This window comes from Sceloporus occidentalis, unplaced genomic scaffold (genome assembly GCF_023333645.1).
Source record: "Sceloporus occidentalis isolate IW3139 unplaced genomic scaffold, rSceOcc1.0.p SCAF_31, whole genome shotgun sequence".
Lineage (NCBI taxonomy): Eukaryota > Metazoa > Chordata > Lepidosauria > Squamata > Phrynosomatidae > Sceloporus > Sceloporus occidentalis.
Window position 1 is genome coordinate 3,485,238 of NW_028317011.1, and position 72,089 is coordinate 3,557,326.

At 40.0% G+C, this 72,089-nt stretch overlaps 1 protein-coding gene across 1 annotated transcript; it reads left to right on the forward strand.

Annotated features, from left to right (window-relative positions):
• The first annotated feature begins 9,960 nt into the window (after window positions 1–9,960).
• LOC149298738 (kielin/chordin-like protein) lies at window positions 9,961–54,042 on the forward strand. Its single transcript, XM_089487255.1, has 53 exons — window positions 9,961–10,078; window positions 13,101–13,657; window positions 14,976–15,048; window positions 19,953–20,170; window positions 20,702–20,885; window positions 24,437–24,513; window positions 25,809–25,905; window positions 27,061–27,128; window positions 28,276–28,372; window positions 29,226–29,308; window positions 29,803–29,896; window positions 30,240–30,319; window positions 31,010–31,183; window positions 31,856–31,949; window positions 32,494–32,576; window positions 33,272–33,365; window positions 34,062–34,141; window positions 34,295–34,380; window positions 34,721–34,811; window positions 35,235–35,334; window positions 35,871–35,956; window positions 36,166–36,259; window positions 36,812–36,964; window positions 37,122–37,228; window positions 37,340–37,433; window positions 37,640–37,813; window positions 38,496–38,578; window positions 38,791–38,884; window positions 39,487–39,669; window positions 41,032–41,202; window positions 41,701–41,877; window positions 42,078–42,163; window positions 42,279–42,369; window positions 42,957–43,039; window positions 43,503–43,676; window positions 43,932–44,111; window positions 44,240–44,507; window positions 44,979–45,061; window positions 45,404–45,497; window positions 45,913–46,086; window positions 46,214–46,296; window positions 46,714–46,834; window positions 46,919–47,001; window positions 47,117–47,216; window positions 47,425–47,513; window positions 48,622–48,724; window positions 51,116–51,258; window positions 51,467–51,639; window positions 51,765–51,876; window positions 52,564–52,665; window positions 53,099–53,263; window positions 53,430–53,727; window positions 53,825–54,042. The coding sequence occupies exons 1-53, from the start codon at window positions 9,961–9,963 to the stop codon at window positions 54,040–54,042; spliced, it is 6,987 nt and encodes a 2,328-aa protein (XP_089343381.1).
• The last annotated feature ends 18,047 nt before the right edge of the window (window positions 54,043–72,089 follow it).

Here is a 72,089-nt window from a genome sequence, read left to right on the forward strand (position 1 = left end):
GTAGCACAAACCCACAATGGTGACACAAACTAAAGGTTTTACACTGCTGCCCCTCAGATACCCATCCCACTGGCCCAATTTCTGGTCTTTTTTCCCCCAACCCTTTCATAAAGTTGTCTGTCTGCATTCAAATATTTTGAATAATGTGCTGCTGATGTTCTGTAATGAGCACTGAAATAAAACAAATACATAAACAGAATAGACATCTGTATATTTATCAAAGGCCTTCCAATTTAAGCACAGATAATAAAATAAAAAATATTAATTAAACATAATAAATTCTTACATAGAAACAGATGGGAACCCATCTAGTCAGTCTGCCCATTTAAACCTTAATCAGTTCTAGCTTCCATATGCCTGTCCCATGCATCTACATATGACGATCACACTAACAAAGGTTAAGGTGAGTGTAGCTATTTGTGCTGTATTCCTGCTTTAACAGTTCAATTACATATATATATATATATATATATATTTACATGACAATTTAAAATAGTTGGTGACATTGCTCAACAGAGAAGGTATCTGCGCATGCATATTGGGTGTGAATGCGTGCATTCTTCTGTAGCTCCTGCCTTTGTTTTGAACAAATAAGCAGGCAAACAGGAAGAAAATATCAGGTGAACTTTATATTCTAAGCACAAGAGGCAGGCATGGATGTGCAAATGTGTTAATAGGATTTCAAAAACAGTTGAACCCCCCCCCACACACACACACAAAAAAACAGACAGGGGACAGGGGTAACGTAAGGTTTTTTAACCCCTTCGTGACAAAGGCTGATTTTACTTTTTGTACCCTTCGTGACAATGGCCGTTTTAACATTTCTGCGCTGCTCGTGTTTAGTTGTAATTTTCTTCTTTCCCGTTTACTGAACCCACACACATTAGATATTGTTTTTTTCAGGACAAGAAGGGCTTTCTTTAGATGATATGGTTTTGATTGTATCATATTATTTACTATTAAAAAAAGTATAAAATATGGTGAAAAATTTAGAAAAAAATGACTGTTTCTAACTTTTAGTTGAAAAATCTTTTACTCATCTATAAAAGGTAATGAAAAAACCTGCTAAATAGATTCTACTATTTGTCCTGAGTTTAGAAATACCCAATGTTTTTATGTTTTTTTGCTTTTTTCGACACATTATGGGGCAAAAAGTACAGGTAGCGTTTTGCTATTTCAAAGACATTTTTTCCAAATCTGGTAATTCTTCCCCCCATGTGCCATTTCGGGTATCTTTGAAGCCGGCCAATGCAATTTACCCCATCAAGTCATATATTTTTGAAAACTAGACAGCCCAGGGTATTCCAAGTGCTAGTATTTTAACCCTTTCCAAGCACTAATTCTACCATCAGCCTTTGTCAAACTTTATGGTAGCCATTTTTTTTGCATTTGTTTTTTCACACACATTTTACTTTAGGTATGAATAAACAGGTTCTGGTATATGTCACTATCATAAAACACCTGTCGGGGTGCTAGCTGGAAAGGTAGGGAGCGTAGAGCAGGGTAGCACCAGATGGAAAGAATAAGCCAAATACAAAGTCCGAGTGATAAATCCGGGTCAGGGCAGGCAGCGAAGGAGCAATAACGAGAAACAAGCCGAAGTCGAATACCAGGACGTCAAACACAAAAAGGCAGGATAAATGGGGAATCGCACAGAGAAGAACACAAGGCACTAGAAGCTCAATAACTAAGCCCAGACTGAAGGGTGAGCTGGGTTTTTATATTCTACAGGCCAGGTTCCTCCCACTGACTCACAGGTGTTACACCTACACCCGAGAGCATAAGTATTCCCCACCATGGGGGTTAATTAGGGGTTAATTTAGTCTGCCCTGCACTACCGTGCGGCGGCCAGCAGAGGGCGCCTGAGATTGGGATTGTGTGGGAGCGCGCCGTGCGCGGCCGCAACAGCGTGGGGGCGCACCTCGCAGCAACTGCCGCTGGCGGCCGTGATGGCCGGATGATCTGCCGTGTGGTTGCCGGCACGGGAGGCACCGGAGGACGAGGACGTAGTCCGCCCCGCAACGGAGCACGGCGTCCAGCCAAAGACCCCGGTAAGGGGCCCCGGTAAGGGGCATGATGAGGGGCTGGGGGCCTGACAACACCCCAATATGTGTTTAGCAACATCTCCTGAGTACAGCGATACCTCACATGAATGATTTTGCCTGGCTGTTTGGGGGCAAAAGGGCCACATTTGGGGCATGCGCATTTTCAATGTTGAACTTTGGCATTTGGGGATCCACTGCCCATGCCCTATTTGGTACATCTTTGAGCCGGGCCATTTCAGTATGCCCAATAAAGCCATATATTTTTGAAAACTAGACACCCCAGGGTATTTCAAATGCTAGTATTTTAACTCTTTCCATGCACCATATCTACCACCAGTCTTTGTCAAACTTTGTGGTAGTCATTTTTTTGCATTTGTTTTTTCACACACATTTTACTTCAGGTATGAATTAAAAAGTTCTCGTATATGTCACTATCACAAAACACCCCAATATGTGTTCAGCAACATCTCATGAGCGCAGTGATACCCCACATGAATGATTTTGCCCATGCCCTATTTGGTACATCTTTGAGCCGGGCCATTTCAGTGTGCCCAACAAAACCATATATTTTTGAAAACTAGACACCCCAGGGTATTTTAAATGCTGGTATTTTAACTCTTTGCATGCACACATTTTACCACCAGCATTTTTTCAAAGTTTGCAGTAGTATTTTTGTGTGTGTATTTTTCCCCCACACACCTACTTTATGTATGAATTTACAGCTCCTGGTATATGCCGCTGTCACACGACACCCCAATATGTGTTCAGCAACATCTCCTGAGTACAGTGATACCCCACATGCATGGGTTTGTCATTTTTGGGGGGAACTAAAAGGCCACATTTGGTACGTGTGCATTTTTCTAAATGTAAATTAGATGTGTGGCCATCCTTCCCCCCCGTGTTAATTGGGACATTGTTGAATCCGGCCAATTCAATTTACCCCATCAAATCATACATTTTTTAAAAGTAGACACCCCATGGGCATTTAATATGCCAGTATTTTAACTCTTTCCATGCGAGAATTGTTTTAAGCTAATGTGCTAATTTTAGGACTTGCTCACAAAAATATATTTTTTATATATATATTTTAATTTTTTTTGGCCTTTTTTAAAAAAATGTTAACATTTTTTTTCAACTTGAAGGTTCCCCTGATAGTGACATCAGAGGGAAATAATTTTTACATTTTACTGTTTTTTTAAGGTCGAGGCATTACAGCAACGCCGTTTGGGTAAAAAAATCGATCACGGATCGATTTTTTTTTACCCGTTTTAACAAATGACGGTCCTGGCACGTCATTTGTCGTTAACGACATGTTTTTCCGTGACGTGCCCGGACCGGCAATTGTCATCAAGGGGTTAAAGTTTTAACCACATTAATTAGAAGAAGGCATCATCAGTAAACAGTGTAATAGACAGCAGCAACTAAACAGTCAATGTGAAGGGACAACTTCAGTCTTTTGAGCTGCTGTTGGTCTATGAAGCATATTGGGTATCTCAATGTAACTCAATTTAACAAAAGCTGAAATACAAATATATTTTTGAACAATATATACACACACATGGACAGCTAAATTATAAGACAGTCTTCTCTGCTAGAAGATGAGTTGTTTACTTTAAGAGAATATAACAATATATGTGGCCAGTGTGCTGTGCCGGAAGGGGTTACCGTGTCATTGGAATGTATGAGAATGTGGGGGGACACAGATGTCCCCAGCTGTGAACAAAGTCCATGAGGGTGAAATAAACACAGAGCTTCCAGAAAAAAAGAACAAGACGTGGGATGTGGGAAAACAAGGATATGGGGATAAATCACAAGAGTCCTAATTATAGCGAGCCAGAAGTCTTTGCTCACATACTACAAGGAAGGCTGGAGAAATGTTCATATTATCCGCAATGTATAGGCTGTACATACAAACTTCCTCACTCAGGTTTACTAATCTAATCTAGAAAATGGAATATAAAAATCAGACTGCATTATTATCAGACCAAACACGATAGCAAGGTCCATTGTATGTATGAAAACGTGTGTGTGCGTGTGTTGAATTTTGGTGGTGTCCCTCTTGCAGATGTATGGGTGGACTGCGCAGAAAGCCCCATATGCATTTGCCTCCTTCGCCACCCTCCCAGCTATTCACTTCTGTATGCACGTGATTTACTTACTGCCAGTCAAATTAAGCACCCGCTCTGTGGACATGCAGGTGAGGGTCTGGCCCCCCAATACATGATCAGTCAGATAAATCATCAAATTAGGGAGAAGGAGGGCAGCTGCAGCTTCTACCTCAGGTAAGTCCGTTTTTGTATTTGGGAAGAATGCGTAAAGAGTACTCTAATGTGCATTATTCTTTAGTGGAGCTGTCAGGGACAGTAAACCGTCACATTTGATTATGTTATTTGTCCATTTTGTATAGTGTCAGTGTTAGGTTTGTAACTTTGTGCTTATTTGCTGTACAGTATCTCTCTGAGTACAGAGTTCACACACGCACAATAACTTGTTCCAATACGAAGCCATTCTTAAGACAAAGTAAGAATGTTCTGCCAAAAAAAAGTTGTGTCTCAACATGTGAGGTGTAGTAAAATTAAAAGGCAGATGTGTAGATTTATGACCCATAGTAAGCGATGACTATAAAAGAAACCTTTATTTATTCCATTGATTTCAACAATTCCTAATTCCTTAAACTTTGATACAGGAACATACTATAGTTTAGAGGTAAATGAAAAATGAATATATACATTTGTATTTTAGGTGACAATCCTATACAGAGCTTACACTTGAGATAGGGACATGTATATGTGTGTATTCATATATACCGTATATTCTTTTTTCCAGGACAATATAATAATATATATAGTAAACTATGCATCCTATCACATGATAAAAAAAATCCATCATTTCACGTCCATTACCTTTCCATAAATTCCAGACCAAATAGAAAAGTAACTTAGATTAAATAATGTTCTTAAAAGCCCCCTTAGTAAATGCATCCAATAAATGTGATTGTACATAAATGTAGATTGCACCCGCAGCCTGTGAAGGTCCCCGTACAAAATATAGCATAGGGTAGGCACAACAAGGAAGGGGCTAAATTCTAGGGAGACAATATATGCCCTAAAATATGCCAACTTTTTTTTTTACTGGCGGAAACGGTTTTTGGAGACTTGTGATCTCCCAACGTCTGAGCTCTACATGCTGGCAGGGATCCATTTTTAACCACCATGTCAGCCAGCTGACTTCACAATAGATCATCTATCAACATGCTGGCCCTTTCATCCCCACTGTAGTGTGTTTTATTGTGTAAGTAGCCTCCTCTATACTACAATGAAGTTTGTATGTAGTTGCCACCCTAGAGCTTTTGGGCCACCAACATACCACATACTTAGCTGGCACTCTTTGGGCTAAAGGTGCTGGTGTGTGTATGCTGCTGAATTTCTGCATTTGTCATAAATAAATGCAGGATTAGAAAGAACATTCCTAGTGGTGATGAAGACAGCAGACTAATACATTGTCTCTTCTAGCATTAATACAAACATGACACATAAAATATTTTGTTCTGGATTATAAGTGTAAAGACATAAACCAATAATGTCCATGTACGCAGACACCTATGTGTCATGTTGACACATAGAAGATCAATGCAATTCTGGGCTTGTTAGGACAGGAGTACACCATCATATAAAGTGAGCGTGAGCCTGTGTGACACTTTTCTATACATACACAGCTGTGTTTGTTTGCAACATGAGGTCTTCAGTAGTCTCTATATACACCAAAGTGAGACCCCTACCTCCATTCATGTGCTGCCAGTGATACGCTTCCTACGATGACAATCCGAGCAAATCCAGATGTGGCCGTCTATAATATCCATGCAGAGGGAACGGTGGTGTGCATTTGCAAACTCTTATTCGATCATATATGTATATATATATATATATATATATATATATATATATATATATATATATATATATATACAGTCTAGAAAAAAAAGCATACATGATGGGGTACAAAAAAAAACAAACAATTTAGGGTTCAGGGTTTTTTAAATTTACTTTGGAGACAGGTTGTAAATACACAGTAATGCATTGTAGTCTAAAACAGATGATTGAAAGTAAAAGTATAGCACTTTGAACACATAAATACATATGCATAATACTGAAAAATAATTCTCATGAATTTATTTTTAACTTTGGTACTTCTGTATACACTTACATGTAGTTTTCAAGTAAAGTTATCATTTTATCTGTATGAGCCACTGTTAGACAACACAGTGTACAGATCATATTGTAATCCCTACCATGAAAAGGATTCTTGTCTTCCACTAATCGTTCCAGTTTAAATCTGTTTCTAAGTGTGTACAGTATATAAAAACACAAAGCAATCCTCTTTACAGTGTAGGCAAGATATATTAAGTGTATAGTGCCAACCACTCACCACAAGCAAAGTTATGAAAGGGAAAGAAAAACATATTCTTTAAAATAAATGAAAAACGTTTTAGATAAATTGAATGTTTGACCTGACAAAAGCCCAATTCATCAAATGATAATGAAAAGAAAGATTACCCTCTTTTTAACAGTGCTTACATCAATAACAAAAAACAATCCACAATAAACAGAGAAGATAATATGGTGTGAGAAACAGTAACATGAAAAGTTACTTGATACTTGTATCAGCTCAGTATAACAATTTTGGTAATAGCAGCAGCAGCCGCAGTGGTGTATTTTGGTAAAAAAGTGCTCATATTAACGTGAATAGGGTTGCTTTCAAGGGGTCTAACGAGACCGCACAAGTGCGCAGGGGGCTTTTATTAGACCTGGCGACATATTCCAATTAAGCCAACTGTGCTTGGGGGTGGCAGTCTCACTGCCATAAAACCGGGCACACAGATCACATTGTTGGGTGATCTGCCCCCCTCGCTGTGCCGCTGCTCAATTTGCTGGTTAAAAGGGAGATCTGATCTCCCCAACTGGCCAATTTACAGTATGGAGAGCTGTGCAGAGTCAGCATTGCCTCCGTTACGATGCATTATAGGAAAAGGAGGGACCAATATGAAATCACAGCAGGGGCGACTGGGAGTGCTGGGTCAGGCCTAGGGCAGCCCCAAGATCAATATGCCACAGGTTAGACCCCTTGGAAATCTTGCGCAGGCCTGTCTGCAGATGACTATAGCATGTGTGCCCTTTGGCATGGAGGGAATGTGTTTAGCCAAACACTGGGGGCAGGGAGAGAGGCAAAAATAGGGGGCATTCTGCAAAGGGGGGAAAACTGGTAATGTAAAGAGAACACTCACCTTCCACGCGTATTAAAGTGTATATTATGGCTGGAGTGGCCCTTTATGTCCTCGGCATCCCAGAGGCGGCACTGGATCTGACTGGCAGCAAGTATATCATGTGTGTTAAGATGCATTAGACTGGATGCATATCCTGCATGGAAGATAACTGGGGAACAGGCAAATTCTGAATCCCCTCCATTTATATGCAAAAAGGGGCAAAACGGAACTGTGAATGGACCTCTCACCTGTCATATGGATTAAAGAGCAATGGCTGGAACATCTCTAATGTTTTTAATGCTTTACAAGACATTACATTTTTAATGACATTTTTGGCTTTAAAGGGAGGCGGTATGATGTTATACAGGGTCTTTAGAAAGTAAGTCAGTCTCCTACCTCCATACAGCTTGCAGAACAATGGAATTAGTCTTCAGAGTGATGAAAGACATTCTTTTCTGCTGAGTAAGCAATCATAATCCACTGGTTCAAGGATTACTCAGCAATGCCATATAGGTGCAAATGTCAAATAAAGATAACAGAATACATTCTCAATTTATTGCTCCCAAACGCCACTGGATTTACAGGAATAACAAGACTTAATACTACAAAGAACCAATGCAAGCAAATGGATTTTAGTATTTTAAGTGGCCAATGCAATATCATTTAATCGGCAGTGAGCATCGTGATCACATTCTTTACCAACCTGTAACTCTATTAGTCTTGCCTATTTAACACTTTGCATGCCAGGACACTGATCTATGCTCTTCTCCTCACTTTTGCATCACAATGGATTATTAATGGATGTAATATATGAATACATTTACAAACCCTGTCCTCTACTTAGAAGTGGTTGAGTTTTAGCATCCCAACTATTTGTATTGCCTCTTTAATAATTTATCCCACTCTTAGTGCCTACAAAAGTAAATTCACCTTACATGTATCTACCATAAGTGATAAGTTTGTTTTTTTTATTATTATTATTATAGGTGTTGAACATCAAAGTGACTAGCTGAAATTCATTGCAAAGATAAGTTGTTAATTCTATTTTAGAATTTCCGTTTACCTTTATAGTAGCTACATTGCAATGAATTGGGACATAGAATTAAATTCTATAAAGAGTGACATGTTTTAATCTGGTATTTCATCTAATGGACTGTCATTTTGATTTGTGAGTTTTAAAGTTGTGATACATTTTTCATAAAAAGATTATTACAAAAAAATTAAACATGGCACATCATAGTCTGCTGAGCTTGCAATCTAAGAAGGGGCTTTGGAGTAAACCTTTAGATTTCAATTGAAGCAGCCGGGTTAGCTTGATTGCAGCTGTATAAAGTATTTATAGGAGGTAGTAGTGAGTGCCTGTCACTTAGGGGAACAGCAATGTGTGGGAATACCATAGTTTGATGATAAGGATCTCTGTGGGTAGATGGATTGGACACACACGCTGGGCTATTGCTGCAGTCTTAAATGAAGAATTGTAGCATTAGAACCCCCCCAAACATTGCAATAAAAGAAGGGTTATTTTAAAATAGCCTGAAAGATTCCTACCACAAGGGTTAACCCCTGAGCTGCTGGCTACTCAGTGTGCAAAGACTGAACCAGCTTCTTGAGGTGGATCCAAATGCATATGCAGCTTTCTCCCTCATACCCCACCCCCAACAGCACAAACTACTATATCCAAAGAGATGGGAAAAGGAATTTGGTGTGAATGTCAGAGGAGGGTTTCAGGAGGGGAGGGATATATAGATAATGAATCAGGAGGGATGAAGAGAGAATAAGAGGATCTCAGGAGGGTGGGATAGTGGAGTAGGTGGGACAAAAAAAGAATGAGGAAAGGATTACATTGAGAATAATGGACTAAAAGAAGGGATAGATAGAGGGGAGGACTAGCTATAGAAAGAGAGGCAGAAAAGGGGAGGGATGAAAGAGGCACAGAGGGGATAAACTTTACTTAGCAGTCCTTTTCTTCCTGTTTTTTTGTGTTACAGGACGGGTTGCAGCTTCATCAGACTGTTAATGACCCTAAAGAGCAGGGGGCATCTGAGAGGAGCAGAGCACCTAAGGACTTCTGCTTGCCATCTAAGTCAGGGCACAGTTTCTGTGTTGCTTTACCAATAGAAAACTACGTCTGCAAGACATTCTTGGACAGAACCTCCTACTACTGCTGTGCATGAACCTCATCCAGGTGCATCTGCAACCTCTGAAAGTCAATCCTAATTCTAGTTTACTCTAAGCTACATCTGGAGGACTTTTGCTGCTTCTCAGCTCTAAAATGCACACAGATGATTATTGTCTTTATGGATTTATAACCGTTTCTCACCAGAGATGTGACTGGTAAAGGTATTCATTTGTCTAGGACACCATCTACTGACGGTATGAACTGTTTTGTACATTAAGCACCTGTTATTCTTGGGAGTGCCTTCACAGACCCTTTTGGATTTTAGGTTGTTTCTTTCTCCCCTCTTATGCCAATTTCAGCACTGGCACATTGCAGGGACTGCCCGTGCTGTGGTGCTTTTCTAGTATCCCAGTCAGTGGCACTGCGCAAGGTACCTTCTGGAGACATATCTACAGTGTGTCCTTCTCTAGGTAATCTTGGTCTCAGTTTGTCATGTATATTTAGTCTCTGGAACCTGTGGCATCAGATTGTGAACCATGCTGTCCATAGTTTGGAGTGTATTCCTGCCACTCGTCCTCCTGTCTACCCATTGCCTCTGCCAACATCCAGAGAACGATGACCTGGAACTTCAACTTCAATACTATGATGACAATGGTGAGTAAGACGGTATACCCAGAGCTTTCTGTTTATTATTATTGTTATTATTATTGTTTTATATAGCACCGTCAGATTCCGCATCACTGTACAAAAGGGTAGACAGCACATAACAGTGTATAATGTAACAAGATGACATACAAAAACAGGTGAGGAGGGCCCTGCTCAAACTATCTTACAATCTAGAGTTTTCACCAAGACTGACTTTATGTTATAAGGAAAATCCTTTAATAATAACTTGTAGGATTGTTATGGAGCAAAAGCAAATGCTTAGAAATTTTAGGTGATCTATAATCTATTTGCAACATTTTAGATAGTGTCAATATCGTATTTTAATACTTAGATAGGTACACATTCTGTGGATTATTTTTTACAAAGATCAGGTGTTATTCACGGTCGCGGAGTACAGTATTCTGTGTTGTTCTTATAGCATAAGGGGTTCAGGGTTATGGACTGGGGCCTATAAGAGCTTGGACATTGTACTTAATTACTGATTACGTCATCCAGAAGGGAAGAAGCCAAGACCACTAAATATATTATCGGTAACTTTTCAGCAGCAGATGTTTTGTAGTGTAGAGTCTCACCCAGTGCTGGGGGAAACATTTGAGCATGCTTCACAAAAGGAAGAGTTTACTGTCTCTGACAGCTGCACTAAAGAATAATGAATATTTAAGCACTCTGTGAGTGTGTAAATACGCATTCTTAAAAAACAAAAAATAAAAAAGCAAATCAATAGGAAGGCTTCTTGTGTACACGCATGGGGGTCTCTATACACCCTGGTCCTGCAGATTTTACCGAGCCAGCATTGGAGCTGACTGCTGGTATCAAACACAACATATAGAAAAATAGTAAATACACCCTAAGAGAAGCTAGCTGGAAACCTTCAAATATTTCAAGGGATTGAATAAACTCAAAGAGGGAAGCATTTTACATAAAAAATAGGAATTGCAGAATTAGAGGGCATGATTTAAAGTTAACGGATGATAGACTGGGGCTAATGCGAGAAACTTCTACAGTAAAGGTAGAAGATAGCTGAAATAGACCATCATAGGACATAGTACAGAAAACCTTATCTCATTACTGACACATCAGCAGATGACAGCATATATTGTTTGTAGTAAAGGAAAATACATAGCATGTGCAGAAGAGAAGACAGTTTATACTGTACACACCTGTGAACTTTCTAAATGAGCTTTAATAGTGCATTGCGAAGAGTCTATGTAGCGACTCACCAATTGTGTTACCCAAATGGCTTTAACACTTGTCCTCATTGAAACCTTGACTTTCCATTATTTAAACATACACTTAAGTCAACATACTGGAAGCAAAAGCACCAACTGGGAGTCTTATATATGATCACAAGAGTCAGTTTCAAGCTGTGTGACCCTGAGAATCTGCCCCTTCAACCCGAGACTCTGATATTGGGGCAGAAACCCTGAGACTCAGGTTCAAACAGTGAGAGTTCCCTGGTATAGTATTATAAGAACACGCTCATGAATCCTACAATACAGGCAAAATTACGTCTTTTATAGCACGTGCGAAAAAGCACAGATGCTGTATTCAGTGGTCCAAGAACAAGTACAAACATTTTCAATTGTGTTTCTTGATGCTTTACGTTAATAAAATGGGACCAGGAGAATTATATGCTGTATACAATGATGTCGGCTAGCATTGACTTTCCCCTCTCAAACAACAAACTGAGCCGATTCATTAGCTCAGTGCTACTGAAATCCTGCTCGTCTAATAAAACCCCTTTCTCCATGGACTCTCATTACTCAGAGTGTCAGACTGGGTGATTGAGACTGAGCCGTTCTATTTACCACAAAGCAGTATAATAAGTCAGGCATTTGTTCTCATATAGCTACCTTAGCTATATGTTGAGAAACCTTTTGATCATGTGATGCTGGTACCACCAGGAGGCCTGAAAGTCTGGGACTGAGGCCAACCCTGCCCCCATCCAGAACACTGCTGCTCTCTGACTCATCTTTAACGGCTGTGTGTGATAGTATAGCCTGGGGGGGTACAAATCAGTGACTGGGATACCTGCATAGGATTGTTAAACATGTAACCCTCACTGATCATAATCTGTACCATCTCTCTCCGTTAGACACCTGCAAATATTATTTGGACAGGCAGTGACCATGCTGAGTGTGTAGACATATCACCCAGTTATTGTTTAACTGTAAAGTGCTAAAAGCTTGTGTGGAGTATGACAAGCTCACCTAAAATTAGACAATTCAATACCTAACGATCACTCCACTCAAAAGTTTACAGGTAATTTGCAATTCAAACATACCTAATAATCCCCTATATCGGGACATAACAAACCCCAGGGGCCAGGTAGTTGTGGCTACTAGGATATTTAAGATCTGGCTCCTAACTTTCTGTGCCATCGTATTCCGGCCTTTATCACATCTAGACACAGCCATATGTCTGAGATTCTTCTTATTTGTAGATCTGAGGTATGGAGCGCACAGCGAATAATCTTTATAAACCGGACAAAAGAATTCACATGATTTGTATCAAGAAATGTATTGATGCCTATTGTGTTACAAATAATAGAAAATTATATTCATTTTGTTGTGGAGATCTTTCACTGCAAAGTTATATTGTCCAATTGAGTTAATAAAGGGAGAACACAGTGTACTCTGGGCCTGGAAGAGACTTGAAAAGTCATGTGATCTGGGACTAGGTGATAAGGATGAATGCAACAAAGGCCTTTAAAAAAGAGTTTTGTGAATTCCCATTGTAGAACTCTGGAAAGAAGTTTTACTTTACTGAGAGGCAGAAGAAACAGCCTCTCAGCAGCAGAAGCAGATGTTAATGGGATTTAAAAATACATTGGATAGGCATATTGATATAGGCCAGACTGATCTAAGACTGATTACAGTTTGAGTTTTTACATCAGGAAAAATGGGCAGAATAGATGGACCAACTGGTTCTCATAATCTGTGTTTTGAAATGCCATTGATATTAGCTTCCTCTGCAAAATTTGAACATGTCTATCTCTTGTTTTTTGTAGTAATTGATCTTCTGGAAGCCCTGAATGTTACTCGGTCTATCAAAGGTGTCACTAAATCAAAAGGTCGGGATCCAGGATCCTCAGCCTGGAAGTTCCGTCAACGTGTTCCCCACCTGACTCTTCCTTGGGACTACTCTGTATATCTGTTGTCCAGCACGCAGGGATCTCTGGGACTGCACTTTGTAGCCAAACAAGCCAAGAACAATCAAGGAACACTACTGGCCCTCCGGTCTCAAGCTGCTACAAAAAAGGACGGTCACCCACTACTGCGTCTTGTATCAGACACTCATGCTGACCAACTGCGTTTAGAATACCGCACACCACAAAACATGGAACCAGCATCCTTGGTGCTACCCGGAGGATCACCTTTCACAGGTTCCCAGTGGGTCCGTCTTGCACTAAATATAGATGTTTACAAGGTGACAATCTACCTAGACTGTGAAGAACCAGTGGTGTTTGGGAATGAGCGAGAGGATGAACTGCTGAGTCTGATTCTCCCCTTGGATCTGGAGATCAACTTTGCTAGCACTCCAGGTGACAAAGAGAGCAGGTTCCTGGTAAGTGCCCACCCCAAGCCAGTTTTCAAAGGTAAACTCCTGACATCAGCTCCAAAGAAAAATCAAGTTGCAGCCTGGGATGTGGTTCTTCATTGAATCCGTGTATTTTAAAATTTCCACCAATATAATATTACCTACCATGCTCTTATTAAAACATCACTACCTATGTTTCTGCTTACTAGGACCTATAACCTACATCAATATTAATATACACAAATATTGACATCAGAACATTTGCTGATTCATCCTGGACTTTCCAGTATTATTAAGTATGGAATGATGGTGTCACACAAGACTGCCATCATTCTTACTGCTGTCCACCAAGCTTCTTATAGGTTAAGATAGGCCCATCTGTTATCTGACTTACCCCTTTCACTTTAATTTGCAATGATTTTCATTGTCTCCAGCATTTCCAAAAACCAAACCTTTCCTCTTCACTCAACATACAAGGACACCAGTATAAATGACTTGGTGTTAAAGAGTATTTTTAGGAAATGTCACAAAGGCTGTTGGTGACCCTCATCATTACCATCTCCACCTCAGAAAAGCAGCCCTCTGACATCCTATCCTTTTGCATCAAGATTAATGTACTTGTCAGTTAATGCATCCTCCTAGCTAGACCTTTACCCTCATCTTCCAACATGCTCTCACTTGCCATATACTAAACATCATTCACTCAAGTATTCAGAATGCTCCATTATTAAGACATATATCTAATGTATTACTTAAATCCTCTTGTCTTAACAGACATGGGCTTCTCTGCAATTCATTCAGCAGAATGAACTGTGTACCTTTAGATATTGATAATGGAACCTTTTTTTTTTTTTTACAAATGTTTAATACTCTGAAAACCAGATTTTTGTCAATATCACATTTATAATGTTCCTTGACTTTATGTCAGTTTTAAGTGAGTTTCGGTATATATTGTTTGTTTATACAAAACAACGAGTCCAACTTGCAGACTAGATGGGCCAAATTCTATGTTTCACATTGAATCACTGGGGATGGGATATCACAAGGTCAAATAATAAATAAATAATAAAGAATGGTTTGAAGATACCAATGGTTTAAATGCTACATTTCTATAATCAATTTATGTAAGCTTTACAGCTACCTCATAGGGGCAGAAATGGATTGAGCCTAAAAATCTGTATTAAATACCCCAAAATGTTAGATGTCAGATGCACATTTGTAGCAGCCATGTCTGATCTAGACTTTTGGAGGTAAATATGTGTAATGAGAGACTCTTGAGTCTTCCTTATTATTTTCAGATTATGGAGAATGTAAAGTAGTTTGACAGTCGCTCCTTTCCTTCCAGGGATACTGGCAGACAGCTGAAATTTTTCCAACTGGGCTCACTCACAGACCTTGGCATTGCGAGAACCATTCAGGTAAACATATTATATATTATTGTGAAATTAGATTTTATCAATTAATTTCATAACCCATGTCATAAATGTATTTTTTATTCCGCACGTGCAACATGCTTTGTCATTCATTAAGTAAATGTCTGACTAACTGCATCATTTTCAGATTGTGGAGACCGCAAGGACAAGTGGGTAATTTTGTCCTTCTATCCCCTATTCTCTAGGAACTTAATGCTCAGCGGGTACAAGTATATCACTGTAATCTACAGCCTTAAATGCCAGTTATAAAGTGAAACATCAACATAACACTGCCCTCTAGACACTCTTTTTTGGCAATTTAAAATATTTGTCAGAATATAAGTCTCTCCTGTTGGATTTGGGCTTTATTTGTGCAGTCTTTTTGTCAATAAGTCTCTTTATTTAACCATTTATTCATCATTATAGTCATATTTGTTCCTAGCGGCTAGCCAATTGACTTGCCAGTGTATACCACACCACAAGAGACACTGTAGCATTTTTTGATGACAGTTGCGCTTCAATTAATGGTGAGTCTGATTGGACCAGTTATTTGTTTTTAAATTCTGGAAACTTGACTTCCTTTTCTGGAACAGCTGGCATTCTCATGTCGAATCTGGACATGCAGATGCTGAAAAAAAATATGGCTTGTAAGAAGTCATTGATTTATGTTATGTAAAGTGTGTGTTTTACTAGGATTTTCCTGCACTGTTTAGAATTTTATTTGCAGAATAACCTTTAAAAAACTGCCAGGGCACCATCTTTCTTTAAAAGAAGAAGGAAAAACATGCTTTTCATATTCTATAGCCACTATTGTCAAATTCCATCGAGTCCTAGTTCTTTTATATACTGTATGAGCACCATACCCTGTAAACTGATCTCCATGATTTCTAGATAGCTAGGTCAACCTTTTTGCATACTCGCCTAACATGATACCCATACCATGCGCTTATGAACACTTCTTATATGGCTGCAACTTTAACTTTAGCCAGAGCTGCTGACTTGCTTTTTGTTAATTATAGTACGTCAGCATCTAATTAAAAAGTGTTTGATTTTAACAAAGACATGCCGATTTTCACTGTCTATCACCGAACGAGGTTTTTGCACACGCAGCTGTGCTCCAGCAGGGAGGATGTCATATATGCAGGCGTGCAGAAGGTTAATGTATACATTATGGTCTACTGCAGTATGAAAGTAGATTTTGCACACACAAACATATGTGCGTAATTATTGAACAGGAAATACGTGCATCCATAGCAAGACAGTCTAGTCAATGAATGGGGTTATTCACACAATACGGTACTGGAAGTCGTTTCTGCACACCAAAGGCTTGGTAGTCCCTACTAAGTAAATCACAACTCCTATTGTGCCCATAGGATCTGGATAGTAGAAGAAGGGACTGTGCTTTGAGGGTAGATAGCAGGACCTTTATGAAATGCAGACAAAAAATATTACACTAATGAAAAGGTGGCAGGCCCTTCTAACTCAACTGCTTGGAGTTATAGAACGGTGAAATAATTCAAGAACGCCTATGACAGAAAAATCACACTAGAAATAAGATGTTATTTTTAGGTAGAACATGAGAAATACCATTACATATGTTATGGTGGGTAAAGGTGATGGAAAACCCTTCCACTTAAAATTAAGGGGGTAGTAGAAGCATTATTAAACACTCATCTACAGACACCAGACAAGCCAGAAGGCTTGTTTTTCCCTCAGAAATATCATGGTGCTGCCACAACCACTCTGGGTAGGCACATGCAAATAAGGTCAACAATGATCACCTTTTGCCTCTATATCCACTTTATACATGGATCCCTTGAAAGTAATTGCCCGCTGTACATGACAGCCTTTAGACAAAACTCGGGAAGAGGTGCAGTAGCCGGATCACCGCTCATGGACAGCTGTTTCCTCCATAATGGGACTCGTCAGCATGAGGTTGTAATACTGGCTTAATACTTGAGGCTTGGGGTAGCACGAGAAATACCATTACATATGTTATGGTGGGTTCTCCTGATCTCTCTCCATCTCTCCTGTCCCGTATTACCAATTGCTTGTCTGCTATTTCTTCATGGATGTCACAACACTACCTGAAACTTAATCTTTCTAAAACTGAACTCATTATCTTCCCTCCCTCCATCTCCACTCCACTACCTGAATTCTCTATCACCATTAACAACACGACTATCTCTCCTACTAACTAGGCCCGATGCCTTGGGGTCATCCTTGACTCAAACCTCTCCTTCATCCCTCACATTCAGTCCCTCGCCAAATCCTGCCGCTTGCACCTAAAAAACATCTCTCGTATCCGCCCATTCCTCACCCAAGAATCCACAAAAACCCTCGTTCATTCCCTTATCATTTCCCGTCTTGACTACTGCAACACTCTTCTGGTTGGCACTCCACTGTCTCGACTCTCTCCTTTACAGTCTATCCTAAATGCCGCTGCTAGGCTCATCTTCCTTGCACGTCGCTCCTCTTCTGCTTCCCCCCTCTGTGAAACCCTCCACTGGCTCCCAATTACCTTTAGAATTAAATTTAAGATCCTGGTACTGACATATAAGGCCATCCATAATACTGCTCCTCCGTACATTTCTGACCTCATTAGCAAATACTCTCCTACTCGATCCCTACGTTCCTCCCATGGGCTAAGGCTCTCCTCCTCACTCATCACCTCTTCCTTTTCCCGTCTACAAGATTTCACTCGAGCTGCCCCATATCTCTGGAATCTACTCCCAAGGAACCTTCAGCATTCTCCCTCCCTCCCAACTTTCAAGAAACATCTAAAAACCCACTTCTTCAGAGAAGCATACCATCTTAGCTGCTAGAACTTCCTTGTCATCGATACAACCACCACACTACCTCTCACCCTTTCTCTATGCCTTATGTTTGTCACCCCATTTCCCTCTAGATTGTAAGCTTGCGAGCAGGGCTCTCTCCACCAAATGTATCGGTTTGTCTTAGTCTGTCAATTCTTGTCTTGTCATATCCCTTGAATTTATGTATTGTATTAAGCGCTGCGTAAACTGTTGGCGCTATATAAATAAAGGATAATAATAATAATAATGGAAAACTCTTCCACTTAAAATTAAGGGGGTAGTAGAAGCATTATTAAACGCTCATCTACATGTAGAACACGTGCAGAGTAGAAGGGGTATCTGCTGTCAAAAGGTTTCCATTTCCCCTTGTCCTTTTTGGCAGCACAGTTTATATGGCACTGTTTGCTTGTTCCCAAACACTGATTGAAGGCCTTTTTTGGTTCCGCCTCATTACTCTGATTAAAAGGCTTCAGACCTCTTCATCCTGCTAACAAGACTCAGGGCCGTGGCCCCTCCTGCTTCCCACATCAATCAGAATTCCTGCCCATGGCCCCAGTGACAACTCTTTCATAGCTGCCACCTCCCTCCACATTCATGTTTTAGCCTCAGAGACAAATGGGGCGTCTATTACTGATTGCTACATGCTTTTCTTTGTACTTCACTAAAAAGAAAAACAAAACGCACAACACAGCGTTATACTGAACTATTTTCCCTGGCAAAAAATACCCATAAAACAAATTAAATAACCTTTTGATCTGCGCCCTAGCTTTGTTGCTATATTATTTTAAGAAATTAATGTTGTATCAAGCCCTATTCTTGAAAGAAATGCAGACCAATTTGTTCACTTAATGTTAGCCACAGGACCCATAAATGCATTGCTGAGAAGTGAGCCGCTCACCCATCTGGCTTGAAAAGGGTTACTTGAAATAACTTACTTGTGATTGCCTTTCCATATTTAACTTCCACTTTATAGCATATTTTCTTTTGTTTCTAAAAATGTTAACAGTCACCATAAATCATCATAAATGAGAATGTCAGATTTACCCTTAATTGGTAAGAGATGTTTGCATAAAATGGATAGTTTGCTGCTTCCCCTCCCTCCTGCTGTTCTGGAGTCAATGTGCTGCCTTCCTTTCCGAACAATGCCCTACAGTTAGTGTTCAGCCTCCTGTCCACACAGAGCAGAGTCCGGTCCCACTGGAGGGATCAGCCCTTCTGGTGACTCTAGCTGAGGTCACAGGGTGGGTGAGATGAGGTTGCTAGTCTTTACATGGAACCCCCACAGGGGCATGAAATAGACTAAACTCAAGCTGCAATACCCAAACACACATTTTCTGTCTCCGTTGCTGTGCATACTCACTAATTCGGTTCCATTCTACACATATAGACTGCATTATGCACGCGGGTAAACACGTGCAATTCATATCTAACCTGGAATTTATTACACATACACAAAAATATATATATTCTTGTGCACACACAATTCGGCAGTTAACTTCATGGTGACTTATTTTAGTGGGCCATTACATCCACAGAATAAGATGTAGGGCCACATAAGTTTTTCAGACCTCAGAAATCATATGTCACTGATTCATAAAGCTTGGGGTCACTTGGGTGAGGAAATTCTGTGCTAACATATTTGCAGAAGGGTTTTCTAATGATCAATTAGCCTTTTACGCGTATGCTTGGATCAGCTAACACAACGTGCCATTGGAACACAGGAGTGATGGCTGCTGATAAAGGGCCTCTGTACACCTACGAAGATATTCCATTAAAAATCAGCCGTTTCTGGATACAATAGTAATTTACAACATTTATACAGTCTACACTGTGTTTCTGATCCATTTGATGTTATTTTAATGGACAAAATTTTCTTTTCTTTCAAAAACAAGAATATTCTAAGTGACGCCAATATTTTTAACACTAGTGTATGTGTCAATATATTGTGATGTGTCCCATCTTCTTCAACCAACCATTGAACGCCTAAACGGTCTAAGCATTATGGAAGTTAAAGTTGCATATCCCTTACCGCCTAGTTTAGATAAAAGGAACTCTGTGCTTTCAATAACCTCCAGATAATATTTGTTTTCCCAGACTCTCCTCCACTTCCTTACTCATTGTCAGAGGAGAGACAAGCGAATGATGATGAGGTGCAGCGGGAGCCAAGAGCTCCAGACTTATCTGACATACAGCATTACCAGCAGCAGCAGAGCGAGGTTCCTCCACCTCTTCTTTCAGCGGAAGACCGTCTACGGAGATTGGAGGAAGCCTTACAGGGAATGACCAGTATGCTGGACATGGTCAAAAGTCAGGTGTGATGGACAATAATAAAAAGGTTACAAAGTATAATCTGTATCTACATACTGCTAGACTGTTTGATGTTGAAAGGAAGGTGGTGTTGCCATTGGTGTTGATCACACTTTCTATAGAATTCTGCTCTAATTTCTAAAGTCACATCCCGTAATCTATGGGAATGCCTTACTATGGTCGTACAAAAGATAGGTAACCAAACTTCTAGACCATAATGTTTTGGAAGCTGAATTTAAAGGGCTAACTCCTACTTATCAGGGGAGCTAATGTGCATGTACAGAAAGCTCTCCCACTGATTTCAGTGGGAGCAAATTCCTGCAACTGATTTTACAGCTTCAAGCAGCCAAAAGTGGCACACAAACTGGACCATCAAGGAGGTGCTGCTGCTTCTTAATAAAAGTACTTCCCTGTTTTTCTGTATCGTATAGGTGCAATGAGACCTTAAACATGTATTTCCCTGCTACAATTGCATTTGCTCTGATCCTGGTATTGTGGAATAGAGATACTGTGTAACACTAGTATGTTGCCCACAGAATGCTGATCTGCAGGCCCGGGTCAAAGTACTAGAGAGCTGTGAATGTAGACGTCCTTCATGTACCTGGGAAGGCAGAGAGTATCAGGACAGTGAAACCTGGAGGAAGGACTCTTGTAATATCTGCGTATGCGTCGGGGGGTCCGTGACATGCTCCCTGCGCAAGGATTGGCCGCAGTGTCTCGGTAAGTCCTGTTTGTTTTTTACGGTTTCGTTCTGTTCTTCTTGATCAGAAATTAATTTATCTAAAGCATGACAAAGATTGACTTTAGAAACATAAACATATTGCTACTGTGCCAATGTAGTTGTGTGTTGGTTATTTGTGTCTACCTCATTTAAATTACCGTATATCTTCTTCGTGTATCATTGTCGGAACCTCACTGCAAAAATAAACTTCTGTACTGTGGATTCTTTAAGGAATGTAAACAGTTATAGTTACGTATATAAACACAGCTGTCAGCCAACACTTTTCAATCCCTGTGTGTTACACAGGTCTTAGGTTGTCTGTATATGCCTCTATGTATTCTGTGGTTGGTGCCCTAAGGCTAGAATTGCATGTTGTTTTCCTAGAAGATGTTCAAAGTCCTTAAATATTTTTGTATTAGTTCTTTTCGGATTCACAGAACAGCCTTTTATGTCACACAGCACAGAAGGACAATACAAAGAAGTAGGGCTGCAACTAACGATTATTTTAATAATCGATTAGTTGGCCGATTATTTTTTCGATTAATCGATTAATCGGATAAAAAAAACCAATATGCAAATTTTTCGTTTATTTAAAATAATTTAATGAACTGGATGTTAAAAAACAACTTAAAATTTACATTAACATTCTTATTTTGTTATGATGTAATAAAAAACCAATATTTTCAAAGTACAAAAACCCAAACACAATATTTATGAAACAAAATAACCCCAAACATTCTGAAAAGAGGTGGACTATTACTGTTCAAGAAACTTTGCCCCAGCCCTGGCACTTTGCACCCAGCACTTTGCACCCAGCACTTTGCACCCAGCACTTTGCCCCACCCCTGGCACTTTGCACCCGGCACTTTGCACCCAGCCCTGGCACTTTGCACTCAGCACTTTGCCCCAGCCCTGGCACTTTGCACCCAGAACTTTGCACCCAGCCCTGGCACTTTGCACCCAGCCCTGGCACTTTGCACCTGGCACTTTGCACCCAGCACTTTGCACCCAGCACTCAGCACTTTGCACCCAGCCCTGGCACTTTGCACCCAGCACTTTGCCCCACCCCTGGCACTTTGCACCCGGCCCTGGCACTTTGCACCCGGCCCTGGCACTTTGCACCCAGCACTTTGCACCCAGCACTCAGCACTTTGCACCCAGCCCTGGCACTTTGCACCCGGCACTTTGCCCCACCCCTGGCACTTTGCACCCGGCACTTTGCACCCAGCCCTGGCACTTTGCACCCAGCCCTGGCACTTTGCACCCAGAACTTTGCACCCAGCCCTGGCACTTTGCACCCAGCCCTGGCACTTTGCACCCAGCCCTGGCACTTTGCACCCAGCCCTGCCCCCACACTCACACCCTGCACCCACACTCACACCCTGCACCCACCCTGCCCTGCACCCACACTCACACCCTGCCCTGCATCCACACCCCCCACTCTGCCCTGCACCCCCACCCCCACCCTGCCCTGCACCCAGTCTCCTGCCCTGCCCCCACACTCACACCCTGCCCTGCATCCCCACCCCCACTCTGCCCTGCACTCAGTCTCCTACCCTGGCCTGCCCCCCCACCCCCACTCTGCCCTGCATCCCCTGAAACCCCACCCCCACCCCCGCGAATCGCTCTGTGCGAACGGAGCCACTCGCACAGAGCGATTCGCACAGACATGAAGAATACTTACCTCCGGAACGCGTCACATCCGTCACGGAACTAAAAGAAGGCGGAGAGTGCAGTAGCGGAAGCGGGGAACGCTCGCGGAGGTAAGTAAAAGGAGCCAACAACGAATCGATCACTCGATTAATCGATAACGGAAATAGTCGACAACGATTTCCGTTATCGATTATTATCGATTTTATCGATTCGTTGTTTCAGCCCTACAAAGAAGTGTGTGCCTCTATTTCAGCAGGGCTGGATTAAAGGTTTATTTCTGCCTATGCTAATCATGCGTCTGGTCCATACATCTTGCTTGTACTCGCTTGTTAACATAAAGTAGTACCTAGTGGCCATCCCACTAGCCCTCTGGCCAGCTGTATACATATTGGGTCAGTCCAGTAAGTCAGCATATGTTCATGAACAATTTACATGGCATAAAAGTTCTGGTAACCTAAAGTGGCACTAGTACATTAACATTTAATAGACCTTTCCCTCAACCTGCCATAAAGGGACTTCTATTCATATAGCAGCTGTCTAATCCCTTTACAAATGCATGGGGAGATTCTTCTGAGTGCATTCCCATGGACCAACGTGAGCGATCTTCTTCTACAAGAAAAGGGCAGGTTGGACCTTTAGAATGCATAGTTGATGTGAGACGTCTTCAGTCGGCTTTAACTATATGCTATGCAGAGCCAACTCGGCCAGCTGTTAAACTCCACGTTTTGGAAAAATACAGCAGAAATGAACGCATCAGTTGGCAGTGCTTAACATCAGCCTATGTCTTCAATCCAATAATGACTTTACATTATCTTGATTTGTAACAGTGAGTTCTACGAGGGGATGCGTTTCTACAGTTACGCAATCCAGGGCAGGGATCAACTTGACTGCTAGAGAGAATTTCAAGATTGCTAATAACAGTGCATTAAAGGCACCTTCAAAAGGATTACTGTTGTCCACAAGATGAACAAGAAACTTTTATTAGTCTGATTGTAAAAAAGGAAACCAAAACATACCCTCTGTCTTCACTAGCAACAGGAAGTTAATAGGACATGTGTGAGAAACTGCAAATGAATCATCTGGATAAGCCTTTTCCTCCTTACCGATAACAGCCAACTTTATTTCATGTCTTTGTTGTGGTTTTACATAGATGTCAGAAATCAAAATTGATTCAATGTAATACATTTGTTGCTACTAATTCTAGGTTAGTGTGCTTGTATAAAACACAATTTCATGGAGCTGTAGATGTAATATTTTTAAAGGGGCGCCAACCACACCTGTGTTCAGACAGCGTACTTGTGATTGCCTGCCATTATTTATTTCAAAGCGATCTCAGCTCCCATTGACAAGAATGGGAGTTTTGCTGAGCATGTGCAAAAAGCATACCTCCACATGGTCCCTGCTTTCAGTAGGGGCAGCTGGAAGAGGACTTCAATGAGACAGAATAACTAACGAATGCCTGCACCGATTTACATGCAGTAAAATGCACTGGAGTCCATGGACACTTGGCTTCAAGATGTAGTTCAAATGAAAATTCATTTTCTGGATGACATTATAGTATTGCAATACGCTGTATGGATTCGCCTCGTATCCTGAAGACTTATACAGTGTGGGCTTTGGGCACTTTAGAGTACCATGTGACTCACGGTGGACTATATGGTAGGGGTTTTTGGATGACAGTGGGAATGTAGTATATTACATGGTTTTCGGGATCTATTAAACTATTCAATTGCAGGATACCATAAGGGTTTTATATCGCAATATAGGATTGGAGTATACACAAGGGATATTTGTAGCATATTGTAGCATTGCCAAAAAACAAGAGTTTCCTTGTTAATCAAGTATAGCACAGATCCCAACTTTCTCATTTTGGGCATTGTTTCATTTACTCCTACAGGATGTACTAATGAGGGAAGAAGTTACAGTAATGGGGAGACCTTCTCCGTCGGTTCCTGTACATCATGCGTCTGCCAGGTAAGAAATCAACGCAGATTCCTCTTTAAAGCTCAACCCATAGATCAGCAGACACAAGTATATTTGGTGACATACAGTAATCCACATACTTCCAATTCAGAAATATATGATCAGTGATGTATTCTGGACTAGGCATAGTTTGCCAGTTACTGTGCCACATTATCCCTCCTTATCTGTCTAATTCTAGGGGGCATTTAGGTATGTCTGTGCATTACCTGATAGGTTTGTAATAGAAAAAAAAATGAACTACTGTGCTAAACAAACCTACTATTTTTTTCAGATAATAAGATTTAGCACCATCTTTGAAATCCAAAGGCTTCTGCACATTTTTATTCCTTTCCCACAAAATAAAGTGTATGTTTATCATTCCAGAGACAACATTCTGACTTTAGTTTATTCTTGTCTTAGTCAATTTAAAGTGCATGTACAACATCAAACTACAGAGACAATGTGGTAATAGTTAAGAGAGAACTGGGCGTCATCTGTGTAGTTGCACTCCTGGGAACTTGATCATTCTTCTACTTCCCCTAATTTAGCATTATGTTTTAAATCTAAAGGATTGCTTGTTGGAAAATTGTGAGATAAAAACATTTTGCTTCAGATTGTAGTTATTTACAAAGAATTTGCATACAATAATTCAACATGCAAAAAAACATTATGCTCCTTCTCAATATAGATAGAAACACTACATTTAGTAAAAATAATAATATTTAGTACTATTATTGGTATAGTTATTGGCTAATATAGTGCCATGTTACACTGTGCTTTTCAATGAGTATACAGGACATGTGCTTTCATTAATATTTATGTTTTCCAAATGCGGTCTTATTTGTTTTTTTATTTTATCTTTTGTGGTCTATATCTCATGCTGAAAACTACAAAGAACATTAGATGCGTGACAACTGCTATAATGCTTCATCTGAAAAACCCTTGAGGTCATGAGTCAAATATTTACATAGTCTATATTTGGCATTTTGGCTGCTCTTTAAGTGGTCCTGAGAATTTTTGAAGTGGGTTGAGAGTATTATTTGGATAATTTTCATGCGATTATACACTATTTGGAATATATTTTTGTATTTCCCATGCACTTGAGTGAAGAAGAAAACTTTCTTTTGACTGCAGAAACCAGATTTTGTTGTTGTTAAGGTTGTTCACATATGTATATATTACTTTATATATACATTTCACCTAACACATCCATGGTTTGGTGATGGTCAACGACAATGTCATAATTTGTTTCTACACAAAGCACTATATTTGCTCTCTTCTAAATATAATAAATGCGCATATTTCAGAATGGAGAGGTGACCTGCACCCAGAAGACATGTCCACCAGTTACCTGTAGTGACCCTGTGACACCTCCAAATGAATGTTGTCCCCGCTGCTTAACAGGTAGTGTTTAATTTCACAGCAAGTTTTCTATCTGTTATTGGTGATTATATATTTGAGAAATTGTATCGTTGTGTTAGAATTGAGAATATCGCAATGCCCTATCAGATTACTGTTGTAAATGTCCCTGCATGTATTATTCAAAAAGCATGATACGTATATTTAGAAATAACATTTTTTATTGACTTTCTCAATAAAAAAAATGATACTTATTATAGAAAACAGTATTAAAATGTACATGTATTTTTTTAATGCAGACAAGTTGGTCTTTAAAAGGCACTCCAGTGTCCCAGACAGGATCCTCAACAAAGAATGCCTATTAAATTGCGTTGTAAGGACTTTTATATCCATTCACTAAAGCTAAAAAATAAAAAAATAAATGACTTGCCTTTAGAAAAAAATACAGCCCCGGAACTGCAGCATAAATGCTTCTCTGTGGTTTGATGTTTCCTGCAACTGATTGGCTGTTTGAAGCAACCAATGCATATAGAGGGATTCTGTAGCATTACTCCATGCATTTGCAAGGGGGACACAATAACAATTTAAAGGGAATACAGAGCAATAATATGCAAGTTAATATGATGGCTGGTTTGTCCCTTTTGTAAAAGTAAACTTGTAAAATTGGAACCAAAAAGGTGTGGCATCACCTATTCTCAGAAATGGCAATCAAGACATTAGGTGTACTCGTTGAGTCACCGTGTCAAAACAGCACCCTGGGTAACAATTTTTTAACCTTACTTTCTCCAACATGGTTACTAACGTGTTACTGCCTGAAGATGTCCCCTGTGTACGGCTAGTATTTCAGAACTTTTATCTTTGTTTAACCCACTGCTTATATAGATCATATTCTGTTGCCGCTGAGAAAAACTCTGCTTATTTTCTGGTAATTGCCATAAAAACACATGGAATTATTCATCACACCTTAAGTCAATATTTGTTAATCAATTCCTGTTTATAAGCAATGTTTTGCATAAGTGGGAAAGCAAGATAATTGTTCCCAGGCTTATTCTGATAACATTTCTAACAAAAGGGTTCATCATAATCAAGGGCGCAGGGGGCAGTAAAGACTATGTATTTTTGATAGTCACTGGTATATTTATATATATATATATATATGGTTATCTTCCTTACTTGGATTCCTGACATTGTTATCTTTAGGCTGCTCTGATGGACACATGGAGGGAGCTACCTGGAGAAAGACACCTTGTATAAGCTGTACATGCCAGGTAAGGCCACGGCTGTGCACCCTACATATGTGTTTCAAAAAGAAAAATGGGGGTGATTGGTTACATGTATTATCCAACAAATGGGTGAGTTTGCATGCTGTGGACTCCATTAGAAGAAAGGTGGAAATGAGTGCACCCATTAGACTAACTAATACATATTACTAATATAATTGTGGAAATCAGAGCATCAAAGCAGCCTTTGTTAGCGTGTAAGGAGATGGTGAGAACTGTGTGTTGGTATGTAAAAAATAGAATCTTGTGCTATAGTTATTCTTTTTAGGAGATTAAGTAAATTGCTTTATTCAATTCAGGGTGGGCATGTGAGGTGTACCACTGAGGTTTGCGACCAGGTCCAATGCGAGCATCCTTTCACCCCTCATGGTAGATGCTGCTCAGAATGCACTAACTGTGATTACCATGGAAACCTACTGAGGACCGGGGAAAAATTGCAGTCAGGTCCATGTACCCTGTGCACATGTACGGTGAGTTGTGTTCTAATATGATTATTTTTATTCTAAAAGTCTGTCACTAAATGGCTATTATAAAAATACTATTTAGGGCAGCAACATTTTTATTTAAAATTGCAAAATAACACAGAACTATATTAATTAATAAACAATAACAAATGAACAACACAGAATACAAAAGGGCACCACGGTCTTATTACGGTATCGCTTCTTATCATCATGTAAGTAGTCATTAGCCCAGCAGTCTAGATCTCCTTGGTGCAGGGTGGATATCATTTGAATAACTTTTACATTATGTTAGAAAATAGAGGATTTATTTATATCACAATTACAAAAAGAAATCCAGGCAAGGAAGCATACTCAAGTATAAACATTGCCAATAATTGGCATGGAGTAGTATTTACCCTATAGGTTCCTGGCAGTGTTTATACTCGATGTGTGATTCTTTGCCTCAAATTTCTTTTTGTAATAATGTTACAAATGGTAAATATCTTAAGTTTTTAAAGCTTGCAGTTATAATCATAACTTTAGACTTACTACATGTGATATGGCCATTGACCTGACAGCTAGGATCCCTAGTAGTGGACAACTCAAAATATTAATATTTTTTTTGTCTCTTTTTGTATTGTATGCAAATCTCCTCAATGTCTATTTTTGCCTTATATATATGTATCCATTAGAATGGGACAGTGCGCTGTGAGAGGCAGCCCTGTCCAGAGCTGACCTGCATAAGAAAATACATTCCACCTGGACAGTGTTGTCCCGTCTGTCAGCAAGGTAAGCGTTTGTTTAACTGTTTCCACAATGCGACACTAAGCTACTTGATTGTTAAGACATTTGTGGTTATCTAGTGTAGATCAATGCCAGGGTGAGGTTCTAAGCATTGATATCCCTAGGCAGTGTCTAGGGCAGGAAAACCTCCAGAAACGTTTAAATCAAAATAACATTTGTTATCTTGGAGATAAACGGGTTGCTGACTTTTTTTTGATTAATTATTCTTGTGTATGTGTATTTTTTTCATTTATATAACCAATGTAGTTACCACTAAAGTTTATAGAGTAAATGGACCAGCTGAAAACAGGAGATCTCTCTTGTAAATGGCCCATTAGGCAGTGATGTACGGGGAAGCATTATTTCCCAATAGGGCAATCTGTCCCCGGTTTGGCATCAGACGGGTCAAAGTAAAACAGATCTGCTGGCAAAGCCCAGTAAACACTTCTGAATACAATATGTATACATACATGAATCTCTTACAATCAAAGCAATAAACATTTCATGTATTTAAAATATCTTATAATTCTATGTTTTGTTTCTATGATATGGATCCCAAGTTATTTAGAACACATATTAACTTTTTCCCCTTTCCATGCAAACTGGCAATCGCATTCACTTACACAAGCGGTACACTTTCCTGATAATATTTGTACAGAACATTGCCTCGTTGCATACTTTTCTGTAGAGAAGCAAAAAACTACAAATGAAACCCGCTTAAGACAACAAAAAATAGTAACAGAACTAGCTTGTGTCTTCTGTATATAATATTACAGTACAACACTGGTGATTTCATGATCCCATTAACTATTACATGTGGCAGTTGTTGTAGAGCTATAAGGCTTGTGTGTATTTTCAGGCTGTGAATATGAGGGGCTGACGTACCAAAATGGAGATGTTTTCCGTTCACAAAGCAATCCATGTGTGAACTGTTCCTGCATGGTGAGTTGCACTGTCATACATTGCGTTACACTGAAACACTGATGCTTGGATCTGAGACAAAATCCAACCAATATGTAGATGTCCCTCTGCTGTTTGTATATCAGTACCCAACTGTGGAACACATATATCAATTTACTGAGAGGGTTGTAAATAAATGGAACAGTCTCCCAGCAGAAGTGGTAGATGCTGATATAATAAGGGATTTTAAAAATGCATAGGAAAGGCATATGGCTATCCTGAATCTGAGATGAGGCTAATGGCTGACATTTCTATATCTGTGACATAAACACAATATCGCAGTGCTCTGTGGTACATGGACACCTATCTCTTTTTCACTCTTTTTTCACTACATGTGTGACATGCATAGTTCTTTATCACCTTAGTAAAGAAATATTGGCATAAAAAATGTTTGCAGACACACTCAGCTTGTTACTGTTACTACTGCTCTTGTGTTCCCCAGACTTCCTAATTTATCCTTTTTCATTCCCTTACAGAATAACCTGGTGCGATGTCTGCCTGTTCAGTGCCCTGCAGTTGCCTGCACCAAACCTGTTCCTACTCCAGGCCAGTGCTGCCCCTCGTGTCCAGGTACAATACTCACAAGGTGACAGAATAGCATGAGCACAGCATTACTTTCACCATTGTAGTCTTTACCCGTGGGTGCAAAGCATCATAGAATAGCTGGCACCTAAAGCTTTTTGGTGATTCTGGCGTATGGCTCTTTTGTACATAATTAAAGATATGCTTCATAGATAAAAACTCAAAGCCCACATAATCCTGAACATTACGTTAGATGGACACTTGTCAATATCGCTGACCTTGGCAGTTTTCCCTGCTCTGAGATGAATCGTACTCCCTATTGCAGCGATACAGAGGGATTGAAGGCACTGTGTTTGTGATGATCAGCTTCATTTTGTTCCCTTTGTTCTAGTGTGTGAGTTTGAGGGACGTCAGTTGTTACCTGGCCAGAATGTCACCTCTATGAATGGCTGTCAATACTGCACTTGTCAGGTGAGTAACAAGGAAAGAAGACTCATTGGAAATCTCCTAGGATTTGTCATTGATGATCAATAAACATATTTAATATTCCAGTCATTCTTTTTTTTTTTCACCTGTGCACAGTATCCAGTTTCAGATTCTTTTCTCCTTTCTGGCTCCAATAAGAATAATGAAATCCAATATTTTGAACGGACAGTGTCCTATTAGTGCCCAACATAATGGAGCGTATGTAACATTATTGATTAAAAGTCAAATAGTGGCAAATAAATAATGAAAATAGAAATATCTCAATAAAATTAAAGAAACATTATGGAATACAAAAAAATAGCAGAATAGCAGACCTTGGGATGTGTATAGGTACAAAAATAAGGAAAAAAGTGTTAACAATACAGCTAAATAGAGCTATAGTTCAACTACAGGGAAAAAAGAAATGCACACACAGGTTGATTGAACTTCATAATTGCTACAAATGAGACTTGAATAGAAATTTCAACAATACAGCTGTATGCATAATAACTGAAATATTCATTTAATACATAAAATAATATTTTTCCTGTATTTTACTGTTTCCTTGTCTTTCATTCCACTGGCACCCATTCTCCATTCTATGACTTTATAAATTTCAGCTATTTTCTTTGACTTCATCCCCCTGTACTCTTTACTCTCCCGGATTTACCCTGTGACCACCTGTGTTTGTCTTAGGATGGTGAGGTGCAATGTACTGATGCTGTCCATTGTCCACAATCCTGCACTCATGGTGTCAGACGTGGCTCCTGCTGCCCTGATTGTTCAGCCTGTGACTTGAATGGGGACATTATTCCTAATGGTGTCACTTTCCGGGGAAACGGGGATCCTTGTGATAGCTGTGTCTGTCGGGTAGGTCCATTTTAGTACATTGTGTACATTGTTCATCACGTCAATGTAATATTTGTTTCTGTTCAGTAATGGTTAGGCAGACGAGCAGTAGGTATGTTTATCCTGTTGGCTGATGGCTGGTGATATCATAAATAATATATCTTATTGCTACAGGTCTTTTCGGAAATAGTATCGCCATGTGGGTGCTCTGCAAATATCTTGACAGTCCTGCCTGGGAAAGTAGACACCTTATTTGCTGCCTGCATTATCAAAATGGGCTCTTGCTTCTTGAATAGTTCTTGCTGTCGACATTACATCTACAGTTGAATTATAGATTTTCAAGCAAAGTGTTCCTTTGGCAAACAGATGAGGGCTAACATTAATGGTTTTGTTTTCTGGGTGGCAGAAGAGTTATTGTCTCCTATTCTGTAAAGGCTCATATATTGGGATGTCCTTCTCATCTCCACAACTGAAAGGTAAAAAGGGGATTTCATCTAGTAGCAAATGAATTTGTTGTAAGCACATGTTTTGTTGTACATCAATTGAATATACTCTGGCTTTTAGTTAAAGCCATGAGAGTCCCAGTGTTTATGTATATCTGTCTCCATCTGTAAAATGGCGCAACAGCTTTCATTTATATGATTAAAAGAAGACTGGCATCTCATGAGGAAGATTTCTTTTTTTTTTGTTCAGGATGGCAGTGTGCATTGTGTCAGAGTGACTTGCCCAGAATTGACCTGTAAACTCCAGGAGGAGGTCCCAGGGGAGTGCTGCAAGCGGTGTCAAGGTGGGTGACTTCTAAATCTATGTCAATAAATGGTGGTAAATTTGGACATTATGTAACCTTGTTCAATCCATGATGACATTCCAAGCAATTGGAATTTTCGGGGCACATTAAATCCATCACGATGGGTTGATCCCATACATACTACTGCTGGGTTCCTGGTGAAATCAATTGCGAGCTCCATTTTCATGTGATTATGGCGATTAGTGAATAACAGCAATCATAGTCTATAAACATTGGCATTGTGTCTAATGTCCCTCTATTCCTACTTCAACACTTTATATATTGTCCCACAGGATGATCTGTTGTTTCCTCATCTAAGTTTATTGTTGCTGTAATCAGTGTGTGCCGTTTCTGTGCTGATCTTTGCTACAGTTTTGTTTCCTTGTTGTTTTGTAATGTTTTTCATCAACTGAACTAGTTGTGAGCTTAGAACACATAGAAAAAGAAGGTAAATGTTTTTGGGATTAAATGCATAAAATGTTCTCTTTGATATTGTTATTATTTATCACAATCACTATAACCCAATTCCTTCTTGCTCACCCAGGCTGCATTGATGGGATAACCAAGCGCAAGCATGGGGATGAGTGGAAACCTCAAGGAGAGCCATGTCAGATCTGCCGCTGTATGGTACAATATAATCCGATTCCCTTTTTCTGGTCCATGCCACACACTGACACATGTAACCTCTGCTATCTTTTCACAGACACAACTGCAAATTTCTGTACGCTGACACATCATACAGACCCTTCTACCAGTTGCATTTTTATGCTCCATTAACAGGATTTATTCTGTGCTTTTGTCAAAGGGACCTCACTGTGCTTTTGTTTATCCTTTCACCCACTCCAAAAATACATCAATGTCTGCTGTCCCCAGGGCCCCCACAAAGCACACTGAGGGGGCCATCTATTATGCTAAATCACCAGGAATAGTTCATTGATTTCCCAATTTTAACTCTTTGCACAAGAATTTCACTTTATAAATAACCTTTACTATTTCTTCTTCCAGTCGGTGGCTGTACCTGCTACCCTCTCCCCTAATTGTCAATAAAATCTGCTTTTTAACTAATCTCAATCCGGTTACCCCAAATTATCAGCAGTTTACTTCATCCCAATTTCTTTATTGCTATCACTTGTCAGTTTCTGTAAATAGCACTACTGCTTTATCCTTCTGATTGATAGGTACTGCTGTCCATATGTCCTGACACGGGTTTACCTGATATACTGCTTCTGTAACAATACCTGCTGCTCTTTCCCACCCGCTAACGCATTACCTTCTCAACCTAAATGCTTTCCCCTTGCGTTATATTGCTCTCTTTCACACAGGAGGGAAACATTCAATGTAGAAAACGCCACTGTGCCTCTTTATGCCGAAACCCAGCACCAGCCAGACCTGGCACCTGCTGCCCCGTCTGCGATGGTAAGAAACCCCCCAAAATGTGCATGTATATGTTGCTTCCTCACACCCTACCCTGTCATGTTATTTCACATGCCTCTCTATGTCCTGTTGTATCTTTGTGTACTACTTCCTATTCCATTTTCACATACTGCTCTCTGCCCTAGTTCCCGCTACCCTACATTTTTCCTGATTCCCAAACTGCATATATTATTTTTAACATTGTGGTACAATTTATTTGACATATTTTACATACATGATCTCATAATTCTACTATCTATATTATATTTATTTAAGGAGCTGTATTTTCATGGACTCCAGCGCATTTTACTGCATGCAGATCAATGCAGGCATGCTTTACCTGGCGCTACTAAAAGCATGGTGCATAAAAGCATATTCTTCTTGGTAGAACTTCTATTCAAGTTAATGGGAGCAGCGGCAGCCAATCACTTGTATGCTATCTGAACACTGGTGTTTTGTTGGTATATATGGCTAGCATTTTGTTGGCATATATGGCTCGCTGCTTTCAGTAGAGGCAGACAGGGGAGGAATTAAGTGAGACAGAAGCCTAATTTTCCAACTCCAGCTAGACGGTGCATGCTCATACTTGCATGCTGTAAACTGCATTGGGATCCATGCTGGATGGACTACAGAATGCATAAAACGCTTTAAATAATCATGGGGGCTAGACTGTTCCTTTAACACACAATTTCTCCTTAGGCTGTTCCTATCAGGGGCGTACTTATCTAAATGGACAAGCCGTAAGGAGTCCTGACCCTTGTACCCGCTGCACATGTCAGGTATGTTTAGCTGTTCAGTGTAGTCAACTAACAAATTAATATCTATCATACAGATATAGATGGTAAAGAAATGGTTCCATACGCTGGTACTGTTGGTACCTTTATGTGTTTGCATAATATTTATATGTATGTCTTTCTCTTTATGCTTTTCAGAATGGGAATGTTCAATGTGACCCCATACCGTGCCCTCCCACCATGTGCAGAAATCCATTACGGAAACCTGGGGATTGCTGTCCAAGGTCAGCTGTAATATGCATTTTGTCTTTTGTGGTATCCCCTTGTAAAAGAGTGATATCGCAGGTGATATACTTACCAGTCATCTCCAGTGATGGCTTTTCAAATGCTGTGAACAGGGTTTAACAATTTTGCCTCAGCTAACCAATCAGTTTAATTTGAGAGAAATGAGTGACTTCTGGGAATGTTAGACGGATGAAGGGACATGTTTTGGTGAAGATATGATTCTGGAGGATAAAGTAAACATTTGTTCTAAAGCAGTGACTTTACTGTCTCACCCTCTGGAATACATTGTGTCTTCTACATTGTGAAATTCTAATTTTGTTTTTACTGTTTCTATGGTAGGTGTGAGGGGTGTGAATATGATTCTCGGCTGTTTGCTGAAGGAGAGGTATTCACGGCTGCCCATGACCCCTGTCTGAGCTGCACATGTACAGTAAGTTCAGATGACACCATCCCTAAATTTGACTAAGACACTCAAAAGTGAACTAAGCCATGCAGTGGGGTCAGTGTGTCCTGGGCTGTATATGTGATTGAAAGAATGTAAAAATTTGGTAAATGACAATGATGAACTTAAGCTTTTGTTATCCTTCAGACATGGAGGTTTTTACTTAAGCTGTAGGGAGATGTACAGAGAAAGAGTAACATAGGAATCCTACCAGTTTAAGTGACAAATATGATATAAACTAAACAAAATCAATAATAATTATAGTATTTTTGTGTAACTAGTGTGGGTGTAAGAGGTTAGTGACATGATGTAACATAACTTTTTTCCTGCTTCAGAATTTAGTGATGGTCTTGTATCTATATATTAAAATGTTTAGGTTTATGTTTATTGTGTTTCTTCTGAATTTAATAGGCTGGAGAAGTATCGTGTGAGCATCTGGATAGGCGCTGTCCGCCAGCAAAATGTAGCCACCCAAGCAAAGTCAATGGACAATGCTGCCCTAGTTGTGAAGGTGAGATACTGAAATTACCACATTATATTGTCCTGCACAGACCCCGCTAAATGTCCACCAGGAGCAATGATTGGCAGACCCCTGCATATGAGAAGGATTAATGAATATTTGTTTCATTTTAGGAAAAAAATAAGATATACAAGTCTGTGACAAAACAACCTGGATATAAATGTAGGATTTTTAATAGACATTTCTCTATATTTCTAAAAAATAGATTTAGTCTTACCAAGAAATAGTTTAGCTTGATGGACATGACATCTTATGAGGGAAAGAGCCATGTACTATATATTGAACATTTATCATAAAGAGAATTACAGGGCAATGAGTGAAGCTTTAAAATAACCCTGGTTGTGACATGTCAACATTTTTGACACTTATGGTTAGTTGATGCTTGTAATAAGACATTGTGGTTAAGTAGGTCAAGAGCTACAGCAAAAGCTGTGCGTGGGTGAACGGAAGTAGATCTGTGGGAAACAGAATTATGATTTTTGCATGGATTACCATTGGTCATAATGTTTTTTGTCTTCTCTACGCAGTTTGTGAATTTGAGCGGCAGTTATATTCTCATGGACAGACATTCCAGCCCCCAGGACATGGTCCCTGTCTGAGGTGCACCTGCTCGGTGGGTATCATGACTCCTACCCACAACTCCATGTCCAACATTTAGTATACTGTATGCGCCTCTCTGATTTACCTCTAATCTAGGTCTCTGTCCACAGTAATGTTTTTTTTTCCATGATTAGATACTTATGGTTAATTTTCCCATTGTTTGAGTCCATTATTGTAGTGTAAAATTCACAGGCTTTGATACCTTCCACTTTTATCACATAGAACGGAAATGTCCGCTGTGTAGAAGAGTCATGCCCCCCCATATCCTGCCCAAACCCAGTGAGAGACCCAGAAAAATGTTGCCCAGTCTGCAAAGGTGAGTATGTAAACAGCCTAACTGTAGAAACTATATATCTTTAGTCATTATACTTCATTCAGATACAGTAGTATGAAATATTGTGTGAATGGATACAATTCAACTGGTCAGCAGACCATGATTAAGTCTTCAAAAACTCGACGTTGGCTGCGTAAATATTATCTCCAACAACAGAATTAAGAGTTAAATTATCATGTATTTATCAATTAATGATGTTGTTAACAGCAATGCAAGCAACAATGATGTTGCAGTAATCAGCAAGAAGAGATCCCACTTTGCAGACTTGCCTTTATGTCAAATGTATATATTAATGTATTTTCTCCTACAACACAGGAGTGACTCTGATTGTGTCTCTTTCTTTGTGTTTTTGTTTATTTATTTCCTTACATTTCATATTGAAAAGCACAAATTAAGTATGGGTTTACTTACTATTTTTGTTTGGTATTTGATGCATTACCTTGTGTGCATATAGTAAGGTATGTATGTTTTATCTGTACAAGCATGTGTCTGTGCTGTATGTCTCTCTCTCTCTCACTTGATCCTCTCTCTTAGTGTGTGTGCAGGATGGAGTTGAGTTCCTGGAAGGAGTGGAGTGGGAACCAGAGAGTGATCCCTGCAGTAGCTGTGCCTGTTTGAACGGTGACACCGTTTGTGGGGTTAGCCAGTGTCCACCGATAACGTGTCTGCACCCCACCCGGAGTGAAGGTGAGGGCCTCTTGTATAGAGCATCTTTGAGCATCACCAGCCCTACCTTATATATGACCTAGGCCACCTTCAATTGCACAACTGCATTATTTCTCTTATTTTACTATCCCATACAATCAGTTTAAGTATACTGGCTCACATCACTTCCGTATCGTAGGTGAATGCTGTCCAGTATGTGACACCTGCAGCTACAACCAGCGATTATACAGCAACGGTCAGATTTTCACTGATCCTGATAACCCCTGCCAGGATTGCCTGTGCCAGGTCAGTCTTTGTATACACGGCAATGAGATACCTATGCATCCAACACTGGGAATGGTTAATTATTTTTCTTTTTCTTCCATATGTGTGTGATACATTGATTTATCTGTATAGGATGGTACAGTCCAGTGTGCTCCTATTGTGTGTCCTCCTGTGCTGTGCTCCAAACCAGAGAGACAACCAGGTCAATGTTGCGCCAAATGTCCAGGTGAGTGTAACGGATGGCAAATGGGCAGGATCACAAAGAATGTGTAGCAAGAAACTAAATGCAGGATGGCAAAGGGGAAGGCTCATCACATGTAAATGTACTTTTTTATGTTATATGAACCTTAGGAGTATTATGGATCCCTGAACTCATATCTGTCAGTTCCCACACAACGTAACCATTTCATTAATCTGGATAATGCTATCCAGAATGTAGGTACCAGGACCAGATTTTCCTAGATGGAGAGCAGTTTTCCAACCCGATTAATCAGTGCCAGGAGTGTGGGTGTCTGGATGGTCAGGTCACATGCAAAGACAGAGGTTGCCCTGGGCCCATCTGCTCTTACCCACTGCCAGGGACCTGCTGCAACAACAACTGCAATGGTAAGAGGGGGATGTCCGAGGGATGACAGATACATGTGGAAATATTTTAGGAGAGGTACCAGGACTAGATGGGTGGAGAAGTTTGCAGATGCAAGTCAATGACTTTATCAGACAGTTGAGGAGGGTGGGTAAGAAGCAATGTTTGGATTTGTTGAAGTGAGGCACTGTGCAAAGGGACTAGTCCTGATTTAAACTTACTGCTTTATTTATGATATGTGCAATGTTAGGAGGGAGATGAAGTAAGCGGGTGTCAGTGAAATACTTGAGGATTATTGGGGATATTATTCAGGTGAACCGAAAGCAATTAAAATGCTTTTGGAATTGGTGAGGGTTTAGATGTCACAGTAAATACAGCATTTTACTGTCCCACACTCTCCTAATAGATTGTCAGCTCACAAGAGACATTATCTCTTTCTGTACTAGTATGTCTTGTGAATGTGCATGTTGTAAATTTGTATTTTAATGGTAATGATAATTTTGTATTGTAATAGCACTTTGGAATCTGCTGGTGTCATATGGATACAAAATGATTCTAGTGCAAAGTTTGAAAAGTGGTCTTATCACTGCAGCTACCAATAGAACTGCCCTGTCAATTGAGAAGACCAAAATAATCACATTATATTCATGACTAATTTTTAATTGTTATACTGCTGTTCTGTAACTATGGTTTCTATTCTTACAGGCTGTAACTATGCCGGGAAGGAATACCCCAATGGGGCAGATTTCCCTCACCCCACTGATAAGTGCAGACAGTGTCACTGCATTGTGAGTACAGATTCTGACCTTTGGCAATAGTAGAACATCTAAAGACAAAGTGCTTTACATGTGATATTATAAGTCGTTTGGTTACTACGTTCCTATTTTCTCACTAGAAAGAATTAAAAAGTTGTATTATTATAACCTTTTTCCGTCTCTTCAGCCCTAGTGTCATGCCTCTCTCCTTTCACTGTAGTGCTAATGTATATCTGTCTCTGTAGAATGGCAATGTGCAGTGTCTAACACAGAGATGCCCTCCACTGCTCTGTTCTGAACCATTTCCAGTCCCCGGAGAATGCTGTCCTCAGTGTCCTGGTGAGTTATTACATCTTAGGAAACATTAAAAAGTCATGCTGTATATTTCTTGGCTCACATACATTCCACATTTTGCTCACCAGCACATGTAGAATGCTGCACTCAAGTATGTGGGATGTGTTACGTGACTATGCTATTCTAGTATTATTATTATTATTATTTATTGTAGCACTGTATGATGGGTATTGACATAAAGCATATGCCATATTTTTCATTACTGACTGACTGCAATGTGTGCTCAATAACATTTATTCATTTGATGCAGGAAGGTTAACGTTTTGTATTTGTTTTTATATCTATTACATATATACTTTAATGTTTCCTCCAGCTTGTAATACAATTATTTTGACAACAGCAAAACTCTTGCATTTATTTGTTGATCCTGTCATTAAACTGTGGGTTAAAGGCTATGCAAAGACAAGTATTAAAAAAGAGTAGTTTCTCTGGGAATGTAATCCCCTTAATTATGTTATTCTCTCCAATACCCATCTAAAACAGCCACGTTTCATCACACATTGTGCAGTGCCTCATTAGGCTGCAAGTGTTGTTTCAGATCTCATGAATCCTTTCAATTAAGCAATAAATGTAATATCTTTCCATAGTGCCACCTGCTGACTGCCCCTATGCTGGGGTCACATACAGACATATGCAGCGTTTTTATGATCCTTCAGACAAATGCCGTGACTGCATCTGCAATAATGGCACTGTGACCTGCCAGAGAAAACCCTGCGCCCCTGCACCCTGCTCACATCCCCTTCAGGGAGACTGCTGTCGTTCTTGTGATGGTAAGGTCAAACCTGAGATCTTCTGTTTTAAAAAGGCATTATCGTTCTCCACAGTATTTGTGGGGACGGGCTTGATTGCGGAGTATTTAGTCATTGAAAATTAATACCCATTTAATGACAACGTGTCATAAAAAACACATTTCTTCTTCTTCTAGAATGTTTGAGATTTTTTATTATTAGTATTGTTGGATGAAATTCTATTACAGTGCTAAGTTAAGTTACAAAAAAGGGGATTTGCTGTATGCACTCATAATGCCAAAGGAGACGCTACCATCTAACAAATTAAGCAGTAGCTCAGGAGCCCTATTGTAGAGCCCTGCACGGGACTGTTTTCTTAATCCCGCTCCCGCTGAATTTCTGACCATTACTGCCCGCTCCCGCAACGTGTGTCTTCTGCTCCCGCAACATATGTGTCCAATCCCGCCCGCTTCCGCAAACATCATTCACAAACATTCATTCCCTCATTCATATACTCATTCATTCCCTCATTCACAGATACTAATAATTCACGGATACTCATTCATTCCCTCAATCACGCATCACCCCCTTATCTGAACTGCAGATTTCCCGAGCACTCCCACAAGGCTGCCTTCGCGTTGCTCGCACACAGCATCTCTTCTCTTGTCCCGCCCAGGGGAACCAGGAATGGAGCAGAGTCATGTGACGCAACGTAAATTCACTTTGACTCCACTGGGTTCCTGGGCGGAACAAGAGAAGAGACGCTGTGGGAGCAGCTCGAAGGCAGCCTTGCGGGAGTGCGCAGGATTACTGGGACCCGCAGGTACAGTGTCTGACCGCCCTCCCGCAACACCTGAAAAAAACACCCACACCCGCAAGTCCTCTACCCTTTTGTATAGGGAGCCTACAAATAGGATATAGAAAGAACAATTCCTCTTAAATTTTATCACTATAGTATACAGTTTTTTTAAATAAACAAGTGATCAAGTATTGAGTTCTTTTTTTGACATATATTTGCCCCTTTCCTCACTTATATTAGAGATGGATCTTATGATTTGTTTTGGCCTGGCATCCCAAAAAACAGGGCTGGGCTGGGGATGGCGAGGCAGGCCTGGCACTTTACGATGGTGATGAAGTAAGTGCTGTCGCACACTACGTTTCTGTGCTCACCTAGTGTGCAGCTAGCCTAACAACCTTGGGCCTCCACCTGCATAATGCATTGTCCCTAGTTCAAGAATCTGAACACTGTAAAATGTTTCTTTTATTTCTCCATATAAATATTATGTAATATCATTTGCAGAATGAGGAAATTAAACCATTTTGCCAACAAGTAAGGTTTTGAGTTGCCTGTACCTTTTTCCTCCTTGTTGCATGTAGATGACCATGCATATGTTGTGTTCTTAGGCTGCCTTCTGTCTGGGAAAGAGTTGGCCAATGGAGAGCAGTTTCCACAGCCGTCAGATCCTTGCTCCGTGTGTGTGTGCTGGGAGGGCAGCGTGAAGTGTCAGCCCAAAACATGCCCTGTCATCCACTGCCCCTACCCAGCTCCAGGAAAGTGCTGTAAGGAGTGTCAAGGTAAAGTAGAGAATACTGTTCAACTAGAGGCAACAAATAACCTTCTCATTGCACATAGAATATGGATATATTACCTCTAAGAAGATGCTTCATGGTGGTATTAACATGCCAGTAATGAGTTGTTTCTTTTAGAATCACTCACATTTCAGTTTAGGCTTAGGCCACCACTCTCATCAGGGTCTAGAAAGAGCCTCTCCTGTCCTCAAGTGAACTTCCAGTTGGCGTCAAAAGTGACCCCTACCGGAACGGAATGGCCAATCATGCGTGATTGGGCATTCTTTGAATAATGGTGTCCCTGCTGCAACAAAGTCAGGACGTACCAGTACGTCCTAATGGGCTTCTTGCCACAGGTTTAAAGGATGTAGCGGTATGTCATAAGGAGACTGAAGATATTTGTCATCAAAGACAAATATGCTGGACTTCACCAGACAAACACATGTCAAATGTAATTGGTGGACATTTAAAAATCTATGCTTCTTTATGTTTCATGCTCTGTAGACTGTCAGTACCTGGGAGAGGTGTACCTCAATGGGCAGGAGTTTTCTTCATCGCAGGATTCGTGCAGCCGTTGTATCTGCGCAGATGGATTTGTCACTTGTAGTAAAAAGCCGTGTTACAAAGCTGGCTGCACTCACCCCAGCACCCCACCAGGAAAATGCTGCCCAGTCTGCGATGGTACGACAGGAGCAATGTTATGTGCTCCAGTAATACAGAGGGGCTGCCAGTCTCTCTTCTTTGTTTTGGAGTTTGTTATTTATTCTTCCTCTATATTCTGTTTAAAATATTTTTTATTATGATCTGTATTTGGTGTGTTTTATTCCTGCCTTCTACTGTTCCAGAACTTTTCTTAAATCTCTTTTCTGCTTGATATACAGGGTGTTCTTATAATGGAATTGTTCTGATTAATGGTCAGGCTATTCCTGACCCCGCTAACCCTACCTGTTCTGAGTGTAGTTGCCGGGTGAGTAGCTGCTTTGATACATATCTGATTATGGAAATGTGAGTATTTTGTAATAAAATAGATACGTTATCAGCTGTCACGTTTACTTATATATTATTTTTTTCTCTTTTTTCAGGCTGGGTCTGTACAATGCGCACGAAAGTTATGTTCACCCACTACGTGCCCACATCCCGTAACTGGTCCATGTGACTGCCCAATATGCCAGGGTGAGACTCTCCAATGTGCCATCTTTTAGTGCATACATTGTCAGTGTTGGCACAGAACCATTGTGGAACAGCAACTCTTAAAATCCTATTCCACAATGTTTATTTGAACATGCAATCGTGGCAGTGGGCTAATTAATGCTTTCTTAATAGGTCTAGAAAGGTCTGCTTTTATAAAACATGGGTATAGAAAAAATTAAATGATTGACTTTCTTTTACATAAGGTAATATCCTGTATTCAGCACTTATAGCATTCTTGCCTTTGAGAAAAAGCCACAGTCTGAGAAGAACAATACTCAATTAGTTTTGCGTATCTTAACTAATTCCTGGAATACAATGTGTATATCTGTCACATGAAATAATAGATGTCTCCTAAAGTAAAAATAGGAAAAACATTCTGAATTAAACAATGAGTGTTTAGTTAGACTATGAATGTCTAATATGATGACAATGTTTAATGTGAATGATCTTATATTCCTGGTTCCTAAAGGTGTTACCTGATGGCCAAGATGGGCTTAGTGCACACTGAAAATTATTCTTTGTCGTATTTCACTCCCAGTGAAATTTATTTTATTTGTTCTTGATATTAGGCTGCCACTTCCAAGGTCGGAACTACGTAGACGGCGACGCTTTTACTTCCTCACAAAGTGAATGTGAGCAATGCCGTTGTATGGTGGGTATATAATCCAATAGCCAAGCATTACAATTCTGTTAACACTGAACTTGCACCCTGCCGACATAGCGCAGTGCCATGGTAACGCTAAACTAGCTGTTTACTAAATTATATCTAAACTAGTTGCCACGTTTTACTTGGGCTCTTTTTTCCATATTGATTGTCTGTTGTTTGACTTTGCTTGTATCCTTTCATCATAACTGACTTTCCAATGCATTGACATGTTGTGTGTTATCCTGGCTTATATCGTTTAATACACTTCTCCATAACCAAAATGTAATAATAAAGTGGTAATGACATTATTGGTGGTTTGAGCCACATAAAAGTCTTGTGAAAGCCAACATCTGAATTTAATGACCTTTCAGAGGCAGTGTCTTTACAAACTGTAAAGGCCACAGTATGTATATATATATATATATATATATATATATATATGTCCACTAAACTTCTAGTCTTTTAACAGAGGGGTCATGTTACATGCACACCAAAGGCCTGCAGCATGGTGAGCTGCCCACATCCAGCAGAGGACCCTTGTATGTGCCCAGTGTGTGATGGCTGCAACTACAATGGACAAGATTGTGTCAATGGCGAGAGCTTCCCGGACCCCGAGGATGATTGCAGTCGCTGCACCTGCAAAGTAAGATAACATGGGTGTCATGAAGAGGTGCAAAGAAAAGATAATTTAGTAAATGCTAGACTTTGTAGGAGCTACACAACTTGCTTATGTTACTGAGCTGGATGTGTCTAGTATCTAGAAAGAATTTCTAGAAAAGTCTGCATTTAATAGAGACATTTAGAGTTCTTATTCTGCATGACTGTATGCAGAATAGCTATAGGTGTAGGTTTCAGATCTTCTTATACTGTATGAGACATTTCCTATTTTACCCTACAGAATGGAGAGGTGACGTGCGTGTCTTTGCCTTGTCCACGTGTGTCATGTCTGCATCCTGTGACTCCTCCAGGAGAGTGTTGCCCACGATGTACTGGAATATGTAAACACAATGGACGGACTTACCAGAACGGTGATAGATTCCAACTTCCTGGGGATATTTGTACTACATGTACCTGCCAGGTAACTATCTAGCTAATCTATCCTGTTAAGCTGATGGTGACACTAAGTCTGGATATTGAAGGATAAGTCCTATGAGGGAGGGTATAATGCAGCTTTTATACTGAATTGAATGTGTGCTCCTCTTACAGAATGAAATGGTAAAATGCCAACGTCTTCCTTGCCCCCAAGACTGCACTCACCCAGTGCCCACTGGGTCATCCTGCTGTCCTGTTTGCAATCACTGTTTCTACGAGGGACAGGAATACCCGAACCGTCAGACATTTTCCTCCGCATATGACCCCTGCCAACGCTGTGTGTGTCTTGATGGGAGTGTAACCTGCACCGGTGTGGTGTGTCCTCCTGTATTCTGTGCCAACCCACTTACTAAGCCTGGTCAATGCTGTAAGGAGTGCCCAGGTAATGGGGAAAAGTAGAAAGTAGATGAGAGTGAGAGCTGAAAAATCAAACTGGACATCACTTGAAGCTCTTGTCCCTGAGATAACCTTAGATGACCTTAGCTTTTATTGTATTCCATGTTAACTTTTATTATGGTGCAATGTTGAAGTAAACAGTCCACAAATCCTGCAATTCTAAAGGAACTTTTAACTAATCCAGAGTCATTTTAAGTATAGAAAAATGTCAAATGGAACGTTTTTTATGGTATACTGGTACAGTCCATTCAAAATGCTTTCTGTGAGATAGACTTCCCTAGTGTTTTTTGCAATAATATATGAGAATATGACACCTATTGCTAGTATTTTTGTTTATCACTTTATCAATTTGACTATAATGTAAATGATGATATATATATATATCTATATCAGTATGTACAAAATGAAAGTTAATAAGGAGTATAACACTCTTATGTTCTCTCCCCGTGTCTTTCAGTATGTCGGTATCAAGGAAAGGAATATAAAGAGGGTGCGCACTGGGTACCAGCCACTGATCCATGCCTGCAGTGCACCTGCACGGTAAATATTATACTTCAACTAACCAAAGAAGCTAAACCATGTTTATTTAAGTACCGATTTTTAGATAAAAAGCCTACAACATACTCTACACAACAAACTGTTAAAAATGGATATAAAGAGACTGAATCTCAGACACCAAATCAGCAAATTAGCAGTATGTAATTATTATATACCCATTTCAAGTAAATAATTATTCACGTGAACGTGTTATGCTCTAGGAATTCCCTACATGTCGTAGTTCTTTGCTTGTATAATTTCCGAGCATTGTGTGTGATGGTCTTGGTTTCTCTGAGGTGGACTGAGAGAAGAAGGGTTTTTTGAGTATTGGCATTTTTCTTCCAGGCAGGAAGCGTGCGCTGTGAGCCTCCCTCTTGCCCGTCACTGCCATGCACCCAACAGGTGACCGACCCAGGAGCTTGCTGCCCTCGATGTAGGGGTGAGTTCTGCCCAGTCTAGTATGGACTACGCAGTCCTCAGTGTTTTACTGTAGCCTGCATGCATGCTTATAGCTTTAGTTTATGAGCTTTGGGATTTGTCAAGAATAAGATCGTATAGTGTAGGGTTCTATCTTCATACCATCTTCATTTCTTTTAAGTGTATGCCAAAATTGATACGCTATAGAACACAAGAGTCTTGTAGTATTATAAAGTGCTGCTTTATATGTATGTAGCTTTATCTGATGACTAGATTGTAATTGTTCAAGTCTCACATGATAATACTTTGTCTAATAGCCAAGCACCTCTTTCTGTGCAAGTGTCATCCAATATGAATTGTGGTAATCCAGTGTATATTTTGTCCTCTTTAGTGCAGCATATACGAGAAACATTTCTACAAGGTTATTTATGTTGCAGGGTGTGTATATCATGGCCGGGAATACAAAGACAACAGTAATTGGCTCTCCAGCCTGGATCGCTGCATGTCCTGTATGTGTGTAGATGGCATAACAACTTGCTCCAAAATAGAGTGCGTTATTTCTTGCTCCAATCAGATCACACTCCCAGGGGAATGCTGCCCACTATGTGCAGGTGAATACGTCTGTGCGGTATTCTCCAGTGTTTCCATGTATTTATCACTTTGCTTTGGCGCTTTGTCCTAGTTCCTCATTGCTTGTATGTCCCTCTGTGACGAACTATTTCTGTGCATTTCTTTCAGACTGTATTTCTAATAGTAAAGTGCATGTTACTGGGGAGAGTTTTCATCCGTCTGATGATCCTTGTGAGATCTGTACTTGTGAAGTAAGTAATGACTCTATATAGACATTAAACTGCACATCTTAATGAGGCGCACTAAGTAGAGCAGATGAGGTCTCCATTATAAAGACTGCACATTAGATAATTACAACTTGGAAATGTAGTTACTGTCCCTGATTAATATTACAGCAACAGCATTAGGTTTTGATTCCGCATACATTACACACACACATTATATATGTATATATATATATATATATATATATATATGTGTGTGTGTGTGTATAAGTTATATATATATATATATATATATATATATACACATAATATAACAAGAGGTTATGCAACTTGTTTGCTGTGTTATGATCCAATGATACACCTCCTTTACAAAATGTAATATTGTTGCAGATTGTTTTTTTTGCTTTTCAGTAACTTATCAATTAGTTTCATCCTTATATTTAGCGTTTGCCAGATGGCCGCCAGTATCGACGTTGCAGCAGGAAACAGTGCCCTAGCCTACTGGACTGCCCCCGGAGTCACATTCTTCCTCCTGCCCCTGGCCAGTGCTGTGCTAGTTGTGCCCGTGAGTGTTGGAGTACTAAGCACAATGACATGCTTTAGGTAATGTCTAGGCCAGTTTCTGACTTTTGGCTTGTCCAATTTACAGAGGCTCTTAGTAACTGCACAGACTCTATAGTGGGCAATGAGATCCAGGCGACAGATGATCCCTGTTATACTTGTCATTGCAAGGTACTGATAAAAATACTCTTATTTGTTATTACGACCAATTGCATTGTAATATACATGGCACAATTTAAAAAAACAAAAACATTTATAATAATATGACTTGTATTGCTCTCCTAAGGATCTGACGTGGATTTGTGTTCATCGCCCCTGTCCCATCCTAAGCTGCCCTCGATCAGAGCAAGTCACCCTCCCTGGATCTTGCTGCCCTTCCTGCAAAGGTAAGAACCAAACCTCCTATGTACTCAAATCCATTACTGGAGTAAACATTCCCTTATCTTTCAGACTGAATCAAAATCTCTGTCCCCAACCTAATTTTAGAGATTTTACCTCTTTATGGTTGTCTTCACCAGCTCCCTTAATCATACTCTGTGTAGATAAAGAAGTAAAGAGCATAACACACATTGAGTATTCTTCTTCATCCCGCAGAGTGCCTGGTGGAGAATGAAGGACATCGGGTTCCTGATGGAGAAACCTGGAGAGATAGACAAGATCCTTGCGTGACCTGCACTTGCACTGTTAGTCCTATATTGACATACAATATTAGTTTCGAATATGTAATTTAAGCAATTAAGAATACTAATGGAAAACAAGGACTATAGTTGTTTACTATTAAGTAACATGCCACAAGCAATGTTAAAAGTGCCTTTCGCAGCTTTAATTTGTGCGTGCTAAATGGCATATGTCTATTGAGTGTACTCACAAAAGAGATAGTTGACAGGGGAGTTGACAGCACTATACATAATGAAGATACAACTCCAGAGAGCTTCCCCTGTAGGAAGAGCTTGGTAGGCCTTGTATAATGTACAGTTAAATCAGTGAGATTTATTCAAACTCTCCTCGTCCATTGAATTATGCTTTATAGAGGGGTAGCTCAGCCCTTTTCCTTGGGGAAAATTGCCAGTGTTGGCACTTCATAATGAATAGTGAAGTGAGTGTGCTAAAACCACAACTATCCAGCAAACTCTCTAGCCAACTTTCTCTTTATTGAACACCCTTTTGACTACCTGAAGCAGTACAAAATACCCCCCCCCATCCTTCAGCATATAATATTCAGAACATAAGCCAACTAGTCAGTTCTTAATCATTCTGCACACGGATGTTGGCAGCTTTCTCAGTGTTTTGCTTTTCTTGGTATTAAAATTTGTTGTTTTTGTTGCTGTAATGTGACCATCACCTCTGAACATCTCTTTGAAATGTCATTAACAGAATATGATGGTAATTAGCAGTCATACTGGGTAGTGCCTAATATGAACATTAGAGATCAACACTCTGATTGGGCCTTCAACTTCTGCTTTTCCCAGAATGACCAATCATTTCTGTTTACACCTTTTGCATCCCTTTTTTTACATATATATATCCTGTTTTATTTAAACATACCACTCCGATGTTATTTGGTTTCGTCAGTAAATATTGCATCATATTGTGCCATGTTCTGACTAGTACCTAGAGTTGAGTATAACTTGTTCTCTCCTTCTCTAACATATCTCTTATTGTCTTATAGTCACTGTTCATTCCTGCCAAGCACTGATTGCCTCCAGATGCTGTGTCTCTGTTTTATTACGCTGTTGTGTACCCTTTCTCATCTTTACAAGGTATAATCTGGCCAAATCTTGTATCCTGCAGCTGGGGCATGTGGAATGTCAGATAGAGGAATGTCCTCCAACACAGTGTCAGCCTGGAGAGCTAAGGGTCAAGACACCTGGGACGTGCTGCCATGTCTGTCAAGGTATGCATTGCTCCTCTAGATTATAGTAACATAGTAACATAGTTCATAAGGTTGAAAAAAGACCAAAGTCCATCAAGTTCAACCTATATACATATTGTGTCCCTACTGTGTTGATCCAGAGGAAGGCAAAAAACCCTTATGAAGCAGATGCCAATTGCCCCATACCAGGGGGAAAATTCCTTCCCGACTCCAAATATGGCAATCAGAATAAATCCCTGGATCAACGTTCTGTCCCTATTAATCTAATATCCATAACTTGTAATATTATTGCTTTCAAGAAACACGTCCAGGCTCCTTTTGAACTCTTTTATTGAGTTTACCATCACCACTTCCTCTGGCAGAGAGTTCCATAATCTCACCGCTCTTACTGTAAAGAACCCCCGTCTGTGCTGGTGTAGAAACCTTCTTTCCTCCAGCCGTAGAGGATGTCCCCTTGTTATAGATACAGTCCTGGGTATAAATAGGTCCTGGGAGTGATCTCTGTACTGTCCCCTTATATATTTATACATAGTTATTAAGTCCCCCCTAAGCCGTCTTTTTTCCAAACTAAATAACCCCAATTCTGATAATCTTTCTGGGTACTGTAGTCCTCCCATTCCCCTTATTACTCTGGTTGCCCGTCTTTGAACCCTCTCCAGCTCCACTATATCTTTCTTGTACACTGGTGCCCAGTACTGTACACAGTATTCCATGTGTGGTCTGACTAGTGACTTGTACAGGGGTAGAATTATTTCCTTGTCGTGGGCATCTATGCCCCTTTTGATGCACCCCATGATTTTATTTGCCTTAGCAGCAGCTGCCTGACACTGGTCGCTACAGGTAAATTTACTGTTAACTAAAACTCCTAAGTCCTTTTCCATGTCAGTCGTCCCTAGTGTTTTCCCATTTAATACATATTCCCAGCCTGGATTTTTCTTCCCCATGTGCATAACCTTACATTTATCTGTGTTGAACCTCATCTGCCACATCCCAGCCCAAGCCTCCAACCTATGCAGATCCATTTGTAATCGTGCGCTGTCCTCTATTGTGTTAACCACGTTACAGAGCTTAGTATCGTCTGCAAAGATTGATACTTTACTATGCAATCCCTCTACAAGGTCATTAATAAATATATTAAAAAGAATAGGACCCAAAACTGACCCCTGTGGTACCCCACTAGCAACAGTCACCCACTCAGAGTATGTACCATTAATAACCACCCTCTGTTTCCTATCACTGAGCCAGTTACTTACCCACATACACACATTCTCCCCCAGCCCAAGCATTCTCATTTTATGTACGAGCCTTTTATGTGGCACCGTATCAAATGCTTTGGAAAAATCAAGATATACGACATCCAGCGATTCACCCCGATCCAGTCTTGAGTTCACCTCCTCATAAAAGCTGATCAGGTTAGTTTGACAGGACCGATCCCTTGTAAACCCATGCTGATATGGAGTCATACACTTATTTTCATTGAGATACTCCAAAATAGCATCTCTTAGGAAACCCTCAAACAGTTTACACACAACAGAAGTTAAACTAACAGGCCTATAATTCCCCGGGTCACTTTTTGTCCCCTTTTTGAATATTGGCACAACATTTGCTATGCGCCAGTCCTGGGGAACAGACCCTGTCACTATAGAGTCCTTGAATATTAGAAATAGGGGTCTGTCTATTACATTACTTAACTCCCTTAGAACGCGGGGGTGAATGCCATCTGGACCTGGTGATTTGTCTATTTTGATTTTTTTTAGGCGGCACTGCACTTCTTCCTGGGTTAGACAGGCGACATGTACTGGGGCAGTTATCTCATCCTGCTGTATATTACCTGGCATTTCATTTTCCTCTGTGAATACAGCAGAGAAGAATATATTTAATAGATTAGCTTTTTCCTGATCCCCGTCTATAACTTCTCCCTCATTACTTTTTAAGGGGCCAACGCTTTCATTGTTAACCTTTTTACTATTTATATAGTTAAAGAACATTTTGGGGTTTGTTTTACTCTCTTTGGCAATGAGTCTTTCTGTCTCCAATTTTGCTGCTTTTATCTGATTTTTACATATTTTATTTTTTTCCCGATAGCTTTTTAGTGCTTCCTCACTGCCTTCCTGTTTTAGTAGCTTAAATGCCTTTTTTTTGCCATTTATTGCCCCCTTTACATTTTTATTTATCCACATTGGTTTTCTCTTGTTCCTGACTCTTTTATTCCCAAATGTGTGATGTGTTGGTTTAATTCTGTTTTACACTATGCATTAATGATATTGTTGTAGTGAGGCCAGGCAGCGCTGATGGAGGTCATACAGCTGTTATTTGGTGCCAGGGTTGAACATCCTTTCCCTAGGTATTACTGTGTATATTTGTCAGGATAATGCAGTGAGGATGCTTGTTCTCGTTTTCTTCTTCCTATAGCTCCTGCTGTTTCCTGCTGGTATCAAGGCCAAAGGTTCCTCTCCAACGAGCACTGGCAGGTGGATGAGTGTACAGCCTGCACCTGTGTATCAGGGGACGTGCACTGTCATAGCGAGAGATGTCCTCAAGCGTCTTGCACAGCGGTGAGTGCTAAAACTAGACAATAGGCGTAACATTTCTGTAGACTACCCTTCCATTTACACAGCAGTGGTTTGCATTAGTGAAGCTGTAGATATCAGTTTGTTCATTACGTCCGGGATAAATAAAATGTACAGTTCAAAATGTTTTGATGCGGTGAGACCGCCAGTAGATTATAGTGTTGTCTATGTTCTATCACTTTGTTTTCCTTAGGATGAGACTCCAGCTCTTATCCCTGGGATGTGTTGCCCACACTGTATTCCCCGGCCTGCCACTTGTATTGCTTTTGGAGATCCTCACTACAGGACCTTCGATGGGAAGATGTACCACTTCCAGGGAAGCTGCACCTATGTCCTGAGTGAAGATTGTGAAGGAGGAGATTTCAGGTGAGTTGTAACCTATTTGTTATGATAATATTTTCAGAGCTATCTTTTTGCAATTGTGTGTACAGCTGTTTGTACAATAAGTGATAAATGTTAATTTTATATAAAAATTACCAATTTTCTTTCAGCATTCATGTGACAAATGATGACCGTGGGCAGCGTGGTGTGTCCTGGACCAAGGAAGCGACTGTGCTGATAGGGGATGCTGTGGTTCATCTCCTACAGGACTGGGTTGTGATGGTAAGGAGAGGTGGCAAACTGGGTACACACCCATGATTGAGAGGATAACAAAGGTGTATGAGTGAGTGTATGACTTACTTTCCACTAAATTGATAAATTTATACCAGCCATCATACCCTAAAAGGCCACCCTGGATGTGTCTGTGTCAAGAGAAAATGCAGAAGCATGTACACAATATAGATTGTATCTGCCAAGTAAGCAGTTTTCAGAAACAGTCTAGACCCAAAACTGTATTCATATATTTAAATACATGTTGAAGGTTATTGCATTCCTTAGTTACTGCAGTTAGAAAATTAGACTTCTGTCTCATTTAACTCCTTCCCTGGCTGCCTCCACTGAAATAGGTAAGAAATAGTATGTAAACTTTTTTTGTACAAGCTCAGAAACACTCTGATAGAAGTCATAATAGACTTTCATTTGTTCCTTCAGTCTGATGATTTTGCCTGTCCTAGACAGATATGCTAAAAGTGACCACATATAAAGTAAATAGATGTTAAATAATGCAAAATCAATAGTGTGTGAGTGAAAATGAATGTACGGTAATTGTACATGCCAATTTTGGAAACCAACCATTTCCAACTATAGTGTTCTATGCTACCAAGACATTTGTTTTATTGTTTAAATATATTTTTTGATGATTTTATGGTTTTTACACATTCATATATTTCAATATTTTTTGGTCCACAGGTGGATTATCAAACTGTAGAGCTGCCTTTCCTTAAGGAACCTTATATTTACATAGAAAGGAAAACAAATACAATCTTACTGAATAGTAACATTGGTGTAAAGGTAAGTAAGTTTCTTTCACTCCAGTACCATCACCTAGTGAAAACTAAGGCAAAACACGTACTAAAAGTAGATGGGTGCGCTAGAGGGCATATAATGAGGGTATAGTGCTTGGCAAGAGCTCCCTCTAGTGGAAGTGCGGTGATAAATAACTTGATGGTACATGAACAGACAGGCTGTATTGGCGGCACTGGATAAATGAGCAGCGATGCTCTGGTGGAGGCACAGGCATAAACAAACACTAGGTTGGTGGCATTGTTAAAGTGTAACCCCATCTTTTAGAAAAATACCAGGGACTGAATATTCTTCATGTGATGACTTATTAAGAATATTGGGAAGACTTTGCATATGTATTGTTTGTCTCGATTTTCTTCTACCCACAATCTCTGAAGATGTGCCCAACACCTCCCTTCTTTCTTTGTGACACATCATTCAGGTGCAGTGGAATGGACGCTCTCACTTGGAGGTCAGTGTCCCTGGTACATACCGCGATCACCTGTGTGGCCTGTGTGGGAATTTCAACAATTATCCTCAGGATGACTTCCGGGACAGAAGGGGACAGATCCAGCTCTCGGAAGCAGCCTTTGGGAACAGCTGGAAGGTGAGTGTGTGTGAAATAGGCATAATGGTAATGTTTTACAGTGATATCATCTCACTTCCTACTACTCAGCCCCCAGAGGTGCAAAGGCTATGAATGGGTGCAAACATTATACATCAAGTTGCCCATGAAGACTAATCATGAAAGTACGTGCTCTTTCCTGAAACAGGTGCAGAGCAGTAATGATTCTGCCAGTGGCTGCTGGGATGGTCAGGATGTGGACCCATGTAAGCAGGCGGGGTATCGTGCTAGAAAAGAAGCCAATGGACGTTGCAAGCTGTTGAAGTCCAGTGTATTTGAGGCCTGCCATCGAGTGGTCCCACCAGAGATGTTCTTTGCATCCTGTGTTTATGACCTCTGTGCCTGTGGAGCAGGCGATGAGTGTTTATGTGATGCACTGGAGGCCTATGCATCAGAGTGCAGAGAGGCTGGAGTCATCCTGCAGTGGAGGTCTCCTGCGCTATGCGGTAATAATACTCTATATACCTCTATATTTTCTTCTTTACCTAGAAACAAACCCCTGTGAATAAATATATGTTTATCATTTTTTTTTTCTTCCTACAGCGGTTGGCTGTCCCCATGACAGAGGCTATGTGTTTGATGAGTGTGGTCCTCCTTGTCCCAAAACTTGTTTTAACAAGGATGTCCCGCTTGGTGTCCTGGAGTCTCACTGTTTCAAGCCTTGTGTCCCTGGTTGTCAATGTCCTGCAGGGTTGGTGGAACATGAGTCTCATTGCATTCCTCCAGAATCCTGCCCAAAAATTATCCATGGGAACCTGTGAGTTCAACTACCTAGCGGACACTAAGAACTTGACTGTAGTTTGGTTGTGTTAATCAACCATTATCTACATCATCTGCCATGCATCAGCTGACAATGGGATTATATTTAATATGTGTCTTCTTCAGTATGCTTCTATCATTTCCCATCCATCGCATTTTCCAGATTAATTTAAATGTCCCGTTTGGCCTGGTGACCTTTTATACATGCAGCAAGTAAGAAACCAAACCAGGTCACCGCATTCCACTACTTCTCAAGTGAAAGAAGAATAATGTTTTGCACTATGGTCCCTTAATGGACAACAATTCACAAAACATGAAACAATGTTGAGAGTTTTTTAAGTTTTATTTTTATGAAATAGGCTTAGCACTGTGCCTGTTTGTTAAATATAAAGCTAATTCTCTAGAAAACACACATGTACATTTGGTTGACAATATGAACATTGTAACTGGACAATTAGCAACCACTTTTTGAATCAAAAGTACAAAGCTTTTGACGTCCTAGGTATATAAGGATTTAAGCACAATTACCCCATATATAGTTTTCTGCATATCAACCATGAACCATTTCAATAAAATTACAGAAAACTATTTTACAGTTAAAAATGGTTTCTTTGTAGAGACTGCTTGAATATTCTTTAAAATACATATATAATTTCACATAGATACTGGTTGCTAGCCATTTTCTGGTAAAAGATAAAACTCTGGTAGCATTTTGTTGGTAAATTAACTGTTTTAAGAAGCTTGATATTGTTTTAAGTAACAGCTGAATTAACAATCCTCATAATAAAGTTCAGTGCCATCAGAACCTGGATGGACAAATTCGTTTTTGGTTGTTTTAGTTTGGAAAAATGTTTAGAAGACCCTATATAATTTTTTTTAAAAGGCTGGAGTATATATTTGTTTCTTTTTTTGGAAGCCTCCTTACAATGTATAATTTAAACACTTGAACAGTAGAAATGTATGTCTAATACTTAATGACAAAATTCAGTCATATAGCCACACATGTGCTGCAAGGGTGTTGGTTACCTCCTAAATAATCCAAATTAGATATATTCTCTTGATACCCCTTTCTATCCCATATACAACTGTGCAGATGATACTAAAAATAAAAAGATATGTCCTTGAAAAAAATAATAATGTAATGATGTACGTGGCAGAAATTTTATTAGAAGAAAGGTTAATATTTAGCTTTCTGTAACATGGTTATTATTCTTCATATGCAGCATATAAATGTTAAATCATGGAGAGGAGCCCAAAGTTTAAGGTGTGTAGTTTCCTGGGGCTAGTCTAGCCCCTAAACATGGCCACGTGGCTGTGCTCGGATGGGAATCTGCTGCTCACTACCTTTTTCTAACTATCTGAAAACCACTGTTTTTTTATATAAAGATTTCTATATTTATATACCCACTTTGTATTACTTTGCATTCAAAAGATTTTAATTTGCCTGATTGTATTTATTGCTTGATAATGTAAACTTCCCATAATAAATAAAAATTGGGTTAATTCTTAAGTGAGTGGGTATGAGAGTTGGCCTAGGATTATGTGTCTGCCTTTTATTCTATAGAAACCATATATATCCAGATACATCTAGTTAAAATGCCTTATACAGATATGCTAGTAACATATTTCCACATCTGTATATATTATTTACATTGACCATCATATTTACTGGTATATCCTCTACTTGATCAATTCTTACTCTGGACTTAGAGACGATGAATGGGACCATACATTCTAGAGAATAATGGTTTCCACGACAAGCAAGTTCATGTCTGCTGAACACATTTCAAAACTATGCATGCAAGATAAAACCCAATTATTGCAATATTAAGACATCTATAATCAATCCAGCTCTTAATTCATTAATGTGCAAGGTTTTCAAAGCACTCTTGGAATTCTTGAAGGACACATGTAACGTAATTTTTGGGTTCCTTACCCGCTGTTACATGGGCTCCCTGATCTGCTAATGTGCATATACCTATGGGTATAACACATGGCTGGAATTGCATTCACCTAAGCAATCTACCTACATACAGCTGATTCAATCATATTCAGTATCATCAGTGCAAGATATAAAGAGCTCTGAGCCTTTCACAGAATTACCTGCATGAGTTAGAGACCAAGAAACATTACATTTTGTGAATTCTGAGCAGTAGTTTTTAATACAGGCCCCAATTAGTGTAAGAGGATTTTATTTTCCTTGCTCTGTATTGTGGAAGGGGTTTATCCTCTTTTTGCACACTATAACCATACAGAATCGTTGGCTAGATGCCTTTTGCAGCTTTGTCCGCACGCATCACAGCTATTCCTATCATGCTCTGTTGAAAGCTGTAGGCAGGTAGAACAATCAGGGTCATGTAATTTAAACTGTTATGTTTATATTAGTACCAGCAGAACCTGTAGAGCCATGAACTTTGGGTGTCATGTTTTTGTACCTATGTTTTTCACTGAAATTCCCACAATGGATCTGAGTCCTAGAACAAGTAGCCCAAAGAAGGTTTAGCTTTGGAATTCCCAAGAAGCCTGTCCATATCCCCAAGGAAGATTTAAACTTTCTGTCTGGAGAGGAAGCAAAGTGTTGGCACTATTAGCAAAGGGTGCTGAAGATCTTGCCCCATCTTCTGACTCCATTGTGGCTTGTCAGCCTGCACATGAGCACAAGGTGGGCGCAGGAAAGATATCACTATTTTTAGATATTGGAGTACTGCACCTTGGACTTCAATTGAAAAACAAATCAGCTCAAGGAGACACCCACATGACGGTATTGTAGGAGCACAGCGTCCACAGGGGTACGCAGTAATAGGCATCCAGTACAAAAACAAAGATAAATGTAAGCAATTCCTGCAGGATCCGTATTATAGTACAGGCGCTAGGAAGATCCAGATGGCAAGCAGGCACGGCACACATGAGTTAACAACAGGGATATAGTCAAACATTCAACAAAAACAAAGACAAGAAACGTACTGTACAGGCTAGCTCTATTATTATTAATATTAAATATGACTTCAAAATAACAGCTGAATTGTGCAGCCCCTGCTGTCAATATATATAAATATTAGACCCTGCTGCCAATACATTTTATATTGAAAAAAATTGGACCCCACGCAAGCATTTCGTTGGGCCCTGCTCCACGCTCCCTAGCATGCAATCACTCCCTCCGCTCCTGCACCACAAATAGGTATAGATAAAATAAACAACACATAAAACAGCACCTGCATGTATAGATCAACTGAATAAAACCTACAAACCTACATAACTACGTACATAAATAATTTATGGAAACATTGCATAGCAGGGATAGATCAACACATTAACACACAAACCCAGCTTTGCATGTATAGATCAATTGAAATTCACAGGTGATCTCAGCACTGAAGGCATAGAATCAGACAAACAAATCCTGTATTTGCAGGTATACAATAATAATGTATGGAAACATAGCATTGCAGGTATAGATACAGAGCACACAAGCCCAGCATGGCAGGTATAGATTAACTGGAAATCACATGTAAACTCAGCACTGAAGGTATATATTAAATAAACACATGGAAACAGCACTGCAGAACTCAGCAATAAAGGTTGAGATAAAACCTCCTAAATTACAGGTTGTAAACCCCAAAGCCAGTCCTGACAGCCACACTGCCCACATAGAACCTGACCAGCACCCAGATAACACACATAAGACTTGCCATCTTTGTCCCCAAACAGCCCAGCATGAGTCAACTTTGTCCCCAAACAGTCCGTCCTATGCCATCTTTGTCCCAACAAACACCCTGCCTGCGCCATCTTGGTTCCCAAGGCTTAAGCACCCTGCTTTTGCCATCTTTACCTTTCCACAAATCAATTACACATCTATGATACACAAAAACACTATTACAGTCACTCACTCACTTATTCACACTTTCTTTCACATAACTCATTCAAATACTAATTTATCCTCCCCCTCATTCAGACAATTCATCCACACACTAATTAGTACTCTCCCTCATTCAGACAATTAATCCACACATTAATTCATACTCCCTCAGACAATTCATCCACACATTAATTCATTAATTCTCTCCCTCATTCACAGAATTTATACACACACTAATTCATTAATTATCTCACTCAATCTCACTCTTTATAAATTTCAATATTCTTACTATCCCTTTTCTCACTATCTACCCCCTCTCCCCCTTTCTCACTATCTACCCCCTCTACCCCTTTCTCACTATGTACCCCCCTCTCCCTGCCTTCTCACTATCTATATGGGGAGCAAGGGGGAGAATATGAAACCTTTGGTTGGCTCTTTAGGTAAGGTGGGCAGTGTTCCTCTCCCCAAACACATCCCTCCTGGGTCTGGACACGCAACTGCTGGGCTCAGTTCCCCCCATCCCCATTGCTAGCCAGCCCCCTCCTCAGCCCAGTTTGAACCCCATGTCATCTACCACCAAAGCAGTTGGTTGATCATATATTACAAGTCTGACACTGAAGGTCTGAACACATTACAAACAACACAAACTTTTAAGAAGCCTTTTTTTCATCTTCTATGGCAATAGCCTATCAGTGCCTGCTTTTGTGTCACATGATAACTTTCCAGCAAAAAAAAAAAACGAAGCTAAATTTTACTCAACAGTACCAGTATGCATTTAGTCATGCTAATGCAGCACTCAAGTTTCAGTAGGCCACTCCACAAAGCCAGTGTTGTCCCTACGAGTCCCATTCCTTAGTTCTGAGGGCGATTTCCCATTGTATGATGCCCCCGACACTGGTTTTTGGGTTGTAGCTGGCATGGGTGAAATTGCGAGTTTGTTCCAGCCAGGAAGAATAAATTTCCATGACGCCCCCCCCCCACTTCTGGGATGATCTTCTTGCCAGAGCTGCCGTAGAAGACTGAGAATGGAGGTGGGTGGCCACCGACGTCCACCTCCTGGTTCTCCTTTGTCAAGGTGTCAGGTCCCAGCAGGGAATACTCTGATGCCAACCGGAAGACAGGGTTACCAGGTGAAGGTCCAGGAATCCACTGCGCGCCAATCTCGATGAAGCCCTTACCTGTTCCAAGTCATTTACACACAGAAAATCCTAGTTAATGAAACAGGCTGCATACCTCCCACCAGCCCCGTGTAGCTGCCCCACAGTCCCCCATGGACATTGAAAATCATGTAAGGTAGTCCCCTCCCCCCACACCAATGCGGTAAATTTTGTTATTTTTTTGGAAGCTGATCATTTTTTTTGTGTCTGTATATTTTCTTTTTTTTTTTAAAAAGAAAAAACTGACATATTTCACAATAAAAGTCTGTTGTGAATTTAATGATTTACTAAATATTATTATTATTTAGTAAATTATTAAATTTACAACAAAATTCTAACAATTTTTGTTCTTCCATCCATTTGATATATTGGCCATTTTATTAGGATAATGAGTATTATTAAATATGTTACTATAATAAATAATAATTAAAATGTGTAAAAATAATATTATTAAACATATTCTTATTATTAAACATAATTATTGAGTATTTTAAATATTACCGGTATTCATAATAATAATACATGTATAACGTAATGTAAATAATAATGTAAATAGGCTTTGCCAATGCGGAAAAAACACACAAAATGCAGAGTGCGCCGGATTTACCTCCAACCCTGCCGCTGAAAGGGAGCCGCGCATGCCCAGCTCATAAAAATAATTATATACATACATATTATGTCAGGTTCCTGGCTGAGCCTGATAGGAGTTGAAACCCACAGCACTTGTTTGGGGGTTATGAAAACCACTTAGTTTCATGATTATTGATCGGGGTTACCGATCACCGACAGGCGACCCGTTAATCCCGGTTATTACCGTATTTCCGGATCTAGCTACTGATTCTTCCAGGGGCTTCCAGGACCCTGACGTTTTGAAAGCCCCGTGCGTGCAGTTTGTGGGGGGATGCCAGGCGGTATATTACTTTACTGATATATAACCTATTACTATATGAACTGTCTATATTACCTATTACTTTATAAACTGTTTTCTATTAAAAATATAATAGAAAAACACATTTATATATTGCATAATTTTATCTAGTGTGTGTATATTTATGATAATAATAATAAAAAATATATTTTATTTTTATAGCGCCTCTATTGGTCGCCGGCAGGGAGCTCCTCTTGCATCAACCAATGAAGGAGCTCCCTGCCGGTGACCAAAAGAGTCACTCGTACAGGCCTTTAACTCCTGACGGCGGAACTTTGTGTTCGTTTTCATGTTCACCGAATACGAATGCACAAGTCTACCCCTAAGTATTTTTTGGGTGGGGGTTTCTGCTCTCCTCCGACCTGACGATCCTCTCCCTCTCACGAGAAACTCTTCTGTGACCCCGCTGCCTTGAGCGTCACGTCTTAAAAGGGGCGGAACGAAGGGCTGAGGCACCGCCACTGGGCGGGACGATGTGTACACGCCGGCTGCTTTAACTTCATTAGGCTGCCGGCGGAGGCAGGTCTTACAACCCCACAGTGGCTGCTTTGAACATTGGTCTGCCGGCCTACCGGGAAATTTCTGGCCCTTCTCTGCTCCCCCATCGCTTCCGCCCAGCCAGACCATCGTCGGTTGCCTTTGGCCTTTACTTGGTTCTCTGGCGTGTTTGATGATCGTGCTGCTCTAGACATGTAACCCAGTTAAATGCCACACTGGATGGTAACACACCTTGTAGGGCATAATTAATTAAAATAAAGTATGAAAAATAGTAATAAAAAATAAATAAAATATCGGGGCAGAGTGGTATATCTGGGGTATGGGCAGAGTGGCATATCTGGGGCATAAGGCATATCTGGGGGGCAGAGTGGCATATCAGGGGGTATAAGGCATATCTGGGGAGGGCAAAGTGACATATGTGGGGGCGTACAGTGTCATATCGGGAGGGGACAGAGTGGCATATAAGGGGGGATAAAAGGCATATCAGTGGGGTATAAGGCATATCTGGGAGGTAGTATGGCAAGCCTAGGCTCAGATGTGCATAACTGGGGAGGGGCAGGTAGGGAAATAAAAACAAGATATTCATTTTTCTCAATCAAAGTTTTTTTTATTCTGCTCTTTGTTTTTCATCCAATTTGCTCATTAAATTATTTTAAATAAACGGAAAATTTTCATTTTTTTTATCCGATTAATCGAAAAAAATAATTGGCTAACTAATCGAATATGAAAATAATCGTTAGTTGCAGCCCTAGTAAAGCTTTCTCTTGTACACTGATCTAGAGCCCTGCGAGGGACTGCTTTTTTAATCCCGCTCCAGCCCACTACCACTGATTTTTTGCCCAATCCCGCCCGCTCCTGCCACATTCGTGGCCAATCCCGCTCACCTCCTTACCTGAACTGCAGATTTCCCGTGTAGTCCCGCAAGGCTGCCGAGTTGCTCCCGCCCAGGAGCAAGGCAGAGTCACGTTACTCCGCTTTGTTCCTGGGCGAAGCTAGAGCAGAGACACTGTAAGGGAGCAGCGTGAAGGCAGCCTTGCGGGACTGCGCAAGATTACCCGGACCTGCATGTACAGTGCCTGATCGCCCGCAACGCCAGCAAGAACGCCCGCAAGTTTTTTGGCAGTCCTCTACACTGATCTGCCGAACCTCACTCACGAACCTAATGAATCTCACAAACCCAGCTCACTATCACACCTCACTCTCATTACTCCTCTCACATCTCACTCTAATCATACCTCATTCCAATCACAGACCACTCCTATGACCCCCAGCCAGCACATCTAATGCCCATTACACCCAGCCACCACACATCACAACTCACTCCTATCACACCCAGCCACCATGCATCACACCTCACTCCTATCACACCCAGCCACCACACATCACACTTCACTCCTATCACACCAAGCCACCACACATCACACCTCACTCCTATCACACCCAGCACCACACATCACACCTCACTCCTATCACACCCAGCCTCCACACGTTACAACTCACTCCTATCACACCCAGCCACCACACATCACACCTCACTCCTATCACACCCAGCCTCCGCCAGTGGCGTCTACAGCTTTCATATTTAGGGGGGCCACATGGGGGCCAGGGACCAAAGTAGGGGGGCCAATTATAAAACGGTACATATACACTATATATATATATATATATATATATATATATATATATATATATATATGTTAGACGGGCATTTTTAACTGCATAATATGTACTTATCTCTTTGTAAAGACAGTGATTGAAATATGATTTCAAAATAACAGCTGAACTGGCAGTTATTTTTCATTCTTTAATATTAGCCCCTGCTGCCAATATATATAAATATTAGACGCTGCTGCCGATATATAGAAATATTACACCCTGCTTCCAATATATATTAATATTAGCCCCTGCTGTGGATATATACTTATATTATACCCTGCTGCCTATATACATAAACATTATACCCTGCTGCCGATATATATTAATATTTGACCTTGCTGCCAATACATATTAACATTAGCCCTTACTGCAGATATATGTTAATATTAGCCCATGCAGCTAATATTTATTGATAATAGCCCCTGTAGCCAATATATACTAATATTAGCCCCTGCTGCCAATATATACTAATATTAGCCCCTGCTGCCAATATGAATATAAATACTAGACCCTGCTGTCAATAAATATTACTATTAGCCCCTGCTGCCAATATATATATATATATATATATATATATATATTAGCCCCTGCTCCCTTGCGAGCCTAGAGGGGTGCCGGGTGCCGGCAAGTTGGCACTCCCCTGATGAGCGGCACCCGGTGCGGACCGCCCCCCCCCCCCCGCCCCCCGCTAGGTACGCTACTGACTGAAGGTATAGATCAAATAAACAACACACGGAAACAGCACTGCAGGTATTGATCAACTGAAGTAGATGGCAAGATAGTCTCGCCTCCCCCTTCCTCCTGTCTCGCTATTGGTGCTGGCTGCTGCAGGAGAAGCTCCTTCCTTCTGAGTAAGTCTGCTGTCGTGTCCCTGTCACAAAAACCAAAATACCGGCTTTAAAGGGCTGATTATTGAGATGGGGGAGGGGCGGTAGTTGTAAACTCATGTGGCAGCTTCTTTGGACCCCCAATATTAACTGCACCCTAGGCCCCTTTTGCTTTGCATTAAATGCGACCAGGATTGTACTTGCACCCGGTGACACTTTTTTTATACTTGAAGGATCGGTGCCATATTCCACCCCTGTCACTGCTAAGCACCCGTTATTGAAAAAGAGACTTCCCTGCTACGTGACAACATGCAGCATTCATTACCCAGAAACATATCACACAACGGACAGGAATTGTATTGCTATATGTCCCTTTACATTATATTATTCATATTGCATATATTCATTTCCATGCCCAGCTCCTGTTATAAAATCTGCAATGTTTTGTGTAAATGTGTGTGTAAATAAAGTTTTTATTTTTTTTCTCCATTGTGATGTCATAACAGAAGATGCACAGATCTCCACACAGGAGCGAAGCCGTCACTCTGGAGCATCTCCATCTACTGCAGCAAAGAAGTCTGAAGAAACGTCAAAACTGCTGGCTGCCTGACAAAGTGATCTGCGGAGTGTCGGCTCTCCGGCAAAGAGATTCGCAGAGTGTCGGGGTCCCAGCAGAGGTCTGAAGATTGTAACCCGCAGATCGACGTTTATGATCAATTATTTGTATTTTATTTTGAATTTCATTTTTCCCCATCCACAAGATAGAATTAGCCTCTTAATGCCCAGAGGGAAGGGCAATTCTTCCAGCCATGGCTTCTCTAAAGGTTTCCTCCAACGCTGGGGTTTTTCCTTTCCTGTGGGCTGGAGAATGACTCTTTGTGAGTCCAGAGGTGGCCCCCTCTCGACCTGCTTTATGGTCGATTATATAGAAAAAAATTGATTATATAATAAACTTTTATTATTCTCATAATCGTTGTCTGTGAATTTTTCTTCCAAAAAGTAAAACTGCTTATTTGCTTTCTAATGTCATTCTCCAACGGAGGAGAAACAAATTAATTTTACCTTTGAAGGGTCTTCTGTAAGCAGCATTTTGTGGGGATCACATTATTCATTACCATCTGCACAGGGCAGAGATACTTCCGTTATTAACGTCTTATAGTGAAGTGATAGAGCAGCAAATAAAAGAGAAGATACATTTTACATGGAAACAATTAATGGTTTAAATATCCTCACTGTATAAGTCTCTACACTCCTGTTTGGTGGCATCTCCTCCTTTGCACAGACACCTTGTTTTTTTTTAATAAAGAAACAACAGATTTATAAAGAAATAATAATATAATTTTTATTGATATATCTTGTTTTTTATAAAATTATGTCAACAAATATTTTACAAATACATACATTAATGTTTAAGTCGCACTTTACCGTTTGATGGGGAACTGCCATATCTGCGATGAGACTAGGATTAATTCCAGCATTTAATAAAACATCTTACATTATTATATGTGACTTGTGAACAGAGCCACAAGGGCAGAATACATTGGGAGCAGCTGCTTTCCAGCCAAATGTGACTCCAAGGACAGGCGACCAAAGCTGCATCCTTCATGTTTATTAATAAACGGAAATAACGGTAATCCAACAGCTATAGGAGCCAACAGTGACTTGGGATTTTTAATTAAAGGGGAACTCCCCCCTTTTATTGAGTCGTATTACATCGAAATTACATGTTCAAAATATTGCGCCGTCCGCTTTTTAAAATGCTTTTATATATATATATATATATATATATATTAATATATATTTAGTGGGTTTTTTAAAACCAGTTGTAATATCCAAATGGTTAATATGCAGCTGCCTGAAGGCATTATGAGTTCTTGCTCAGTTATCTGATCCCAATCTACTATACACTGGGAGTTATTATTGTATACAGCGCTAGGGGTTATATTACTGTATACAGCGCTGGGCGTTATATTACTATACATAACGCTTAGGGTTATATTACTGTATACAGCGCTAGGGGTTATATTATTGTATACAGTGCTAGGGGTTATATTACTTTATACAGCACTGGGGGTTATATTACTGTATACAGCGCTGTTAGTGTTATTACTGTATACAGCGCTGTTAGGGTTATTACTGTATACAGCGCTAGGGGTTATATTACTGTATACAGCTGTGAGGGTTATTACTGTATACAGTATATACAGGTGGTACAGAATAACACCTATTACTATATACTGAGGCACACATTGACGGTGGTACAGCGTAACACCTATCACTATACATTGAGCCAGACATTGACAATAAAGCAGCATAACCCCTATCACTATATATAGTAAGCCAAACATTGATGTTGTGTAGGCCTACCACTCAGGGCCGGCCCTACAATGGAGCCGACTGGGGCAATTGCCCCAGGCGGCACTTCAGAAGGGGCGGCACTTTGCCGCCCCAAGCGTTTTTTTTTTTGTTTTTTTTGAATCGGAGGAGAGAGGGGCACCGAGTGGTTTTCGCTTACCCGCTCGGCGCCCCTCTCTCTCTCCTCTGCGGCGAGTTTCCCTGTTCGATCTCGGTGCCGGCTTGTAATGCAGAGCGCCGGAAGTGACGTGAATTTCCGGCGCTCAGCATTACAAGCCGGCACCGTGGCAGCACAGGGAGACTCGCCGCAGGACTGTTTAAGGGTAAGTACCGGTGGGGGGGTAGATAATTCCGCCCCCCGGCGTCGGCGGGGGGCGGCATTTTAAACTTCGCCCCAGGCGGCGTTAAGTCTTCGGCCGGCCCTGCTACCACTCCAGTAGAAAAACTAACAGGTGGTGAAATACAGCGCTAACAAAATAACTAAAAAAAGCTCCAAACCAAATACTCAAGGTGGTCTCCCTTGAACACACCCAAAAAACAATAAAGTTTGACAAAAACATTCTGTTGGGGTCTATCTTCTATAGCGCGCTGGTTGCTTCCGGATTCTTGTGTGACATCTCACAGGATCTCCGGAGGTTCAAAAAGCAGTAGGACTACGCGTTTCGCCTTCTACCACGGCTTCATCAGGTGCATCTTTTAATGGAGGATGGTGCTTCCTTTATATACATCTCATATTCAACTAAATATGTAAATTATATTAACCCTTTCACATACCTATAATATATTATACATGCCAACAAATTGCCAAGCCGAATTAACATGGCTCATTATTAGCAGTTAGCCTTAATCTCTACCCATATGTAGTTTATAAAACAGGCTTATTAATGTAGCGTGTGTTTGTCACGAGTAGGTGTGTTATGTTGCTTCCCGGCCTTGCGTTTTCAGCTGCGTTTTAATTTACATGGTTTTACCTGTAGCTTAACACACCTTTATAAGATACATGGCTGTCCAATTATCCCCAGCTGCTTTGTTAAAAGCATGTTCAGTGCAAAACGCGTCAACATGTTTAGTCTGGTCCTATCATGTGTTTACCATGTTCTACATTTTACTGCCCAAACGTAAAAAAAAAACCAATATGATTTTATTTGGACAGCAATTCACTTCTTTACTCCGGAGTTACAGCTGGCATTATTTTTTTAATGGGATTTTGAAGCTGGTCTGGGAACGCTACAGTGCCCAGAAGGAGGTCATTTCACTATAGCAAACACAACCTATTAACTATTTGGAATAACATTTCTGCACCTGAAAGATCACACAATTTCCCTTGTTGCATTAGTTTTAGGTAAAGTACCATAAAAGATCTCATTTACAAATATGGCTAGAGCAAAAGCAAGCAGATAAAATCTGGAGGCAGTTTCTTTCCATGTATAAGATCTTTATAAAATGAACTTTAAAATCTAAAAAACCCTCCATCAGTTGGTGGGTGATATAAAATTCAGATACAATGTAATTCTAAATTAAAAAAATGATCTATCTTGTAAAATGGGGAAAATAACAATATATATATATATATATATATATATATATAATATTACATTTTTTGGTGATCTTGCTAAATGAAGAATATAAAATAGGTTAAAATGTTGTCTAGTAAAAATTCAAAAGCAACATTTTGTATTGTCAAATAAGTTTCTGTTAAAATAAGTAAGATTAATTCCAACTGTTTTATCGCAATTACATATTACTCTCCAAAGAAGTAATACAAAAAGTCAAGTTTTTTTTCCACTTTTTCCCACTTGTTTATGATCATTTTCATTTTTTATTTTACATTTGTTAGTCCCTAACCTACTTTTTTTTTATCCTGCATTATAATAAATAAAATGGTTTTGAAGCAATGCCCTTACAAATAAAATGATCTGACACCTTGTTGCTACATTTTATTCCTTAAAGATACTGAAAATGAGATGAGTAGTAAGGTTCTACATTATGCATTGTGCAGGAAACAGGACTCTGTTTTAGTTTCAGACCGGGTACTGAATAATTCAGGCGCATGATAAGGATTCACCAGGTTAGAGGAGGGAAAGTGACAAGGGAGAGTTACAACTAAACCGGTAGGTCTTTAAGCTACTGAAAGCGGCAGACTGTGAGGCATCCATTTGCAGAGATATCTACTCTAGGATGGATACATTTTAAAGATAAAAATAAGAATTCCTCAGGTGAGTGTTTCGGCACATATGTTACGTCATAGTTATATATAAAGCAAACATGTATGCCAAAGTGGAATGTATTTTATCCCATATAAACGTAATAGTTGAAATGTTGCAATTATTTTTTTCTCAAGTCTCAACAAGTGACTTGTTTGTATAACAGTAATGTAACGGATAATATATACAGTATCATATAGTCATACTTTAGATTTATTTTAGAAGGTATAGTTTACCTAGCCTGTGTTTAACTCATAGGATATGCTGTAGTGCATATTAGGTAGATGACAATACAAACAATAAGAGCAGGGTCCTAATGTATTGGATTCCTTTAGGCGCCCAATTCTAAGATGTGCTGTGTAAATTGCTGGCAATAAAAATAATAAGTATAATGCCTATGTGATAAGCTGTTAGAATTAAGTCAATAGATGTGTATTAGGCATGGATAGAGGGATTGTACAGGCATGAGAACATTATTACAGCATAAAATCTGACTTGTTCAATCACAATAAGACCCAAAATGTCCATCATCTTAAATGTGTTGTATAATGTAATCTAATATGACATCATAATATTATAAAAGTTTACATAATAATTCGTCAATATCTTCTAAACAACATCAAACAGCCTACCCTTCCTTAAATCCATCAGAATCAACCCCACATTAGAATGGTGTGCTGATTGTTAATATGTTTGCCGTTATAGCTAACTCATGATGGATCCTCCTTCTCGGACACCCTGTTGCAGGGTCTCCCTAGCAGAGATCAGCTCCTTATACCAAAGGCTCTTCCAGGTCCCAACTGATATGAGCTCTATCCAGGCAGCAGTGGATCAGGTAAGATGCATGCGTCCTCTTATTAAATCATGTAGCAACCTCCATAGATCTTTCAGATCTTTCCATTCTTAAATCCCCATTATAGTAATTGATGTGGTTTTACTCTGTGGGGCTGGTATGCATATCCTTTTTTGTACCACCTATTTCTGTACTATATGTCTCATGTAACAATCTGGTTCTATGTAATCCCCAGGTGTGTGGGGTGAGAGTCCACCCAGGTTTTTGCTGTTCAACCAGGTTGCTTGATGTCCTGGTGGAGGTGGAAAGAATACGCTGGGTGAAAGAGCAGGTGAGTTTTCAATCAAGTATCAGCCAAATTTGATAATTAAATACACTGATATGCTATCATTACTATGATTTGAAACTGTGAGGATTTTTGAAGCAAAAACAATTGTGGCTCAAAGAACATGGTTAGCACACATCATCATGTTTACACTGCTGTTATAGCAGTTTTTGTCAGCCTGTCAGATATATACCCTTGGGGATGCTCTGCATTGGTTCAAGTGATACTTAAAAACCTTTTTAATACCAAGTGCTAATGGGATTTTACATTAAAGAATTATAATAGGGGATTTGTACTAAACTAGCATTGTACCCAGGGCTGGTGCAAGGATTTTTGCCACCCTAGGCAAAACATAATTTTGCCGCCCCCTGTAACTTATAGTCCCACTCCTGCCCATAGTGACTACGGCCGCGCTTCTAAAGAATGACCGCGGCTGGAGGTTTACGGCTGCAGGCTGCACGGCTGCCCTAGGCGGGCGCCTACTTTGCCTAGAAAGTTGGTTTAAAAAAAAAATAAAATATGTAAATCATCACTGCATTCCCTCTAACTTGTAAGATTGTGTGCTAATGTAACGGTTTGTCTTAGTTTGTCAATTCCATGCCCTTTGAATGCATGTGCTGTAACAAGTGCTATGCAAATTGTTGGCACTATATAAAGAAATATAATAATAATGTGATTGGATGCTGTCATTAACCCCTTCTGGCAGGGGGCCCCTGGGCCGGTCCAAAAATCTTCAAAAAGGGCTGGCCCTTTTTTCAGTTTTTTTCCCTAGCAACGTCCACTGTTGGTTGTCTGGCTCACATAGTGAGCTCAATGGGTCTAAAGTTCAAAACAATTACTTATGTGCTCCATTATTCAATCTTAGCTATGCAGAGTCAAAAAGTGAGGTAGAGGTACTGTGCAGTCATGTTGGGGAGGCAGTTAAAGCTCCTAAGTAAAATAAAGTAATTGGGTAATTTATTTAGTAAGTAGGCTGAATAAATTAATAATAATTGCACACTATAGCAATAGGCAATTAAATTAATAAATAATTGTTTTTGTTTTGAACAAATATAGATCAAAATAGATATCTTTCATTGATAACATAAATGCGGTATTGTGTCTGTGTGTCTGTGTTCCAGATTTACTGGGATTTCCAGCTTTTGGATTGGAATGGGGACTCATCACTCAGTCTAGGAGATGTAAAGATCCTTTTACAGAGAGCACAACAATCCAAAATTACTTCCAAAACATGGGTGGACTTTCTTAGCAAGCGTCAGTCAACAATGAATATAGTTACATGGCCTGAGCTAGAGGTATTAATGCTAATTTAAACCATGATACAGACCTTTAGCAACAACTGTGCCTCAAATGTGGCATAGTACAGATGAATATGCATCTTGCATAATATGATATGCAGTTTAAATAGATGGGTACTAAGACCCAAATTCCATCATATAAATAAGCGCTTTGTCTGTATAGCCTGACCCACTTCATTCTGGTTTATTTTACAGAATTATCTACAACTTGCGGGAATGGGTTGATTATGAGACAAACTGCCAGAGGCCTTGGGGTCAGGAAGTGCCTTTTATAAAAAAATCTTCCTATGAATTATAAATTAAAAGCAAGATTAAAAATAAAAGAAAAACCTGCTTCATGCTTACATTTCAGAAAAACAACTTGCAATTAAATAACAGTAACTTATTAGTGCTTCAACTACTGTACTTTGAAACTAGTAATGCCTGTAGCAGGACTGTTGCTTTTAAGTGGGTCACAAGTCAAAAGCATAGCTTCTACTGAATATGTGTTATGAGCTAAGCTCAGTGCTATCTTATAGCTCTTCCTTTTTTCCACTAACAAGGCTTGGCTGTTTGAAACATCACCTCCTGTCAAGCAGCGGCCGCCATCTTTTGTACCACATAACGGAACAAGCAGAGACACAGAGGAGGTAAAGGAAAAATGGTGTGCTTACTAATGGGTACTTATACCTGCATGTTCCGTTTAAAATATCATTTAAATTAAGTTTAATATTATATTTCTGATCTTTTTGCCTTTAAGTGATCTTCATTTAAAATCACCACATTAATTTTGTTTGATATATACCCTACTAATACTGCTTCCAGTAATCAGTTTGAGGCTTAGCAACTATGTATTTTTACCTCAGGTTTCCACTTCCCTTAGCATCCCTTATTTGATGGCATTTACCTTTTGTCTTAATGATATCATATTAGAACATGACAGCCACATTGAGGAATGATTGGAAATATATATACCCTATGGCCCTAAAAATACAAGCTAGCAACCATTTGTCTTTGGATACACCTCCAGATGATCCATTGGAATATAAAAACATAAGAAACCCTTAGTGATATGAATAATGAAAATCTTGTGCTCCAAACCCACCAGGAGCCAAATTCTTTCTGAGCACATTTGCTCATTTCATTTTCATTTACACTCACAAATGCTCACATTGATATTATCCATTCTTACCCCAAGGAAGACAAACAACGATTGCTGTACCAAGGAAACCTAAAGAGGCAAAGTCAGAGACTGCAAAGAGAGTAAGTTTAAAGAGGAAATGGCTTTGATATCACGTTAGAACTCTGAGAACATTGAGAAGAAGTTTCTTGTTATGGAATCTATGGGTATATGTACCCAGCAGTAGTAGAAGTATTATTAAACACTCATCTACAGACACCAGACAAGCCAGAAGGCTTGCTTTTCCCTCAGAAATCTCATGGTGCTTTCACAACCACAAGGGATTCTGGGTAGGCACATGCAAATAACCTTTGCCTCTATATCCACTTTATACATGGATGCCTTGAAAGTAATTGCCCGCTGTACAAGACAGCCTTTAGACAAAACTCAGGAAGAGGTACAATAGCCAGATCACCACTCATGGACAGCTGTTTCGTCCTACATGGGACTCGTCAGCATGAGGTTGTGATACTGGCTTCCTGAGTTTTGTCTAAAGGCTGTCTTGTACAGTGGGCAATTACTTTCAAGGAATCCATGTATAAAGTGGATATAGAGGCAAAGGTGATAATTGTTAACCTTATTTGCATGTGCCTACCCAGAATCCCTTGTGGTTGTGAAAGCACCATGAGATTTCTGAGGGAAAAGCAAGCCTTCTGGCTTGTCTGGTGTCTGTAGATGAGTGTTTAATAATACTTCTACTACCCCTTAAATTTTAGTGGAAGGGTTTCCATCACCTTTTACCCACCATAACTTATGTAATGATATTTCTTAGCTACCCCAAGCCTCAACTTTTAAGCCAGTATCACAACCTCATGCTGACGAGTCCCTTGTAGGACGAAACAGCTGTCCATGAGTGGTGATCTGGCTATTGTACCTCTTCCTGAGTTTTGTCTAAAGGCTGTCTTGTACAGCGGGCAATTACTTTCAAGGAATCCATGTATAAAGTGGATATAGAGGCAAAGGTGATAATTGTTAACCTTATTTGCATGTGCC

Bases quoted from the DNA above. Each gene is read 5' to 3' on its own strand.
- LOC149298738 (XM_089487255.1), top strand. From the start codon at position 9,961: ATGCTGTCCATAGTTTGGAGTGTATTCCTGCCACTCGTCCTCCTGTCT. The intron at 34,812-35,234 runs GTAAGTTCAGAT...TGAATTTAATAG, and splicing joins GTCTGAGCTGCACATGTACA to GCTGGAGAAGTATCGTGTGA. The intron at 43,677-43,931 runs GTAAGATAACAT...TTTACCCTACAG, and splicing joins GCAGTCGCTGCACCTGCAAA to AATGGAGAGGTGACGTGCGT.